Genomic DNA, 71,557 nt, shown 5'->3' on the forward strand with positions numbered 1-71,557 from the left:
AAATCTAAATAATAATAATAATAATAATAATAATAATAATAATAATATTGCAAAATGATAATCTATGAATATTGTGTATATGTCAAGAAATGACATTTAGCTTTGGTGTACATTTAATGGGTTAAGAACAATTTTAACCTCCCCTGAGAAATAAGTTTATTCTGAAATGCATTCCATGTACCATCTTGTAATAACTTCATCTTCACCAATGAAATTTATCTAGATGCTTCTGTCTAGAAATAGGAGGTTGGCTTGGGAACAAAAACAGACAGGGTACGGTTGCAAATGAGACCTGTAGTCTTAAACATAAGAACATCTTGAAAATAAAACATCCTGGTCTTGGATTTGGCAGGCCAGGGACCCACATTACCAAGAATTAAGTCCCCTCTGGAACAATTCCATATGGTTGGAAATATGGCGAAAGATAGAAAAATCCATAAACAGCCCAAGCCTAAATCAGGATAGAGTCAGAATTATATGACATATCCTGGATTATACCCCAATTCTGGTGCTGAACATGCATCGCAGTGGTTTAAAGCCATAGCTGTCAGCTTCCATCGTCTTTTTAAAAACGTTTAATTTTCTTTATTGAAGAAAGAAAACACCACAATATATATTCCATCTTCAAAGACATCCTGTACTTGGTTAAGCCTGGACAAATAAGTTTTAATTTTCTTCCATATCACATTTTTCCCCACAGAGCTAGAAGAGGAAAGAACATAGAATATAATTATGTCCTGGATGCTGTTGGACATAATCCCTTTCTCAGAGTACCTAATAAAAATCTTTAACCCCAGAGTTAGACCCCTGTCCTCTAATATGGGTGACATTTTCGTGGACATCCAGCTTGGAGAGAGACATTTAAAAGTGTTTAGAAGGAGATATTTGATAGGAAAATGAAGGAAAATTACATTTGGCTGGGGGCTGAGCATCTGGGCCTCATCACCAAGTCCTCCTTCAAAGACTTTTATGTTTTCAGGGGCACAGCTGCTAAAGTGCTCAATCTAAGCTGTAGCTCCTATATTATTATTTTATTTGCCTCTTTCTTTAAAAGCTCAATGTCATTACAAATTGGTGCTGTAGTCCTGATGCTTTCTGCAGCTTTCCTAAAATGTACTTTTCTTCCATCCAATTTGCTATATTTACGAACAGCTCTGCTTTTATTCCTCATTAGATGATTTGGTATAAAAAGCTTTTAAAAGCTTCCTCATTATAACTTTCTTAGATATTTACATACATTCACAACAAACCTTCCAGTTAACCTGAAAAAAATCTTAACAGTAATTTTCCCAAGATGACTCATTTCAAATTGGGAGCCAATGAAGAGTTATGGATATTAAGACAATATTGCAGTAATGATGTTACTTTCAGATGAAAGAAGTTCTGGATAAGAATAAATTTTCCGGTTTTGGATATGGGGTGGTAAATTAGAATGAAAGGATAGCTCCTCTAAGATACGTACCCATCACGCATATACAATGTTCAGTATCTCTTATTTATTTATGTATTTATTTATTGGATTTGTATGCCGCCCCTCTCCGTAGACTAGGGGCGGCTAACAACAGTAATAAAAAACAGCATGTAAATCCAATACTAAAACAACTAAAAAACACTTATTGTAAAACCAAACATACATACAAACAAACATACTATGCATAAATTGTAAACGTCTAGGGGGAAAGAATATCTCAGTTCCCCCATGCCTGACAGCAGAGGTGGGTTTTAAGGAGCTTACAAAAGGCGAGGAGGGTGGGGGCAATTCTAATATCCTGGGGGAGTTGGTTCCAGAGGGCCGGGGCTGCCACAGAGAAGGCTCTTCCCCTGGGCCCCGCCAAATGACATTGTTTAGTTGACGGGACCCGGACAAGGCCCACTCTGTGGGACCTAACTGGTCACTGGGATTTGTGCAGCAGAAGACGGTCCCTGAGATAATCTTGTCCGGTACCATGAAGGGCTTTATAGGTCATAACCAACACTTTGAATTGTGACCGGAAACTGATCGGCAACCAATGAGACTGCGGAGTGTTGGTGTTACATGGGCATTTTGGGGAAAGCCCATGATTGCTCTCGCAGCTGCATTCTGCACGATCTGAAGTTTCCGAACACTTTTCAAAGATTACATAATATTGATTGGAAAATATTTTTTCCCTGAGATGCTGGAGAGCTGCTGCCAATTTCAATAGATGAAACATTGAGCTTTTCTTCTATAATTGTTCTGTAGATGTGTGAAATCTCAAAATGTTGATAATTGGTTTTGAGGGTTGGTGCAGGGGTGGGCTGCTGCCCAGACGGGTTAACGCAGTGGGGTAGAAAAAATGGAGCTCCACCCCAGAACACCCAATTTGCACTGAAAGATGTTGAAAGAAAATGCAGGGCGTCCTGCATAAGCCACGCCCACAGTATGGTAGTAAAAATTTTGGTAGCCCTTCACTGGTTGGGTGATTCTGGGAACTGAAGTCCACACAACTGGGACTTTTCACAACTGACATACCCATTAAAATGGCTTGCAGGACCTGTACATTCAGACTGCCAGAGGATAACTTTATCTATGGTTCCTCAAAATCATAGAACCAGGGATGTTGAAGCTCTAGGATGTAAAGTCCCAGAGAAAATTTCCATGTGCAATGATGAAAAATAACAATGCTTTTGAGTCAAAGTTTGTAACTTGATGAATCTATTGATATAGATGTTGGTACTTAATAAGTACTATTTACATATATACAAAATAGAAACAATCCATAGCAAGCACTAAGCAAATACACTCCCCCCTCAAGGCAAAGCAAAAGCGAATGAGCGATAAAGCATCATTGAGGGAAGGAGTACTGGCGCCCTCTTATGGCGAACCAGCCCAAAATATTTAAAGTGATAGTACAAGAGACTACAATAGGTAGTTTACAATGGCAAACCCTAACAACCATGTACCTTGCACTAACAATAGATTCCTTGACAAATGCTTGCCACTGCCTTCCTTGGGATTTTTATTAGTTCCCAGACTAACTTGTAGTTATATTCCCTGCAGGAATACCAACACAACCAACTGATTCTGTTTAGTTCCAAATCCCAACAAGGTCTTCCAGCAGCTGCCAATTCTTAAGATGCAGCATTTCAAGGAACAAATCTAATCTTTAATTTCTTTGGGTGGACATGATCATTAAAGTCTCTTAAACCTCTCATTAAACCTCTGCCGTCAGGCATGGGGAAATTGATTCCCCTGGGCCGTTCCATTTTATGCATGGTATGTCTGGGATGCATGATTGTTTTTATATTAAGGGTTTTAAATTGTTTTTAATAATTGGATTTGTACTGTGCTTTATTGTTGTGAGCCGCTCCGAGTCGTCAGAGAGGAACCACTGGAAACGCCTGCTACCGCACGAATCCCAGCAACCGATAAGGTCCCACAGAGTTGGCCTTCTCCAGGTCCCATCGACTAAGCAATGTCATTTGGCGGGCCCCAGGGGAAGGGCCTTCTCTGTGGTGGCCCCAGCCCTCTGGAATCAACTCCCCCCGGAGATTAGAACTGCCCCCACCCTCCTTGTCTTTCGTAAATTACTCAAGACCCACCTATACCGCCAGGCATGGGGGAGTTGAGACACCTTTCCCCCAGGCTCTTTATATTTTATGTTTGGTATGTATGTGTTGTTTGGTTTTTAAATATGATAGGGTTTTATATGCTTCTTTTTTAATATTAGATTTGTTTCGCTATAATATTGTTTTTTATTATTGTTGTGAGCGGCCCCGAGTCTTCGGAGAGGGGCGGCATACAAATCTAATAAATTATTATTATTATTATTATTATTATTATTATTATTAACAATATTAGGTTGGACAAATTTAAAACCTGTACTCCATAGACTGGTTGCAGCAATTAATAATAATAATAATATTAATATTAATAATAATAATAATAATAATAATAATAATAATAATAATAATAATAATAATAATAACTGATCTCTTGTACAGATTACCCTAAAAGAATAGGAATCAAGGAGGACACAGAAATAGGAATCAAGGAGGTCATTTACATACAAATTGCATATGTATAAGATGTAGGCATAAGCTAGATAATATAAGCAAAACAGGAAAAACTGTGATCAAGAAATGTGTCAGGTATCCACAAAGAGCAATGTCAAGAATGCGATTCTTCCTTTTTATGCTTTCTTCTTTTCATACATAAGTCAAATTTGAAACAAAAGTCCTTTGGGAAAAAAAAAGAGCATCGTTTGACAGTTCTTTGAATTAACTAATGGCATCTATTCTTTGCAAAGTAGGCCGGCCTGCACCTATGCCCCAAATCGTTCATCCAGAAATGCAGTGTTATTGTGAAAAAGATCTATAGGTTCATCCTGCCATCTCATTGCTCTGAAAGTTCATCATCATGATGCTTTCATTTAACATGCCACTTGGTGTGGAATTGCAGATATTCTTTAACATCAGTGGAAACTGTCCTCTAAAGGCAACCTACTTACCAGCCCATGTAGGTTGTTTCAAAATCCACCAGTGGAGTGTACTGCTGTTTGTAACTGGTGGGACAATGGAGGGCTAATGGCAGATTTTAGTGAGATTCCATTAGATAGGACTAGCTAAACCTATGTATCTTCTGGTTTTCTTTTTTTTAAATGATCCAAAGGATACTTAATTACAATACAGAGGTATCTCTACTTACAAATCTAATTCGATCCGAAACGTTCCTGTATCCTTCCATTCAGTTGTGTCAGATTCTCCATCCCTGCAATTTTCTCAGCAAGGTTTTCAAAAGAGGTTGGCCATTGCTTCTTTCCAAGGTTGGAGCCAAGGTCGTCAGACTGGCTTAGTGCCAAAGCTGAAACTAGAACTCCCAATCTCCTATTTAATCCGATATCTTAACCACTACACCAAACCTACGTTCTCTAGAGTGCAACTTAACAGAAGTATAATGTGACTGAAGTGGTGTTTTAGAAAGATTAGATTCATGACGGCGAACCTATAGTGCGCATCGTCCCAGTTCAGCTCCATTACACATGCATGCGCCTCCCACCAACCAGCTGGTCTTCGGGTTACTGCTGCAGATGCGCAGGGGGCAGAAAGTGTAGGTGCACATACATATGCAGGGGGTGTGCGGATGGAGGGGGCACACACGCACAGGGAACATGTGGGGGCCCACATGCATGCACAGGGCACATGCACACACATTGCATTTTGGGGGGTTGGATACTGTTGTGGTTGGCTCACGGTCAGCTCCCCTGGTCACTGATATTAATTCAGAGGAGCCGGGTCACGTCAGATCAAAGACCTGTCGGGTTTAACAAAGGGGATGGAGAGGTTGATATGGAAGGTGAGGCAGAGAGGCCCGCAGAGCCTGTAGGATCTCCAATCAAAGCCTCCTCTGAGTCAGATGAGGAAGGGGTGATGGATGATCCCATCCTAAATGTCAGGGTGCGTAGAATGCTGAGACACCAGGAGCAGCTGTGCAGATGCAGGCAGAGATTCTAAGTCACAGCTGTCAGTAATCAACGATGCCGCAGCAGGGTTAAAAAGGGAAGGGCTGCGAAAGGCAGTGTGGGAAATTATCGTTCAGATTTGAGAGACAGAGACATTGACGCTTCATGGTATAGCCTTCACTTTGGATAACTTTGGAATTCTGACACTCAAGCCAAGTGAGTAATTGACTTGAGCCGTTAACCCTGACTCTTGGACTCATAAACCAGCATTCCTTTTTAAGTTGCTGTGGCTCTAAGCCAATTTTGTACATAAAGAAACCTTTACTGTCTGCAAGCTTTTGTGTGTGTGTGTGTGTGTGTGTGTGTGTGTGTGTGTGTGTGTGTGTGTTTGTATACTGCCTCGTTGGGTAGCCAGCCAGCCAAGCAGAAACGATGCATACGTGCACTTTGAGCATTTGGTCCTGAAAATATTAGCCATCACTGGGTTAGATTCTGTTGCTCTGGCTTGTGCCCTGGGACATGTGTGATGTAGCCTCCAATCCACCTATATCCTGATACTCCAACCTTTAGCCACACAGCCCTCCTCGAAAAAAGAAACCTGTGTATGGAAATTTAAAATTGTTTTATTTCCTCCTCCCCCTCCCCATTCCTTAATTTAGAAGCTACATGCTAAGCTTTTGATTTTTAAATAAAAAAGAAAGGTAAAAATGCTAAACGTTAAAGAAATAAATACCGAGGCTTGAAATGATGTTTGCAGCAGTTGGTGTTTGGAACAGATTAGTTTTGGAAAGGAGAAATCGACACAGTAATATTTAAAGCACTCTTGACTCTTCATTGCTCATAAAGGTAAACACCTTAAGTGCAGTTTACAGTGAGTTTTAATATGATGATTGCAAACAAGAGTTTTTAGGTGGACTTTGATAAAACTAAGGTGTAACTTACAGGATTGTAGAACCTACCGTATTCAGTTAAGGAGGATTCCTTGGTTGACAATATGGTCTTTATAATTTTATTGTGTTGTTAGTACATTTGTAAATGAAGCATATAATATGACGATCCCATAAGCAAGTGGTGGTGAATCTTTTTGTTGTTGCATGCCAGGTGTGTGAGTGCGTGCACAACAGCATGCGTGCATGCTGGCACCCATAATGCAATGCGCCCCCTACCTGGGCATGCACCTCCTGCACATGCGTCACCCTCCTGCCCCATTTTGGGCCTTGAAACCCTCCTGCACCAAGCTGGAGTGCCACTTACCGCGGCCATTTCCCAGGTAACGGGTCTCCATGAGTGAGGACTGCGCTCTCCTCCGGTCCTCTTGGGACAGCTCGCCAACAGCTTCTCCGGCGGAAAGGGAGGGAAGCCTAGCCCACTGCTCCTGCTGTTGCCAAGCAGCAGTGTGAGAACCACCATTGTTGGAGTAAAGCGTGTGGCAGCAGCAAGTATGGGTGGGAAACACCCCCCCACATCACCCCCCCAAGGCAGGAGTGTCTCCCCGGCTTGGAAAAATCCCCCAGAGCTTGATCCCCCTGCCTCCACCCCTCCCGCCACCACACCCAACGTCCACAAAAGTTCCTGGCCGGAGTGATGGGGTCAGACTCAGAGACACCCATACACCTCTGCTTACCAGCTCTCCAGTGGGAACCAGTGAAGCCTAAGCACCAGCGGCCAAGGCAGCTCTGCATCAGTAAGTCCCTGTCTGGAAGGGCCACACTCTCCAAGATCTCACACACACACCCATGCAGGGGTGTTGCCCCTCTCTTGGAAAAGCATTTTCTCAGCTTGGAAAGTTATTTATTTATTTTATTTAATATATATAAAGAAAAATATAAAATAGAGGAGAAGATATATGAAAGGAAGAAAAAATATATGATATAGGAGATAAAGGAAAGACAATTGGACAGGGGACAAAAGGCACACTAGTGCACTTATGTACACCCCTTACTGACCTCTTAGGAACCTGGAGAGATCAATTGTGGATAGTCTAAGGGGAAAATATTGGGGGTTAGGGGTTGACACTATTGAGTCTGGTAATGAGTTCCATGCTTCGAGAACTCGATTGTTAAAGTCATTTTTACAGTCAAGTTTGTAGCGGTTAATATTAAGTTTGAATCTGTTGCGTGCTCTTGTGTTGTTGCGGTTGAAGCTGAAGTAGTCATTGACCGGTAGGACGTTGCAGCATATGATCTTGTGGGCAATACTTAAATCGTATTTTAGGCATCGTAGTTCTAAGCTTTCAAGACCCAGGATTGTTAGTCTATTTTCGTAGGGTATTCTGTTTCGAGTGGAGGAGTGAAGGACTCTTCTGGTGAAATATTTTTGGACGTTTTCAAGGGTGTTGATGTCCGAGATGTGGTATGGGTCCCAGACAGATGAGCTGTACTCTAGGATGGGTCTGGCAAAGGTTTTGTAGGCTCTTGTGAGTAGTGTGAGATTGCCGGAGCAGAAGCTACATAGGATCAGGTTAACAACTCTAGAAGCCTTTTTGGCAATATTGTTGCAGTGGTGTGCAGTCCTTTAAAAGAAGGGGACAAGGGAGAGGAGAGGCTGCTTGGAGGAGGATCCCCCCCCCCTTTTAAAGAAAAAACTTACTTCCTTCCCCACCAGAGTCCTGGGGCTGTGCATGAAGCCCGCTCAGGTGGGGAGGCTTATGAATTTGGTAGGAATCCCTGGTTTAATGTGGGGCATTTCTACTACTTCACTCAACCCTTCCCCTCCACTTCTCTGCCACTCCGTGCGTGATGAAGAGCTCCGGAGAACTCCAAAGCTTCCCATTCCTTTGGGATCGATCCTGAAAGAAGCACTGCCCAACTCCCCTTCAAAAACCACACACACCCCTGGTTGAAGTGAGGGGCCAGAGCTTGTCTCCTCTCCCCCCCGACCGTTTTAGACCGCAACATCCCAACATCAGCGCCATATCCCCCTTGGCAAGAGGACAGGATGCTGTGCCCAGCAAGACGGCTTCCAGGTGAGCAAGGAAAAGGGAGGTGCTTTGGCCTGCCCATCCCTGCTGCCATCCCCGTTTTGGTGATACCATAGTTCTCTGAAGCCTCCCGGAACTGAAAACAGGCCACAAAGGGGGAGCGTTGCATCCCTGCACACCTCGTTTTTCTGCTAGCAGGGGTGCCCTGAAGTGTCCTGGAACTAATAGCAATAGCATTTAGACTTATATACCGCTTCATAGTGCTTATATAGCCCTCTCTAACCAGTTTACAGAATCAGCATATTGCCCCCAACAATCCGGGTCCTCATTTTACCCACCTCAGAAGGATGGAAGGATGGGTCAACCTTGAGCCGGTGATGAGATTTGAACTGCTGAACTACGGCTAGGAGGTAGCTGAAGTAGCCTCTAACCACTGCACCACCCGGCTTTAAAAACGTGCTACAGGGGGGCACACCCGCCATGCACATGCATGCATGACCCCACCTCCCACGCATGTGTGCGCGGCCCCACCCCAACCCTGTGCATGTGCGCATAGCTCTCGCCTGAGACCCAAAAATCAGCTGGCTGGCGGGAAGTACATGCACATTGTAGCACTGTGGAGTTGACCTGGATGACATCTCGCATGCCCACAGAGATGTCCCCGCATGCCACCAGTAGCATGCGTGCCATAGATTCACCATCACAGCCATAAGCCCTCTGTTCTTTTACTGAAAGGACATTCTCACTACTGGGAGTTCCCAACAACATATATCTTTAATTATTCAAGAAACAGCCGTGCAAAATACAGTACATTGGCAGCCAGAAAACTACTTAGGATCAGGAAGACAGCTGGCAGCTGTTCTATAAAGTGATTATCAAATTGCATTACACTGAGGACAGCCCATGCGCTGTTCAGGTGTATGGGCTAAAATTAAAATGGGAAACCAAACTATCTCATCAGTACATCATGAAAAGTTCAAGGGCTCTCCAAATTGGAAAGATGTTCATATTTTTTCACTACAGCGTTTGAGACCATCTAAGGCATGGGTGTCAAACTCGCCCATGCCACCTTGTCGTCATGTGACATTTCACGATGTTTTCCCCCTTTGCGGGGTGGGTATGGCCTGAGTGTAATACACCCAACCTGCCGGCCACCAGTTTGATACCAGTGATGGGCTCCTATGGGTACCGGTAGATACCAGGTAAAGGTACCGGCAGAACCGGTAGAAAACTTTGGTCAGGCATGCAGAACATAGAAAAATTTTGATTTTTTTTCCCCATTTTTTTCCCTTCTGGGCTCTGGGTGATTTTTCTATCGCAGTAAATGAGGTTAAATGTGTATAATTTTAGAAGAGCTGTGCATGCGTGTGTGTGCGTATTCATTCATTCATTCATTCAATTTTTATGCCGCCCTTCTCCTTAGACTCAGGGCGGCTTACAACGTTAGCAATAGCACTTTTTAACCGAGCCAGCCTATTGCCCCCACAATCCAGGTCCTCATTTTACCCACCTCAGAAGGATGGAAGGCTGAGTCAACCTTGAGCCGGTGATGAGATTTGAACCACTGACCTACAGATCTACAATCAGCTTCATTGGCCTGCAGTACAGCACTCTACCTGCTGCGCCACCCCGGCTCATACAGTTTATATAGTAGATAATGTATACTTTTGTGTGCCTGTGTGTAATATGTATGTACACATATGGCATATATGCATAGAATTAATTAGTATATTTTGGATGTTCAATAATAGTAAATAGATAGGGAAATTGTATCTCTTTGAGGGAAGGGGAAACCAGGCACCCTAACCCTAACCCTTGACATGAGTGATGTCAAGTTGGCCACTTTTCAGCCAGTCACATGACCTTTAAGCCACCCCCGGTCACATGATCACCAAGCCACACCCACAAAATAAGCCACACCCATGGTGTGGTAGTAAAAAAAAATTGCAGCCCTTCACTGTTTGATACCCCGGATTTTTTTTTGAAAGCCTATCAGGGAACTATCATTTTGATAGACTTTACCTATTTTCTAGTTTCAGTGCAAATGCTTCTTTGATTAATAATATTCTCTAAAGTGCTGAGAGCTTCCCTCTCCCTAAGTCGAGTTGTCTGAAGAAAAAGCTTATTAATAAACATTTCTTTTAACTATTATCCAAACTTTTGTTGCCACGTTCTGGACAATTCTTAGGTTTTACAGTCATTGTACACATTACCTGTAGACAAGACTATAAATAGCTGTTATTTTATTAATGGGTATCTTTAGCCAATTCTTCCAACCACAACAACTTAAATACTCTATCTGATACCATCTTTTAATCTGAAGGGCTGAAAACAAATTTTAAAAATTTAAAAATTAATTTCATGGTGGATGAGCTTCAGCCATGGAGACAAGACCCAGGCTTGAAGATTGTAACATAGCTGGCACATTTTTCTTCCTATGTATAGTAATCTTGTGCATGCCCTTTCAGAAATAACTCAATAGTGCATCCTTGTAGGTTCAGAAAAGAATTCTTCCAAATTCTTCCAAAGCCACTTTTCCATTTCTTCCTATGGAAGTCCGGAACCAGGTTTCTCATCCATCTGAGGCTAAAATAGCCACAAAAGGCAAGGCTGAATTTAATTAATTTGACTTCTATGCTGCCCAATCCCGTAGGATTCAGGGTGGCTTACAACAATAAAAACAATACAATACAATAACACAATAATAAAAGAAGTTAAATATAACAATAGTTATTTTTTTAAAAGCCAATTATAACCCAACTAAAAGACCTCATATGAAAACCTTAAATCAGAATGGGAGCAAATTTGGATAACAAATACTAAAATGACTAAATCAATAATTTATAAAGAGAATCAGTATAAAACGCTGTACCGGTGGCATCTAGCACCGAAAAGATTGGTTCAGATATATCCAAATTATAATCAATTATGTTGGAAGTGCAAAGAAGAACAGGGCACCTTCTTCCATCAATGGTGGTCATGCCCCGAAGCGAAAAAATATTGGAAGCAACTTAGAAAGTGGTTAGAAGAAATAACCAATGTAGAAATTGAAAAAAACACTAGAGTTCTTTCTATTACGAATCCTAGCGACCGGTTCGGTCCCACAGAGTTGGCCTTCTCCGGGTCCCGTCGACTAAACAATGTCGTCTGGCGGGACCCAGGGGAAGAGCCTTCTCTGTGGCGGCTCAGACCCTCTGGAACCAGCTCCCCCCTGAGATTAGGATTGCCCCCACTCTCCTTGCCTTTCGCAAACTCCTTAAAACCCACCTCTGCCGTCAGGCATGGGGGAACTGAAACATCTCCCCCTGCCCATGTTGTTTTGGTGTTAGATTGATTGTGTGCTTGTTTTTTAATATTCTGGGGTTGTTTTTTATGAATTTTTTTAGCTTAACATTGTAATTGGATTGGTGGGTATTGGATTTGTTATTATGTATTGTTTTTACTTGTTGTGAGCCGCCCCGAGTTTGCGGAGAGGGGTGGCATATAAATCCAATAAATCTAATCTAATCTATTAGGCATTATTAGAAATTCGTATGAGAAAAATGTTAAGTATTTGATGTTACACATTATAACGGCCGCAAGAATAGCCTGCGCAAAAAAATGGAAAAATACACTTTCTGAACGCAGAGGAAGAGGAAAGAAAAATAGTGCTGTTTACAGTTTGTATTCTTGAATTCAAGGAGGAGGGTATATAGCTGGCTGTAAGGGGAAATTTCATTGGCTGATTGTGTTTTTGAATTCAGGGAGGAGGGGACTAGACTGGGAAGTATAAAAGGGTCAGAAAAGCCATTTTAAACTGCACTTTCTGAACGCAGAGGAAGAGGAAAGAAAAATAGTGCTGTTTAGAGTTTGTATTCTTGAATTCAAGGAGGAGGGTATATAGCTGGCTGAAAGGGGAAATTTCATTGGCTGATTGTGTTTTTGAATTCAGGGAGGAGGGGACTAGACTGGGAAGTATAAAAGGGTCAGAAAAGCCATTTTAAACTGCACTTTCTGAACGCAGAGGAAGAGGAAAGAAAAATAGTGGCCCGCGCGCCTGGCGGCACGCGAATTAAATAACTATAAACCAAAATCAGCAAAGTTTGGTAGCAATAGGGGTTCATTTTCTTGCTAAGTACCTGTATTTCAATACATTATTAAGATGATTGGCTTGGTGCAGTGTAACACTTGTCTGGCTGTTGTGTTCCGTAGTACCTTGTGGAACTTGGGGTGCTGCCCTCTTTGCATAAGGACATCTAGGTTAGATGGCGAGATCTCTAGATTGCAGTCCTTAGTTTGTAGCTTGCAGGCAGAAGTGGAAAGATTGTCCCAGCCACGTGCTGTAATGCAGCCATGTGTGCAGCCTCCACTTCCACAGCGCCCCCTGAGGAGGAGGGCTGTGTGGACAACCGTTGGTTCAGGAAGATTACGTGCAGTTGAGCAAAAACATAGCAATTTTGGTCTCTCTGTATCTAATTCCTATAATGTTCTTGCGGATTTAAATAGTAAGGATGTTGAAGGTATTAGCAAGGCCCCTCAGGCGGAGAATGAGGGGATGTTCAAAGGAGAAGTTGTTGTAAACGAGGTGCATAGTGACACCAAACCAAGTCCAGTTAGTAGAAATAAAAAGAGGACACATTTTCTTGTGGGTGACTCGATTGTTAGAGGTGTTGATTTGGGACAGAGGAAGGATGTGATGAAGGTGATGAGGTGTCTCCCAGGAGCCACTGCCCGCATGGACAGGAGGCGGATTACAAACATTATCAAGGCTGTGAGTAAAGGTAATAACGTTGATGTGGTGGTGCATCTTGGCACAAATGATTTGTCCCAGAGAAATGTTAATGTAGTAAAAAGAGATTTTAAATGTCTAAGTGTGGAGCTGGGTAAAATAACTGATTCAGTGACTTTCTCAGAGGTGTTACCGGTTTGTGGCCAGGAGGATAAAACAACTTGTATCAGAGAGTTTAATGTGTGGTTAAGGCAGTGGTGTAAAGCTGAAGGCTTTGGCTATGTAAGTCATAATGTCAGTAGGTGGTCTAATAGGGAGTTCATTAAGAGGGATGGTTTGCATCCATCATACAGAGGTACCCAGGTGCTCGGGGAGGAATTCAGAACTTTTTTGGACAGGCATTTAAACTAGGTAAAGGGGACAGAGATGCACCAGATGTGAATGATTTCTGTCCCCGACCAATGAGGATAAATCAGTTTCTGGAAGCTTATGAAAAGGGAGCTGTAAATAAAATAGATGTAGTTGTTGATGATAAGGGTCAAACTAATAAGGAAAATAATGTTCTTCGGGTAATGTGCACGAATGCTCGAAGCTTGAGCAACAAGCTCTGTGAGTTAATGGCCATAATATCTAGAGATAATTTGGATCTGGTTGCCATAACTGAGACATGGTTTAAGGATTCTAATGAATGGGAAATATCCATACCAGGATATACACTGTATAGGAAGGAGAGAATAGAGAGAAGGGGAGGTGGAGTAGCCATTTATGTTAAAGAAAATCTAAAAACAATACTAATTCAAAATACATGTAAAGATCTGGAGACCCTCTGGATTTGCATGCAAAATAAAGACGGTTCTGTCATTAGAATTGGGGTGATCTATAGGCCTCCAGGGCAATCTGAGGAACATGACAACATGATGGTGGATGAAATTACCCAAATGGCAGTAAAGGGAGATATTGTGGTTATGGGTGATTTCAACATGCCTGATGTTGACTGGAATATCCCCAGTGCCCTTACATGCAAAAGTAAGAATATAGTAGAGGCCGTTACAGGAGCAGCTCTGGCACAGCTAGTTAAGACACCAACTAGAGGGGAGAATAGTCTAGATTTAGTTTTTACAAATGGGAATTGGGTTTCAGAGGTCAAGGTGGGAGAAAATTTAGGTTGCAGTGACCATCTATGTTTGTGGTTTGATGTAAAAACTGATTGTGAGCAATCCTACACTGCAACCAAAGTATTAGATTTCAGAAAAACAAATTTTAATGCAATGGGGGAATATTTAAATAATGAATTAAAGGGGAGGGATAAAATGGCAGGAGCGAGCACCCAGTGGACTGTATTAAAAAAGGCCATCTTAAAAGCCACAAGACTTTATGTAAAGCAAATAACTAAAGGTAAAAGGAAGAAGAAACCGCTATGGTTTAGCAATGATGTAAGGGCTATAGTCAATGAAAAAAAGGCTGCCTATAGGAGGTATAAAGAGTCTGGAAGTATAGCTGATAGAGAGGTGTATAAAATGAGACAGAAGGAGGCGAAACAGATAATATATGCTGCTAAAGCCTCAAAAGAGGAAGAAATTGCAAAATCTGTAAAGAAGGGGGATAAAACCTTCTTCAGATATATTAGTGATAGGAAGAAGAAAAACTGCAGCATCACGAAGCTTAGTACCGGGAATAATACATGCATTGATGGGAATAAGGAGATCGCTGACCATTTCAATAGCTACTTCTGTTCAGTTTTCTCAAAAGACACCTTACAAAATAATACTATAGGGGGATATAGCATTGCTTCCAGCTGTACTGATTCAGCTCCAGTGATCTTAGAAGCCGATGTCTTAGAAGAACTTGAACGATTAAAGATAAATAAGGCAATGGGTCCAGATGGCATCCACCCCAGAGTTCTTAAAGAACTCAGATCTGTCATTGCTACCCCCCTTACTGATTTGTTTAACCAATCCCTGTTAACAGGAGATGTTCCTGAGGATTGGAGAATGGCCAGTGTTGTGCCTATCCACAAGAAGGGCAGTAGAGAAGAAGCTGGTAACTACAGGCCAGTTAGCTTGACATCAGTTGTAGTTAAAATGATGGAGACTCTACTCAAAAAGAGGATAAATCAGCACCTAAAAAACAATAACTTATTGGACCCAAATCAGCATGGCTTTACTGAAGGCAAATCATGTCAGACTAATCTCATTGATTTCTTTGACTATGTCACAAAGGTGTTGGATCAAGGTGGTGCCGTGGATATTGCCTATCTGGACTTCAGCAAAGCCTTTGATACGGTTCCACATAAAGAGCTGATGGATAAATTAGTGAAGATTGGACTTAATCCCTGGATAGTTCAGTGGATTTCAAGCTGGCTGAAGCATAGACATCAGAGAGTTATTGTTAATGGCGAGTATTCTGAGCAGAGACAGGTTACAAGCGGTGTGCCACAAGGGTCTGTTCTGGGTCCTATTCTTTTTAATATGTTTGTGAGTGACATAGGGGAAGGTCTGGTAGGGAAGGTTTGCCTATTTGCCGATGACTCTAAAGTGTGCAATAGGGTTGATATTCCTGGAGGGGTCTGTAATATGGTAAATGATTTAGCTTTACTAGATAAATGGTCAAAGCAATGGAAACTGAAGTTTAATGTTTCCAAATGTAAAATAATGCACTTGGGGAAAAGGAATCCTCAATCTGAGTATTGCATTGGCAATTCTGTGTTAGCAAAAACTTCAGAAGAGAAGGATTTAGGGGTAGTGATTTCTGACAGTCTCAAAATGGGTGAGCAGTGTGGTCAGGCGGTAGGAAAGGCAAGTAGGATGCTTGGCTGCATAGCTAGAGGTATAACAAGCAGGAAGAGGGAGATTGTGATCCCCTTATACAGAGCGCTGGTGAGACCACATTTGGAGTACTGTGTTCAGTTCTGGAGACCTCACCTACAAAAAGATATTGACAAAATTGAACGGGTCCAAAGACGGGCTACAAGAATGGTGGAAGGTCTTAAGTATAAAACGTATCAGGCAAGACTAAATGAACTCAATCTGTATAGTCTGGAAGACAGAAGGAAAAGGGGGGACATGATCAAAACATTTAAATATGTCAAAGGGTTAAATAGGGTTCAGGAGGGAAGTGTTTTTAATAGGAAAGTGAACACAAGAACAAGGGGACACAATCTGAGGTTAGTTGGGGGAAAGATCAAGGGCAACATGAGAAAATATTATTTTACTGAAAGAGTAGTAGATCCTTGGAACAAACTTCCAGCAGACGTGGTTGGTAAATCCACAGTAACTGAATTTAAACATGCCTGGGATAAACATATATCCATTGTAAGATAAAATACAGAAAATAGTATAAGGGCAGACTAGATGGACCATGAGGTCTTTTTCTGCCGTCAGTCTTCTATGTTTCTACTCAAATCTCCAGCGACAAGGAGATAATTGGGAACATCTATGAATGTGCAGAAATGGACCGTTTGACTATGGAACTGAACGATCAAAAGGACTCAGATTACTACACTACTTGGATGAACTGGTACAATTGGATACAAAAAAGAAACGTAAATCAACAATAAGTGATAGAATATCATTGAAGGCAAACTGCCCTCCCCCAGTGGGCCAACCTCTAGGGAGGCACAGGGTGCCATAATTGCCACATCAAAATGAAGCAACGGAGAAAATTTTCTCAATGAGATGACCTCGATTGTATTGAGATTTCTCCTTTTATTGTATTTTACTTTTCCTGACATGTGGTACAGAATAACCAATTCGCGAACGCCACAGCCATCCCCCAACTACCATTCACTCATGCGCTGTATAAGGCAACCTCCTCGTGACTTCCCTATAGATAATTAATGGAAGCTCCATTCATTGCCTTTTCCTGGATTGTGTGTTTACTGATGATTAGCAAAGGAATGAGAGTAAGGCATATATTTCCTTATATGGAAGTTAGCTATACGTTATCTTCATGCTGTATATCAAGTTAATTATTTTCAACGTGGTCATGGATTCTGCAGCTTGCTTACTCAGCCTGGACTTTGCTGCAATTCCATAGAGGAAAAATAAGGTTAATACAGCACCCATTAGGCTAAAACATCACCCTTCAGCAATATTCCATCCCAAAGTTCAGTGCCTATGAACCTATGATTACAACATGTCATAAATGTACAAATGTAAAAATGAACAATATATCAATGTAATGTAAATATATGGATGTTAGCCCATCTGAAAGTATTAGAAAGTATTATGTAAATATCAAAAATCAATAAAAATATATTTTTTAAAAACACTAAACACACATTGCAATAAAAAAAGAACACCCTAAATCCAATCAACAACAACATACATATCAGTCAAACATAATTTGGGCGTGTCAGATGTTGAGAATGACCAGAAGGCTTTCTGAAGCCTGCTTAACAGGAGCTTCAAATTGCCAATAAACACTTGCCTCAATTGTTAAGTAAACTATTGGAGTTGCTAATTTAGCAACATGGCTGTTAAGTGAATCTGGTTTCCCCATTGACTTTGCTTGTCAGAAGGTCACAAAAGCAGAATACATGACCCTGGGATTTGCCACTGTCATAAATATGAAGCAGATGTTGACTATGAGGATACGGAGTGTGAAAAATAGTCATAAGTCCCTTTTTTCAGCACCGTTGTAACTTTGAATGGTCACTAAATGAACTGTTGTAACTTGAGGTCTACCTGTAGTTCAAGGAATCAACTGATAATCTTTTGCAAATCAAGTAATACGGAGAACAAATATTCTAATAAATCCTCTATATCAAGATGGGCATATATTTTCAATCCTGAACTTAATCATGGTGGTGACCCTGATGTGGGTATTGCGCAATATGACAATCAACAGAAGTGGTACATTGTAGTGTCAAAGATCTTTTCTCAGACTTCAAATAAAAGACTTCAAATATAATCTTCAGGAAAAATTAGTTGATTTTCATGATGTTTCAGAAATTATCCTGTTTCCAAAGCCTTGAAAATAAAGAGTATGGGACACAAAGCTTGTCAAAAGCTATGCAGATTGTACACCCAATTCATTAAGCCATTAAGCTAATAAAATGAAGACATCTGTTATGCACTATAAATAACAATGGTGTATATTGGAGAATTACATGGTTAGCACTACCACAATTTTCCTTTATTAGTTCAACTTAATACGGTAAGCAGTGGAGAGGCTGCAACCAGTCTATGGAGTATAAATGTTAAATCTGTCCAACCTAATATTGTTAATAATAATAATAATAATAATAATAATAATAATAATAATAATAATAATAATAATAATTTATTAGATTTGTATACCTCACAATAATAATAATAACAATGTTACAATGGAAACAAATCTAATATTAAAAAACAGCTTAAAAAAACCATCATTTAAAAACCATATAACACACACATACCATACATAAAATGTAAAAGCCTGGGGGAGGTGTCTCAGTCCCCCCATGCCTGGCGATTTGCGAAAGACAAGGAGGGCAGGGGCAGTTCTAATCTCTGGGGGGAGTTGATTCCAGAGGGCCGGGGCTGCCACAGAGAAGGCTCTTCCCCTGGGGCCCGCCAAACGACATTGTTTAGTCGACGGAATCCGGAGAAGGCCAACTCTGTGGGACCTTATCGGCCATTGGGATTCATGCAGTAGAAGGCGGTTCCAGAGGTATTCTGGTCCGATGCCATGTAGGGCTTTAAAGGTCATTACCAACACTTTGAATTGAGACTGGCAACTGATCGGCAGGCAGTGCAGGCCACGGAGTGTTGGAGAAACGTGGGCCAATCTAGGAAACCCCATGATAGCTCTCGCGGCCGCATTCTGCACGATCTGAAGTTTCTGAACACTTTTCAAAGGTAGCCCCATGTAGAGAGCATTGCAGTAGTCAAACCTCGAAGTGATGAGGGCATGAACAAAAAGTTAGATACTTTTGAGACTGCAATTTTCATGGTAGGGACTGAAGGCTAGTGTAACTTTTTTAAACAAGGGTAATATACATTTTGAAGTCAGGCAATTCTTCAACAATTGAGCTGGCGTGACTAATATGCAACCCAGCAGATGAATGTTTCTCAACCTTGGCAGCTTTAAGATGCATGGAGTTCACATCTTAAAGCTGCCAAGGTTGGAAACTACTGTGGTAGACAATTTAAAAAAGAAACGCATTTAATACAGATTTTGATAGCCTGGAAGTAGGAGACTGCAACTATTAGTTTTCATCAGAATGTAACTCTATAATTTGACAGCATCTGCAGAGGACATTAAAACCAGGAGAAATATTAACACCACTGCTCGAGAACTGTGCTGTAAAATAAAGTCTTTCTCCCATTATAAAAATCATTAAATCTAGATTTTATGAATCTTAAACTTGTAATACAAGCAGTATTATTCAGCCAGTGGTTGTAAATTAGGTAATATACCTCCAGCATAGCTTTTTCTTCCAGGAGCTGTTTTTTTTTAATATAAAATGTTAACTACCAACAACATGGCCTGCATTGGCTGCCGATCAATTTCCGGTCACAATTCAAAGTGTTGGTTATGACCTTTAAAGCCCTACATGGCATTGGACCAGAGTACCTCTGGAACCGCCTGCTACCGCACAAATCCCAGCGGCCGATAAGGCCCCACAGAGTTGGCCTTCTCCGGGTCCTGTCGACTAAACAATGTCGTCTGGCGGGCCCCAGGGGAAGAGCCTTCTCTGTGGCGGCCCCGGCCCTCTGGAATCAACTCCCCCCGGAGATTAGAACTGCTCCCACCCTCCTTGTCTTCCGTAAACTACTTAAGACCCACCTATACCGCCAGGCATGGGGGAGTTGAGACATCTTTCCCCCAGGCTCATTATAATTTATGTTTGGTATGTATGTGCTGTTTGGTTTTTAATTATGATGGGGTTTTTAGTTATTTTTAATATTAGATTTCTGCCATTATAATATTGTTTTTATCGTTGTTGTGAGCTGCCCCGAGTCTTCGGAGAGGGGCGGCATACAAATCTAATAAATTGAATTGAATTGGGAGTCTGATGGTGGTAGAATCTCCTGAAAGCGCTAAATCAAATCCCAGGTATCTCCAATTAAAATAACCAAGAAATGGGAAATGGCCATGACCAATAACATGATTTAATCCAAAACAGACAATATTGGGGCAGTTGTATTGGGCTGGTTAACTAGACACGACAAATCCTTGGACTATATTATCTACAACTGAGGGGGGGAGGTAGGAAAGAAGGGAGGGAGAGAGAGAGAAAGAGAGAAAAGGAAAGAAGGGAAGGAAGAAAGGAAAGGGAAAGGAAAGGGAGAAGGGGAAGGGAGGGGAGAGAGATGTAGGAGGAGCGGGAGGAGGGGAGGGGAAGGGAAGGGAAGGGAAGGGAAGGGAAGGAAAGGAAAGGAAAGGAAAGGAAAGGAAAAGAAAAGAAAGGAAAAGAAAAGAAAGGAAAGGAAAGGATGCCTTCCTTTTATGTCCAGACTAGGACCTGAACTAAATTAACCATTTTTTAAAATTATTATTCTGGTCCAAAACCACAATAGCAACTCAATATTTAACAACCGGTGATGATGATAATCTTGTCATTCTCTGACATTTATTTTTGGAAAGTAAAAATAATAATAATACTATGAGTAACTTTGAAAGCTTCAATGCCGTTTTAATTAGAAAATTGAAACTCTGGTTCGTTTCTTTCTTTCTTTCTTTTTTGAGCTGGTGAAGAAGCAGCGTCTGCTTCAGATCTCATAGTATGAACCAATTCCGCTAGAGAATTCTTAATTGTGATTATTTCTCAGAAGTTATATTTCCTTTGAAATATTGATCTGAATTGTCTCAACATGAGTGGAAGGCAAATTACAATCCTTTTTTGTTGAATAAAGGGTCAGATTATTAATAGTAGGAAGGGTACAGTATGAAGCATATGTGCTGAAAGTCTGCGGTAGTTTGTGAAGATCCCAAAGCACAAGTCCCTAGTTCTTCAGATCCAGCTCACAGCAACACAGCGACATCTAGTGTTTCTGTGTATGGAAATGCTACTATCTCAGAGGAGGGGGGGGATTCAGTGCAAAAATGTATCTTCATTTGAGAGACCGCATAAAGAAAACAATGAAAATGCAGCGTTCAAATCAATTAATCCCTATTAAGTAAAATTAAACCACTTAACAACTGACATAGAAAGCGACACAGTAGTCAAAATAAAGTAATCAATCATTAGTAACTACAACAAGCACTTGCAGGAGGTACCGACATAATAGCTCCTTCGAACATGGTCCAACTGGATTCAAAAGATCCTACCTCTCATGGTTGAGAGAATGTTCTGTAGAACAAGGGTCTCCAACCTTGGCAACAACTTTCAGACTTGTGGACTTCAGCTCCCAGAATTCCTCAGCCAGCAAAGTCAAGGTTGTAGACCTCTGTTAAAGTTGCCAAGGTTGGAGCAAAGCTGGGAGTTGAAGTCCACAAGTCTTAAAGTTGCCAAGGTTGGAGAGCCCTGCTGTAGAACATACAGATACAGACTAACAGAGTTGGAAGGGACCTTGCAGGTCATCTAGTCCAGTGTTTCCCAACCTTGGCAACTTGAAGATATCTGGACTTCAATTCCCAGAATTCCCCAGCTAGCAAATGCTGGCTGGGGACTTCTGGGAATTGAAGTCCAGATATCTTCAAGTTGCCAAGGTTGGGAAACACTGATCTAGTCCATGCAGGGAATAGGATTTGGGATTTAGGTGTCCATGAATGATCTCCATTTCTCGGAGACAACAGAAATAAATGCCATATTATTAATCTGATCCCAAAAACTCACAACTAATCCAAGGCCATTCTACTAAATTACCTGTCCACTTTATCCATTTCACTTTCTTCTATCCCCCCCCCCCACTTTGAAAACCCTAATCATGAAAAAGACAATCCCCAGTCTTTCCAGAAGAAATCAGAGAGATATTAATCGGGCATGCCACTCAGATGAGGTAAAAGGTAAAAAGGTACCACATGATTCTTAACAAATGTATCTTTTTCTTTTATGTACACTGAGAGCATATGCACCAAAGACAAATTCCTTGTGTGTCCAATCACACTTGGCAATAAAGAATTCTATTCTAAAAGTTAGGCAAAATCAACTGTATTAGCCACGATGTCTTGGAATTCTGGGAGTTGCAGTTCAGGACGTCTGAATGGATAAAATAGAATTCTTTATTGGCCAAGTGTGATTGGATACCCAAGGAATTTGTCTTTGGTGCCTATGCTCTCAGTGTACATAAAAGAAAATACAGTATACATTTGTCAAGAATCATGAGGTACAACACTTAATGATTGTCATAGGGGTCAAATAAGCCATCAGAATCAGCTTGAGTAAAGGTAGATAAAATGGCGGAGCAGGATGAGCCACTACACACTGACTGACTTGCTATGTGTGCCTAACCTGCAGAAGATAAAGACCATGATTGAACCATGAACCATCGCCTTTCATATTCCCTTTTACATTTTCACCACAAATAAAATCCTAACTGGGACGTTGTGGGGATTCTGCCTCTCTTCCATTAACGTGGGGAAAACACCTGTGTTTGTGAGGTACGCCTGCAATCTCAGAAAGGCACCGTTCCCCCACGCCACTGCCTACATTTTTCACAATGGTTCCTGGCGCCCTGTTTAAAAGCCACGCATCTGCCACCACACAGCCGTTCCCCACGTGCAGATCGTCAAATCCGTGTTTACGGCACCCTCCTTTAAACTGACAAACTCCCTATCGGAAAACGTGCGCATTCAAACACATGAGGCACACCGTCCCACGGCGCATTTGCGTAAAGAAAAACTGCAAGGAAGCGGCAGAGCCCGTGAGGTGGAAAAAAACGCGGGCGGAAAGAGATCACTCCAACTGAGGAAACTGCAGGCCCCTTTTTCCCGCCAGAGCTGCTTTTGCGCCTCTCGCTGCACCAGATTATGTACCCGCCCGTTGCGCGGCCACTTGTTAACGTCTGGATGCAACAAGCCCGAGCCGGTTCTTTGAATTCCAAGCTCTGCATCCAAGAAAAAGCGTCCGCGGTCTCGGCTTGGGCGGGGGGGGGAGGGACGCCTGGCTTTGCCCGAGTACTTGTTAAGATTGAGGCGGCGCGTCTGGGAGAGCCTGTTGCGCGCAGGGTGCGCTCCGCTGCCGCCGCGGCACGTGTGTGAAGCGGGGAGGGGTTCTCCGCCCGCGACCGTAGCTTGTGTGCGGGGCGCGTCCTCCTCCTTTCTTCCGACGGCCGCTCCGCCTGTTCGGGCGGCGAGAGGCGATCCCAGGCCCCGTCTGCTCCTGCCTGCGCCTCCGTTACCATGAGCGCGCGCTCTTGGCGCCCAGGGCAGCAGCGAAGCAGGTCCCGCGGGCGGAGCCCAGTCGCCGCGACCCTCTTCGGCGCTCTCGGGCGCGGCGCTTGTGCCGGCTTGGCGCGCCAACCTTCGCCGGCTGCCCGGCTCTTTGCTTCACCTGCTGCTCCCAAGCCGGAGACTCGAAGCTGCTGCTACTGTTGCTACGGCGGCAAGTAAGTTTGCGCGGTTTGTTACTTTTTTCCTCTTCTTCTTCCTCCTTCCTTTCCAGAGATGATCCTGTGCTACTTGCTCAGGCGAAACTTTGCCGGGCAAGTTGCTGGCCAAACTTTCTTGCAGCGCCCCGAAACGAGACGCCCCGTTTGCAGCTTTTCGTCCCTTTCCAGAAAAAAATTAAACTGAGCGCGATTTAATTGCAAATATGCCATATCAGCTTCCTTCGGTTGGTTTTGTATGGTTGTATGACTGTAACTTGTGGCTTGCATGCTAAGACTTTTATTAATATTGATTGTTTCCTCATTGCTTATTTGACCCCTATGACAATCATTGTGTTGGACCTCATGATTCTTGACAAATCTATATTTTCTTTTATGTACACTGAAAGCATATGCACCAAGACAAACTCCTTGTGTGTCCAATCACACTTGGCCAATAAAGAATTATATTCTATTCTATTCTATTTTGGAGAAGGGAGGGGGGAAATTGAAGGGTTGGCGCGTGGGGCTTCCCTTCTTCTTTTCCCCACCCGAATTATTACTTTGCGGGACTGGAGTTTTCCCATTTGTTTTGGAACCGGGAGCCGAAAAGAAAAGGGGCTTTTTTCTCATTCAGATTCGCGGAAGATGCGTTCTATTGCAGCAACGGTTTGCTTTGCTCGGTGCACCATTCCGGCTTAATTCGAGCACGGAAGCTGGAGAAGCTCTGATGCCTATGGAAGTATGTCTGTGCAGTTTATTCCTGTTATTTCCGAAAGCGTCCTGGTCTTCTCTTCCCAGTCCCTCTTTTGGGGCGATTTCATTTTTTAAACACCTTTTTCCTATCCTCATCCTTTTTCCATGCTTATTCGGGATGGATGGGATAAATCTGGGTCTGTTGATTCCAGACGATCCTAAATCCTACTTCCTAGTGAGGTGTCTGGACCTGTGGCTTTCATTTTTGCATGTCCCCCTTCTCCACCTGTGACATAGCAGTTCTCCTAATCTAAAACCCTCATAATTACAACATCGTTGGTTTGGGCTAACTTGTAAGTAGTACATGAGAGGGTTTGGGTTGCTTGGAGTAGTATTTTACATTGTCTTGTATTGTGTAGGTAAAAAGTTCACTTTTGGGGTGATCCTGGCTCTCCGGGTAAATCAAAGCACTTAAAAACATATTTCTTTTGCTAAAATATGTTCAAATAGTAGCAGAATTTATTTTATTTTCAGGCTGTGCTTTGTTCTGGATAGTAGTGTTTCCCCCCACTTTTTCCCTCTAATATGCCCCATTCTCTCAGTTTGAATTGTGGGATAGGGATAAGTTGAGTTTTCACCATAATATCCCTGATTAATAGTTCTTAAAAGGAAATGCATTTATTATTACTTCCCATTTATTCTAAATGAGTTTCTTTCTGTTTACTGACTTCATCAGGAATGCATTCCGATTGCTTGTCCTTTGCAGCATTTTCTGTTGCAGTGTCCTTGATTTTCCCCATGGCTGTAATGCATCTGAAACCTGTTTACTCGGAATATTATGGATTGCTGCTTTATCCCTATTTCATCTTCCTTCAGCAAGGGCAACTCAATAGGTAGAATTAATTTGTGATTTGTTTTATTTGCACAGTTCTGCTCTAGAAAGAACAAGTTAACTTTTCAGTACTTGGGGCCTAAGGTTGGTTATTGTTTTCTGTTTTAAATAGTATTGATTGATTGATTTGTATGCCGCCCCTCTCCTTAGACTCGGGGCGGCTAACAACAGTAATAAAACAGCATATAATAATATTCCAATACTAAAAACAGTTGAAAACCCATTATTATAAAAACCAAACATACATACAGACATACCATGCATAAAATTGTAAAGGCCTAGGGGGAAAGAATATCTCAACTCCCCCATGCCTGGCGGCAGAGGTGGATTTTAAGCAGCTTACGAAAGGCAAGGAGGGTGGGGGCAATTCTAATCTCTGGGGGGGGAGTTGGTTCCAGAGGGCCGGGGCCACCACAGAGAAGGCTCTTCCCCTGGGTCCCGCCAAGCGACATTGTTTAGTTGACGGGACCCGGAGAACACCCACTCTGTGGGACCTAACTGGTCGCTGGGATTCGCGCAGCAGAAGGCGGTCCCTGAGATAATCTGGTCCGGTGCCATGAAAGGCTTTATAGGTCATAACCAACACTTTGAATTGTGACCGGAAACTGATCGGCAACCAATGCAGACTACGGAGTGTTGGTGTAACATGGGCATATTTGGGAAAGCCCATGATTGCTCTCGCAGCTGCAATACAAGGGTAGAATTCTTTATTGGCCAAGTTTGATAGAACACACAAGGAATTTGTCTTTAGTGCACATGCTCTCAGTGTACATAAAAGAAAAAAATATCAAGAATCATGAAGTACAACACTTAATATTGTCATAGGGTACAAATAAGCAATCAGGAAACAATATTAATATAAAATGTAAGGATACAAGCAAGGAGTTAGAGTCATACAGTCATAAGTGAGAATGCAGCCTTAGTGAATAGTTTAAGAGTAGTGAGGGAATTATTTGTTTAGCAGAGTGATGGCGTTTGAGAAAAAAACTTATTGTGTCTAGTTCTGGTATGCAGTGCAGCGTAGTTTTGAGGGTAGGAGTTGAAACAATTTATGTTCAGGATGTGAAGGGTGAGTAAATATTTTCACGGCCCTCTTTGACTCATGCAGTATACCAAAGGCTAACACTAAAAAGAGAAGACTAAGCTAAAACATCAACTTAGTGTTGAATTTCTGGATTGCTTTTCCTAGAATCCTTGCTAGGGATAAAAAGTGGACAACTTAATAGCTGTGAGTTAGATCATTAAGCAACATTCTTGTCTTATGTTGGTAGAAACTCAAATGTGCCCCTGCTGTCATTTTTGCTACAGCTTCCCTAACTCACTTTTATCAATACAGAGCTAAAGTTTAACATAATGGGTTTTAAAGCTAGTAGATAAGAATTTGGAAGACACTCAGCCTGTAGATCATTCAGCGGTTTAATTTATTGCTCCTATTTATTGTCCCAACTTCTGCCAACCTAGCAGTTCAAAAGCATGTAAAAATGCAAGTAGAAAAATAGGGACCACCTTTGGTGGGAAGGTAACAGGTTTCCATGTGCCTTTGGCGTTTAGTCATGTTGGCCACATGACCATGGAGACAGAGATGAGCACCACCTCCTAGAGTTGGGAACAACCAGCACATAGCAATGTTCCAAATATATCAGGGGTTGCCACAATGAAGAAGGAGTCAACCTGTTCTCCAAAGCACCTGAGGGTAGAACAAGAAGCAATGGGTGGAAACTAAACAAGTAGAGAAGTATTATTATTATTATTATTATTATTATTATTATTATTATTAATTAGATTTGTATGCCGCCCCTCTCCGTAGACCCGGGGCGGCTCACAACAATAACAGGAACAATGTAAGAACAAATCTAATAATTTAAAAAACCCTAAAAACCCCATTATTAAAAGCAAACATACACAGAAACATACCATGTATAAACTGTATAGGCCCGGGGGAGATGTCTCAGTTCCCCCATGCCTGACGGCAAAGATGGGTCTTAAGAACTTTACGAAAGGCAAGGAGGGTGGGGGCAGTTCTAATCTCCCTGGGGAGCTGGTTCCAGAGGGTCGGGGCCGCCACAGAGAAGGCTCTTCTCCTGAGTCCCGCCAAATGACATTGTTTAGTCGACGGGACCCGGAGAAGGCCAATTCTGTGGGACCTAACCGGTTGCTGGGATTCGTGCGGCAGAAGGCGGTCCCGGAGATATTCTGTAACTTACAACTAAGTAACTTAGAACTAAGGAGAAATTTCCCAACAGTCAAAACGGTTGATCAGTGGAACAGTTTGCCTCCAGAAGTTGTGAATGCCCCAACACTGGAAGTTTTTAAGATGTTGGATAACCATCTCTCTGAAGTAGAGTAGGGTTTCCTGCCTATGCAGGACATTGGACTAGAAGACTTCCAAGGTCCTTCCCAGCTCTGTTGTTGTTGTTGTTGTTGTTGTTAGTTCAAGGGGAACCTTTACTTTTACATTTCATATCTCTCTAGCTGGTTTTTAAGGCTTTTTATGAAATAATCCCTTCTCTGTGTGTTGGATTTGACTTCTCACTATCCCTTCAGCATAAAACCTATCAGGAAAGACTTAATGAACTCAATCTGTATAGTCTGGAGGATAAAAGGGAAAGGAGACATGATCGAAACATTTAAACATGTTAAAGGGTTAAATAAGTTTCAGGAGTGTTTTTAATAGGAAAGTGAACACAAGAACAAGGGGGCACAATCTGAGGTTAGTTGGGGGATAGATCAGAAGCAACATGAGAGAATATTATTTTACTGAAAGAGTAGTAGATGCTTGAAACAAACTTCCAGTTGTTGGTAAATCCACAGACACAGTAACTGAATTTAAACAGAGATAGTCATTGGAGAAAGCTCTTCAAAGAAGTGCCACCTTTGTTTATGCAGTGGAGATAAATCTTTTGAAATGTTGACCTTTGCTTCGCTTTATTGCTATAAAGTAGATGGGGAAATAAATACTGGATCAGCGATAATGATCAATCTAGCACTTGTTTCCATTAGCCACTCAGTGCCTTCCACTCTTCTGATCCCAACCGATATTTAGAGATTCTGGCCGGTGTGGAAGTTGCATAACTTTCACTTGTCAAGTAGCTATTCCTTCCATAAAAATGACAACGTACTTTTAATTTCTCACGGTAATGTCTTTTTTGGAAAAGCCATTCATTACGTTGGGACATGAGCACATTTTCCTATAGGGAGGAATAATAAATGCTTAGACTTTCATGGTTTATAGCATTTTATAGCACATTATCATTTTCATCCAAGAAAGTGCTCTGCAGTTGCCTGCAACACAAAAGAGTAGCAAGTTCTTTTCACAGGATCACTGATTACATCAGAGATGCATTGCAGAAATCAGAATTGCTGCAGAGGAAATTTATTGGGGGGGGGGATGATGGTGATGGAGAGAAACAACCCAAAGTGCTATTTTTTAACACTGAAGTTGCTGCTTCTGTTCTCTCCTTTCAGGACAAAAACCTCTGTCCCTTTAACTTGACAAGGTCTTCCTGCTTCTGGAAGAGAGAGAACTGCTCATACAGCTTCCTAAATTTGATTTTGTGAATATAGTGAGGGTGGGGCTTCCCCCTCCCACTTTTTATTACCCAGTGAGCTCAGTTGCTTAGGAGATATATTGCCCAATTCTGTGCATACTTACTGAAAAATAAATAATCCTGTTGGGTGCGATTTGACTTAATTTGACATACAGTATGTTTAGATTTTAATCTATATATTTTTCAACTTTATGGTTTTACTAGGGTCTCTGTATGTCACCCGTTCTTTTGCGTATGTATTTGTCATACATTGTTTTATTATTGTTGTGAGCCGCCCCGAGTCTACGGAGAGGGGCAGCATACAAATCTAATAAATGAAAGAAAGAAAGAAAGAAAGAAAAGAAAAAAAAGAAAAAAAGAAAAAAAGAAAGAAAGAAAGATATTACAGGACAGAATGGAACGTCGTACTTTTTCCCCAAAGTCACAAATAATTATTCAATATCAACTTTCCTTAAGTTGGCATCCTCCATCTGGGCTGGACTTCCAGTCTTCTGGATGTCATAGCTAAAGAAAAGAATATTTGGGATCCAGGCCAGGTAAAGGGTGCCAAATTAAGACAAAGCTCCCATACATTACAGCTGGGTTTACAAAAAGTGTTTAAATGAGTTACTGAACAGACATACTATGTTTCCCCGAACATAAAATCCTATCTTATACTTTTTTTTGAGCCCTGAAATAAGCGCTTGACCTTATTGCCATGCCAAAATCTGATTTATTAATTTATTAATGTATTTATTTTATTAATGAGATTTCTACAGTGTCCTTCTCAAAGCGACTCAGGGTGGTTTACAACATTATAAATGCAAACAATATATGTAAAGAAGTCTAATTTTTTTTTAAAAAGAATTATACAAAATTACTAAAATTGTAGAAAACCCCCATGCAGAGTCATCCACGTTCATCCAATTCAATCATTCATAACCTCGTCCAGAGACAATCTCGTCACTCAAGGCCCCCATGCCTGCTGGCAGAGGTTAGGTCTTCAGAGCTTTATGAAAAGACCAGGAAGGAGGGGGCGGTACGTATCTCCGGAGGGAGTTTGTTCCAGAGGGCCGGGGCCGCCACAGAGAAGGCTCTTTCTCTAGGTCCTGCCAGCTGACATTTTCTGGCTGACGGGACCTGGAGAAGGCCAACTCTGTGGGACCTAGCCAGCCGCTGGGGTGCATGAGTGGAATGTCTTAAAGTCAAGGTCAAAAGGTTATGGTTAAGGTCAAAATGGAGGGTCTTAAGCATAAAACTTATAAGGAAAGACTTAATGAACTCAATCTATATAGTTTGGAGGATAGAATGGAAAGGGGACATGATCGAAACATTTAAACATGTTAAAGGGTTAAATAAGTTTCAGGAGTGTTTTTAATAGGAAAGTGAACACAAGAACAAGGGGGCACAATCTGAGGTTGGGGGATAGATCAGAAGCAACATGTGAAAATATTATTTTACTGAAAGAGTAGTAGATGCTTGGAACAAACTTCCAATGGTTGGTAAATCCACAGTAACTGAATTTAAACATGCCTGGGATAAACATAGATCCATCCTAAGATAAAATACAGGAAATAATACAAGGGCAGTGTTGTGGTTAGCTCTGGCCCAGCTCCTGCCCCAAGGACTGTGGATGTGGGGGAGGCATCCACATGCTGCAGGCCTGTTTTGCCCTCCCCCCCCCCCCGTGGAATCTGCTAATGAAGGCTCCTCTGACCAAGAAGACATGAGTGACAGGGAGGAGGAGAGTGGGGCAGACAGCTCAGAAGGAGATCAATTATCAAGCTTCTCCTTGGATTCAGAACAAGAGTTAATGATACAGCCACGCATGCAGAGAGCGATGCATAGGCAACAACAACTGAGAGATTATTATCAAAGAAAATGAGGCCACCTGTGGTTGGGTGGGGCTGTGGTAATTAGTGAGGCTGCTATAAATAGCAGCCTGTGGGTTTGGCCATTGTGGAGGATTATCTGATCATTGTGTTTCGTGACTGCTTTACTGACTTTGACCTTTTGTGTGCTGATTTTCCCCCCCGCTTTGAAACTAAACCAGGGCAAAGTGTGTTTCACTTTGTGAAAGAAGAAGGAATGTGAATTGCCTCACAGCTGCAAGCTAAGTATCACTGAACTGATAAGGGACTTGTACAAATTACCAGTTTGTGTGGAGACGAGTGCTCTTTGCTATACCAAAAGAGGGCTTGGTTTAAGTGAATTTCCATTATAAAGAACATTGTTTTGAATTTTCAAACGTGTATGTGTCTGAAATTTGTACCTGTGAATTTTTGGGAGGATTCTACCACAGAGCCCGACAGAACAGGCAGACTAGATGGATCATGAGGTCTTTTTCTGCCATCAATCTTCTATGTTTCTATGAGGCAGGAGAAGGTCCCATAGGTAATCTGGTCCTAAGCCATGTAGGGCTTTGTTAGGTTATAACCTACAATTGGACTTATTATCAGGGGATGTCTTCTTTTAGGGGAAACGGTATTTCCTGGACTTGTATAATACATGGACTCCCACCAATGAAAGGGACTATATTTTCCCAACACATTAATGCCACAAGAAAGTAATCAAATTTATCAGGCACAATAAATACAGTACAGCCATTAGATCTTAAATACAGTTTGTGCACCTGATCGATCTACACATCATACAGCTCTATAAACATCTGCTAGTTGCTGGACAGAGGCTGCAGAATACGAAGCACATTTTTACTTATTTATTTCTCAGCATGATAGCACAGAAATTGTCTATCTATTTTCACAAAGTTCTGCCCAGTCTCAGCACATAATATCTGCAAGCTGACCTTAGAAGTTATCCCTTTTTCCTTGAAGCCTGCAAAGATCCTTTCCTTATCTAACTTTTTTCATTCCACAAAGCCTCCTTTTGCCAGATAGGATTCCCGGTGAGGCCAGAGAAACCTTCACTTGAAAAAGATGGCAAAGATTAGAAGCCAAAGGTTGGTGTTTGTTTGTCATGGATGGCTCTATAAGAATCTTATAGTAGAGCAATGATGACGAAACGTTTTTTCCTCGGGTGCCAAAAGAGCATGTGTGCACACTATTGCGCACGCACACCCATAATTCAATACCTGTGGAGGGTGAAAACTGCTTCTCCCACCCCCCAGAGGCCCTCTGGAGGCCGGAAACAGCCTGTTCCCCAACTTCTGATGGGCCCAGTAGGCTCATGTTTCGCCCTCCCCAGGCTCCAAAGGCTTTCCTGGAGCCAGGGGAGGGTAAAAATGCCCTTCCCCATCCCCCTGGAGGCTCTCTGGAAGCCAAAAATGCCCTCCCAGAGCCTCTGTGCAAGCCAAAAATCAGCTGTCAAGCCTACACATGCCCACAAGATCATATGCTGCAACATCCTGCTTGTCGGCGACTACTTCAGCTTCAACCACAACAACACAAGAGCACACAACAGATTTAAACTTAATATTAACCGCTCCAAACTTGACTGTAAAAATACGACTTCAGTAACCAAGTTGTCGAAGCATGGAACTCATTACTGGACTCCATAATGTCATCCTCAAACCCCCAACACTTAACTCTTAGATTATCCATGGTTGACCTATCCAGATTCCTAAGAGGTCAGTAAGGAGCGTGCATAAGTGCACTAAAGTGCCTTCTGTCTCATCCTATTGCTCTCCTATATCTCCTATACCTTTCTTCTATTCCTATATCTCTTCTTCTATTCTTTCATTGATATGTTCTATTCCTATATCTTCTCTTCTATTCTTTCTTAGATATATTTTACTATGAGTTTATCCTCTATAACTTTCATTATGTATTTTACTATGTGTATACCCCCTAAAACCCTCATTGTGTATTGGACAAAATCAATCAATCAATAAAATAAATAAACCTTGGAGCTGAGCTAGGGCAACGGCTCGCATGCCAGCAGATACGGCTCCGCGTGCCACCTGTGGCACCCCTGCCATAGGTTCATCATCACAGTTATAGAGGATAGAGGTCAGAATATCAATGTCCTGGAGAACTTTTGTCCATTCCCTCATGAAAACACAAGCCAGTAATGGTAATACAGTGATCCCCCGCTCGTTGCGAGGGTTCCGTTCCAGGACCCCCCGCAACGAGCGGGTTTTCGCGAAGTAGCGCTGCGGAAGTAAAAACACCATCTGCGCATGTGCAGATGATGTTTTTAACTTCCGCAGCGCTAGCGAGGAGCCGAAGATTGGGGGCGGCGGGGCTGTTTTAAAACGTCGCCGCCGACATGGGGGGCTCGCTAGCACCCCCCGAACCCCCAACCCAGGTTTGGGGGGGTGCTAGCGAGCCCCCCATGTCGGCGGGGACCTTTTAAAACACCCGCGCGGCTTTCCAATGAGTCCCGAAGACATGTCTTCGGGACTCATTGGAAAGCTCCGATCGTTTTAAAACAGTTGCGCCGTTCTCCGCTGACTCCTAAAGCGGGGTGCGAAATGACTTGGAGGAATGGGAAGCTGAAACCGGCCGATTTGGACTTCCCATTCCTCCAAGTCACTTCGCCGCTCGTGTCCTGGCTAAACCGGGCAGCAGGAGACAGGCTTTGAGTTTTGGCTGCGGGGCGAGGGAGTTAGGAAAGTCCTACTTCTCCCCCCGCAGCCAAAAACTCAAAGCCTGTCTCCTGCTGCCCGGTTTAGCCAGGACACGAGCGGCGAAATGACTTGGAGGAATGTGAAGCTGAAACCGGCCGGTTTCAGCTTCCCATTCCTCCAAGTCATTTCGCACCCCGCTTTAGGGCGACAGGCGGTGGGCTGGGAGCCGCAGACGAAAGGAGCTCGGGCATTGTTCTCCGGACCCCGCCCGCTCAGCCCCGCGGCGGCCCTTTCCCTCTCCAGGCTGCGGGCGGGGTCCGGAGAACAATGCCCGAGCTCCTTTCGCCTGCGGCTCCCAGCCCACCGCCTGTCGCCCTAAAGCGGGGTGCGAAATGACTTGGAGGAATGGGAAGCTGAAACCGGCCGGTTTCAGCTTCACATTCCTCCAAGTCATTTCGCCGCTCGTGTCCTGGCTAAACCGGGCGACAGGCGGTGGGCTGGGAGCCGCAGGCGAAAGGAGCTCGGGTGCTGGCTCTCGGCGCTTTCGAGCTGAGTCCGGGAGCAAATTCGCTCCCGGACTCAGCTCGAAAGCGCCGAGAACGAACGGCAAGGAACGGCTTTTCCACGCCGTTCATTCTCGCCGCTTTCGAGCTGAGTCCGGGAGCAAATTCGCTCCCGGACTCAGCTCGAAAGCGCCGAGAACGAACGGCAAGGAACGGCTTTTCCACGCCGTTCATTCTCGCCGCTTTCGAGCTGAGTCCGGGAGCAAATTCGCTCCCGGACTCAGCTCGAAAGCGGCGAGAATGAACGGCGTGGGCGGGCGAAGGGCGGGCGGCAGCGAGGAGTTTGCGTGGGCGGTGGGGAAACTCCTCGCTGACGCCAGCAAGAGGGGGAAGACTCAGGGAAGCCGCCCAGCAGCTGATCTCCCGGTTGCCATCTACGCATGCGTGCCCACGGGCACGCATGCGTAGATGGTATTTTGACTTCCGGGTTGAAAAATAGCGAAGTACCCTGTTCGCAATGGTTGGGGACGCAATAAACGGGGGATCACTGTATGTGGAGAGAGAGAACCTGGAAATTCTTACTCCAGATGGTGTCAAAAGAAATACCAGCCATCCTTTTTCGCACATAAACATATGTCCTTCTGGCTAAATATGGATGAGTACTGCCAACCGGCATGAAAGAAATTGACCATTTCGCAATTCTGTTATTCATCATATGAAGGGAGTAATGGCTTAGTAAATATGGCTTATTATTAACGAAGCTAATCTAGGATAGGGACTCCAGCAAACCTCACCTGGCTGTGGTCTGCCAATTTCTCTTATTTTCAGTTAGTGTTTCAGAAACTTTTGTATTGATTAGCTAGCATTTCTCCCTCCCCAAATGTCCATGCTCTAGATGATTGATTGATCTATATCAGGGGTGTCAAACTCTTGGCCTGTAGGCCAGATGTGACATGTGCTGGCCCTTCCCCCACCCGTTTTAGCAAAGGGAGAACAGTCCCAATACATCGTGTGATGACGCGAGTTTGACAGCCGTGACCTATATCATCAACTTGTTCCTTCACAAGATTGGAGCCATTGTGGGGCTTCCTAGATTCGCCCACGTTTCTACAACACTCCGTGGCCTGCATTGGCTGCCGATCAGTTTCCGGTCACAATTCAAAATGTTGGTTATGACCTTTAAAGCCCTACATGGCATTGGACCAGAGTACCTCCGGAACCGCCTGCTACCGCACGAATCCCAGCAACTGATAAGGTCCCACAGAGTTGGCCTTCTCCGGGTCCCGTCGACTAAACAATGTCGTTTGGCGGGCCCCAGGGGAAGAGCCTTCTCTGTGGCGGCCCCGGCCCTCTGGAATCAACTCCCCCCGGAGATTAGAACTGCCCCCACCCTCCTTGTCTTTCGTAAATTACTCAAGACCCATCTATACCGCCAGGCATGGGGGAGTTGAGACATTTTTCCCCCAGGCTTTTTTATGCTTAATATATATGTGTTGTTATTGCTTTTTAAATATGATAGGGTTTGTATTAGATTTGTTTTCGCTAGAATATTGTTTTTATTATTGTTGTGAGCCGCCCCCAGTCTTCGGAGAGGGATGGCATACAAATCTAATAAATAAATAAATAAAATAAATCATCAATAGAAAGGTGGCAGAAGGCTGGTTTTTGTCTCCAGTTTTGCCCCTTTCTTTGTTTCAAAGTGAAGTCCTTTGAGAAATTAAAAATTAATAGGAAGCAGTAAAACAGCTATCCAATGGATCCTGGATCCTTTTCTTGAAGGAATAAGGTCTTCTATGTGCACTATGTGGATCAAGCCATGTTGTTCACATCATATTGTAATAAATCCAAAAGACATTAGTATTTAAAACAAACCAAAACCAGATCTATTGCTTTCTAGGAAAGATGCAGTAGATAGGACAGCCACAAATAAAATCAAGTGGAGAAGTAATAATATTAAAATGGGGACTCTGAATTAAATTCCAAATGATTATATTCATAGAATTTTCTTGGCAGCATTATAGATTTGCCATTTCCTCCTCCTATCTAGCCAATCTTGGCTGTATTTGGAAAAACTATTCTGGTTGTGATTCATCAGAGTGGTAGGCTAGATCAGGAAGTTGGAAGAACATCTGGGACATTTTAATGGTAAAACACCACCATATTGTTGTCAAAAATAACCCCACATTGGATATGTCTGATAAATCAGCAAAGTAGAGCCTTTTCTGATCCTGAGTATGGGCAGGAAAATAAAATATTTTCTTCAAAAGAGTTACTACGACCAAGAAAAGCGTAAATATAAATACTATATATATAAAGAGTTACTATAATTCAAGTTATACATCACTAGACCAATCCTTGAATACAGCTCATCTCTCTGGAACCCTCACTGCATATCGGACATAAATACATTAGAAATTATCCAGAGATACTTTATAAGAAGAGCCCTCCACTCCTCTGTTCGTAACAGAATAACTTAGACAACCAAACTTGAAATCCTGGGCTAAGAAAGCTTAGAACTACTTTGCCTTCAGCATGATCTAAGCATAGCTCATAAAATTACTTGCTAAAACGTCCTACCTGTCAATGACTATTTCATCTGCAACCAGAACAATACACAAGCCCACAACAGATACAAACCCAAAATGAACCACCCCAAACTTGACTGTAGAAAATATGACTTTAGCAACAGAGTGGTTAAGGCCTGGAACTCACTCTGACTCTGTGGTTTCATCATCAAACCCCCAAAACTTTACCCTTAGACTGTCCACTGTTGATCTCACCTGATTCCTAAGAGGTCACTAAGGGGCGTGCATAAGCGCACCAGCGTGCCTACCGTCTCTGTCCTAATGTTCCCTCTTATCAGTACTTACATTATGTATATAAACTATGTTATATCTATGTATATTACAAATACGTACTTGAAAAATTAGATGGATGGATGGATGGATGGATGGATGGATGGATGGATAGATGATGGATGGATGGATAGATAGATAGATAGATAGATAGAATAGTGAGTCCTTTCCAAATTTTATTAAGAACCAATTCTATTAAAATTTGGCAGCATGATCCAAAGAGAAAAATACTCTCTCGAGAGTTGGTCTGTGGATCATGAAGCGAAGCAGGCTGTGTCTAAGGACAGAGAAGATGGGTGGGGGGAGGAACACGTGCATCCTCCCCCCTCCTCAATTCTAGCAGACTCTAAAAGTTTGGCCCAATGTCTATCCCACAACATTCATTTACTTCTTGCCATAACTGCATCTCATATCACCCCATCTCTTGCTCTCTCCACTGTAAAATTACCTCAGGGACCACCTTCTGCTGCACGAATCCCAGCGACCAGTTAGGTCCCACAGAGTGGGTCTTCTCCGGGTCCTGTCAACCAATGTCGCTTGGCGGGACCCAGGGGAACAGCCTTCTTTGGTGGCCCCGGCCCTCTGGAACCAACTCCCCCCAGAGATTAGAATTGCCCCCACCCTCCTTGCCTTTTGTAAGCTGCTTAAAACCCACCTCTGCCGCCAGGCATGGGGGAACTGAGATACACTTTCCCCCTAGGCCTTTAAAATTCTATGCATGGTATGTCTGTATGTATGATTGGTTTTTATATAATATTATTATTATATGCTCTTTTATTACGGTTGTTAGCCACCTCGAGTCTGCGGAGAGGGGCGGCATACAAATCCAATAAATAAATAAATAAATAAAATACCCCTCTACCTCTCTTCTGCCTTGGCCAGTCCATCAGAATCAATAACCAGATTAAGATGCCACTTTATAAGAAGGATGCTAAGAAAATTGACCACAAGAGGTTGGACAAAGCTGAAGAGAGTCCCAGACACCAATTCAGTGAAACGTTAGGAGTATAGTAAGGTCAAGAGACAATGCAGTGCTATCTTCAAATATTAATTAGCTATAAATATATGTCTTCATTCTTGCTGACCTACCTCACACCAGGAATTCTTGATTCATTAAGTTTAAATGGCACTCGAACAGAATCCTTGCTGGTTTTAAGAGAAGAGAAAGGTCATAGCTGAACTGGAAGTAACTGCATACTACAGGTTTTCCAGACTTTACTTTTTTGGATCTCTTCCACAAACTAATCTTAAATTGAATGTCAAGTGTACCTACAAACTGACAAGTAACAAGAGATGCATGACAAATAGTGCCTTCCTGCTGTATGTAGTATGTAGGCATGTTGTAAACTGCCTAGAGTAGCTCCACAGTAAAATAGGAGGCAGATAAGGCAAATAAATAAGAGACAAATAAATGGGGAATGTATATTCTTATACAGTGGTACCTCTACCTAAGAACGCCTCTACTTACGAACTTTTCTAGATAAGAACCAGGTGTTCAAGATTTTTTTGCCTCTTCTCAAGAACCATTTTCCACTTACAAACCCAAACCTCCGAAACTGTAACCGGAAAAGGCAGGGAGAAGCTTCCGTGGGGCCTCTCTAGGAATCTCCTAGGAGAAAAGAGAGCCAGAAAAGGCAGAGAGAAGCCTCCGTGGGGCCTCTCTAGGAATCTCCTAGGAGAAAAGAGAGCCAGAAAAGGCAGAGAGAAGCCTCCGTGGGGCCTCTCTAGGAATCTCCTAGGAGAAAAGAGAGCCAGAAAAGGCAGGGAGAAGCCTCCGTGGGGCCTCTCTAGGAATCTCCTAGGAAAAAAGAGAGCCAGAAAAGGCAGGGAGAAGCCTCCGTGGGGCCTCTCTAGGAATCTCCTAGGAGAAAAGAGAGCCAGAAAAGGCAGGGAGAAGCCTCCGTGGGGCCTCTCTAGGAATCTCCTAGGAGAAAAGAGAGCCAGAAAAGGCAGAGAGAAGCCTCCGTGGGGCCTCTCTAGGAATCTCCTGGGAGGAAACAGGGCCTCCACCCTCTCTATGTTTCCCCAATCGCACGCATTGTTTGCTTTTACATTGATTCCTATGGGAAAAATTGCTTCTTCTTACAAATTTTTCTACTTAAGAACCTGGTCACGGAACGAATTAAGTTCGTAAGTAGAGGTACCACTGTATAATATATTATCTTATATTAATAACATGACGTATCCTATTTGGTCAATTGTTTGGTTATTCTGCACCATTTCCAAATGAGGTTGACAAACATTTTTCTTTTTTAATGTTTTATTAGATTTTTTCAGTACAATAAAATATAAAAAATAAAAAGATAGAAAAAAGAAAATGAAACAAAAAAACCCTAGCAAAATTTGGATTCTGTCCTTCTTTTTATTGAGTAATTGCCATATTTGTTTGGTCTCCCTCTTTAAACCCAAATCCACAAATCATCAATTCAATCTTTTCTCTCTTTTTTTTCAGCGAAAAGTTCATATATGGCTTCTGGTATTTTTTTTTTAAAAAAACTCATTACTGTTTTAATGTACTTATTTAAGAAAAGTTCTATCCATAGGCTGTGATGGGAAACGTTCAAGATATCTGAAGCTGCTTCATTTTTGGCAGATGAGGATAAAAGTAGCAAAAATTGTAGACCCAGCCAAAGACTTTAAAACTGCCAAGTTTGTTTTGAAAACTTTCAAGGATTTTATTACAATACCATTTTAAAATATATCCCCATCAACCTTTAAAGATATTTCACCAGAAGAGCCCTTCACTCCTCCACTCGAAACAGAATATCCTACAAAAATAGACTAACAATCCTGGGCCTAGAAAGCCTAGAACTACGTCGCCTAAAACACGATTTGAGTATTACCCACAAGATCATATGCTGCAACGTCCTACCGGTCAATGACTACTTCAGCTTCAACCGCAATAACACAAGAGCACGCAACAGATTCAAACTTAATACGAACCGATCCAAACTTGACTGTAAAAAATATGATTTCAACAATCAAGTTATTGAAGCATGGAACTCATTACCGGACTCAATTGTGTCAACCCCTAACCCCCAACATTTCTCCCTTAGACTCTCCACGATTGACCTCTCCAGGTTCCTAAGAGGCCAGTAAGGGGCGTACATAAGTGCACTGGTGTGCCTTTCGTCCCCTGTCCAATTGCCTTTCCTTTCTTTCACCTATCTTATATATTCTCTTCCTTTCATATATCCTCTCCTCTAAGTTCACTTTTACCCTTATATATATTACCACATGTCTATTTTCTTCCTATGTATTTGTTTATTGGACAAATGAATAAATAAAATAAATAAATAAGAGAAAGTTGGCAGAAATAAGAGAAAAAAACCAGCAGTGCAACAGATTCAATATCATTTTGTTAGTTTGGGCCCACAGTGTTAATCTATCTAGGTCCTTCTGTATTTTGAGCCTATCCTATAGGGTATTGGCTACCCCAGCCAGTTAGGTGTCTTGTGCAAATTTGATTAGTTCCCCCTCTGTTCCCTCATCTAGGTCATTGATGAAAATGTTGAAGAGCACAGGGCCCAGGACTGAACCCTGTGGTACCCCACTGCCTGCCTCCTTCCATGTGGATTTGGAGCCATTGAGGACAACTTGTTCAGTGCTGTTGGTCAATCAACTGTTTATCCTTCTACATGTGTTATAATCTACCCTGTTTTTTCCTAAGGAGATTGTGATCTACCTTATCAAAATCTTTACTGAAGTCCAAGTATATTAGTTCTACAGCATTGCGTTGGTCTACTGATTTGGACGTGGTGTTGAAAAATGATATGAGAAATACTTCTAATGCTCATTCAGAAGCTGGTAGAGATACGAATCATCTGTTTCTTTCAGAAGAAAATGCCAGCAAGATGGATCACCAGAATAAATTACTGTTTCACCTAGCCACCAGCCTGAAGAAATGATAGGGCCAAGGCTAATCTGCAAATCTGAAAAATTAATAAGCTTCTTTCAAATAGTGCGTCCCATGTTTTATATTTTCCAATTAAGGTTCATAAGTTTGTATTTCTGTATTTGTACAGAAGAGCTACAGGATATGTTAACCTCACAATTTATCTTTTCTAATAATCTTTGGTTATTTAAAAATTAGTACTTTTATTATTATTATTATTATTATTATTATTATTATTATTATTTATTAGATTTGTATGCCGCCCCTCTCCGAAGACTTGGGGCGGCTCACAACAGTAATAAAAACAATATAGCAGTGGAACAAATCTAAAACAAATTTAAAAACATATAAAACCCTATCATTATTTTAAAAACAAACAAACAGCACATTCATACCAATATAAAAGTATAAAAATAAGCCTGGGGGAAAGGTGTCTCAACTCCCCCATGCCTGGTGGTATAAGTGAGTCTTGAGTAGTTTACGAAAGACACGAAGGGTGGGGGCAGTTCTAATCTCCGGGGAGAGTTGGTTCCAGGGGGCGGGGGCCGCCACAGAGAAGGCTCTTCCCCTGGAGCCCGCCATTGTTTAGTCGACGGGACATCGTTTAGTCGACGGGACCCGGAGAAGGCCAACTCTGTGGGACCTTATAGGTCTCTGGGACTTTTGCAGAGATACATTTCAGATTATGGAAGCAATACTTAGTAAAATGTTGGAAGAATCACTAAATGAAATTTCTAAGGGTCAATCAGTATTCCTCATGACAGGCACAACCAATGATGTATATCATAATAAGATTTGCAAAATGTTTTAAAAAGACATATTACAGTATGTAATTTTACTTAAAAAGGAGGATGTATATTGTTGTTAGCCGCCCCTAGTTTTTGGAGAGGGGCGGCATATAAATCCAATAAAACTTGAAATTTGAAACTTGATCACAGAATTTGAATAATCCTAGTGCACCACCATGAACAATTTATTGTTTTAGGACCAATAGCACTTCCCCCCTCCCCCATAGAATTAGTTTCCGCACCCAGAAAATTGTACAGTGGAAAATAGCACCATACCTTGACTATTGTACAGTACTGCACAATAAATTTCACCATAAGAAATGGTGTGATGGAGGGAAAAACGTTCCGCAAAGAGACTTCAACCCCCAGACAGTGAACCTAGCAAGAATTAATGACTAATATAACCATATATTATTAATGAGCCTGCATTAGTGACTTCATTCATTATAACATCAATTAAGGGCTCTAAATCTAGAAACAAGATTTATTAGTGTCATCCCTCTTCTAGGTGCTATTAGCTACTCTCCTAACCTGGCATCTGCCTGGCACAGCCTCAGAATTCATCTTCTTATAAGAGACCAACATTGATTCCAGCATATATTTGCTATTTTTCCATCATTCTTCCCTCCCCGATCAATTCCCATATCAAATATTTTATATAATTTTATTTGCATATTCCTATAAACGGAGCGACACAGTGGCTCAGTGGTTAAAGAACTGGGCTTGTCAGTTAAAAAGTCAGCAGCCTAGGCTTAAGACCTGAGCACCACAGGAAGGGGTGAGCTCCCATCGTCACTCCAGCTTCCACCAACCTGGCAGTTCGAAAGCATGCAAATGCGAGTAGATAAATAGGTATCACTTCAGTGGGAAGGTAATAGCACTCTACGATATCATGCTTGTCAGGATGAGCGTAATTAAAGTCCGTTTGAACCTTAAATCATCCTGGAGGTGATGGATTGAGAGCTCAGACATTTGTTCTTAAAGCAAGATTTATTTTTGTTACAAAAGTAGAAAAGTAAATATGTCACGAGGGACAAATGAAAAATACATCTTCACATTATGGCTGCTAAGACAGGAATGACTAGCAAATATGGAGAAAAGGATAAAGACGGATATGAGGTATAATGACGTGGCAGGATTTTACATCATGGTAGGAGGACCTAATAAAACACAAACACACAGTTAACTATTTAATTACTGGATGTCTCTGAATGTCTCTGAGGCTGTCAATATTCAGTGTGACAATGCTGGCCACATGACCACGGAAATGTTTTCAAACAGCGTTGCCCCAATGGCCTTGAAAGTGAGATAAAGTCTGCAAGGACTTCTTTTACCCTTCTGAATTATTTCCATTTCATATTATATGTACATCAGTCATCTGCCCGATTGCAATGGCGTTGCCAAAGTTCCCGTAATATTCCCTCGAAGCATCCATGAACTCCAAATAAAACAATAAAAATAGGTGGGATTTCATGCCGCATACCTTCCAGGGATCAATAAGATCCCACAGGGTTGGCCTTCTCCAGGTCCCATCGACTAAGCCTTCTCCAGGTCCCATCGACTAAGCAGGTTGACGGGGCTATGGGGGAGGGCCTTCTCTGTGGCCGCCCCGGCTCTATGGAACCACCTCCCCCCGATATCCGTACTGCTCCCACCCTACTGGCCTTCCAAAAGTCTGCGAAGACCTGGCTTTACCGGCAGGCCTGGGCGCCATGAACATTTACATCTGTAATGAATTGTATTGAATGGTAGGCATGTGTGTTGATTGGATTGTTTGAGTTGTGGGTTTTATAACTGGTGTTTATCGTTTTAATATTTATATTTGACATCTTTATTATTGCAATTTGTATTTTCATATTGTTGTAAGCCTCCCTGACTACTTTGGGATTGGGCTACGTAGAAGTCGAATTAAATAAATAAATAAATAAATAAATAAATAAATAAATACATCTCATGCATCTTCATGATATTTATATGAGGCCTTGCGAGATTTTGATAAGCAACTAAAATAACTAGAAGGAGGATAGTAATAATGATAATTTATTAGATTTGTATGCCGCCCCTCTCCAAGGACTCGAAGCAGCTCACAACAACAATACATCATGTACAAATCTAATGTTAAAAACAATTTAAAACCCTTATTATAAAAAGATTTGGACCCGTTCAACTGACAAAATTGAACGGGTCCAAAGAGGGGCTACAAGAATGGTGGAAAGTCTTAAGCATAAAACGTATCAGGAAAGAGTTAATGAACTCAATCTGTATAGTCTGGAGGACAGAAGGAAAAGGGGGGACATGATCGAAACATTTAAATATGTTAAAGGGTTAAATAAGGTTCAGGAGGGAAGTGTTTTTAATAGGAAAGTGAACACAAGAACAAGGGGGCACAATCTGAAGTTAGTTGGGGGAAATATCAAAAGCAACATGAGAAAATATTATTTTACTGAAAGAGTAGTAGATCCTTGGAACAAACTTCCAGCAGACGTGGTTGGTAAATCCACAGTAACTGAATTTAAACGTGCCTGGAATAAACATATATCCATCCTAAGATAAAAAACAGAAAATAGTGTAAGGGCAGACTAGATGGATCTTGAGGTCTTTTTCTGCTGTCAGTCTTCTAACAGACCATACATAAAGGATGTAAAAATGTTTTCCAATAGTTCACTGTTTCCATAGTTCAATTTTTATTTTTTGTGTTGTTGTTCAAATCCCATGCAAATAATCCCTCCCTTCCCCAATAACAAAAATTGTATGGGGTTAATTCTCCAGCACTCCTCCACTTGCAACAGAATACCTTATTCCACCAGACTTGAAATTTGGGGCTTAGGTAGCTTAGAGCTATGTCACCTTCGATCTTATCTAAATGTAGTTCATAAAATCATCTACCACAAGTCCTGCCTTGTCAATGAATACTTCACTTTCAACTGCAACAATCCTCGAGCACACAATAGATTCAAACTCAATGTAAACCGCTCGAAACTTGGACTGCAGAAAACATGACTTCAGCAACAGAGTGGTCAGTGCTTGGAATGCACTACCTGACTGTGGTTTCTTCCCCAGACCCCCAAACGTTTAACATTAGATTGTGTACTGCCGTCCTCACCCCATTCCTAAGAGGTGTGTAAGGGGCACGCATAAGTGCACCAGGGTGCCTGCCATCCCTGTCCTACTGCCCTCGTCTATCTGTATTTATTTTGTCTATGTTTATGTTTATACCAACAGGCCTCGGAGAGGGGCAGCATGTAAATTAATAAATTATTAATTATTACTACTACTACTACTACTATTACTACTACTACTGTGTTCCCTCAATTTTCGCGGGGGATGCGTTCCGAGACCTCCCACGAAAGTTGAATTTCAGCTAAGTAGAGATGCGGAAGTAAATACACTATTTTTCGCTATGAGCAGTATCACAAGCCTTCCCTTAACACATTAAACCCCTAAATTACCATTTCCCATTCCCTTAGCAACCATTTAGATTATTACTCACCATGTTTATTTATTAAAAGTTTATTTAAAAATATATTTATTAAAGGCGGACGAAAGTTTGGCGATGACATATGACGTCATCGGGCGGGAAAAACCGTGGTATAGGGGAAAAAACTGGAAAGTATTTTTTAATTAATATTTTTGAAAAACCGTGGTATAGACTTTTTGCGAAGTTCGAACCCGCAAAAATCGAGGGAACACTCTACTACTACTACTACTACCTGCTATCTTGTATATCTTATGAATGAATGAATGAATGAATGAATAATAACTGATGCTTTGTTTCCCCATCTTCATTTTAGAAATTTGTAACTGGAGCCCTAAAGTGATGTGAAGTAGCCTGGTGATCAAGATGACTCTCCTCCCAGGAGAAAATTCAGACTATGACTACAGTGCCCTCAGCTGTGCTTCAGATGTCTCCTTCAACCACCCTTTATTTGCCGAAAGAGAAACTCTGAAAGGGGTCTTCTACCAAAGAGCCAAGCGTCTTCACCCTGGCAAAGACCTCTATGAAAGTGTCCACCCGGAAGAAAGGAAGCACCACATCATCATTAACGTGGGCGGCTTTAAATACTTGCTCCCCTGGACCACGCTCGATGAGTTCCCCATGACTCGCTTGGGACAGCTGAAATTCTGTAACAATTTTGACGACATCCTCAATATTTGCGACGATTACGACGTGACTTGCAACGAGTTCTTCTTCGATCGCAACCCGGGAGCGTTTAGGACCATCTTGACTTTTCTGCGGGCAGGGAAGCTCCGGCTCTTGCGGGAGATGTGCGCTCTCTCCTTCCAAGAAGAGCTGCTTTACTGGGGCATCGAGGAGGACAGCCTAGAGTGGTGCTGTAAAAAGAAATACCTCCAGAAGATGGAGGAATTTGCGGAAATGAACGAAACGGAGGATGAGTTTGGGGAGTACGAAAACCCCTCGGAGGCAACAGCGGCAGAGTCAAAAGGCAGCCTGTGCATGAAGAAGTTACAGGACATGGTGGAGAAGCCTCAGTCAGGGATCCCCGGGAAAGTGTTCGCCTGTTTATCAGTCCTCTTTGTGACAGTCACGGCAGTTAATCTGTCCATCAGCACCATGCCTGGGTTACGAGAAGAAGAGGAACGAGTAAGTTGTGTGTGAGGGGGAGGGGTGTCTGAAATTATTTAATTATCTGGAATTATGAATCCCAGTGACCGGTTAGGTCCGACAGAGTCGGCCTTCTCCAGGTCCCGTCAACTAGACAATGTCGCTTGGCGGGACCTAGAGGAAGAGCCTTCTCTGTGGGGACCCCGGTTCTCTGGAATCAGTTCCCCCCAAAGATTTGTACTGCCCCCACCTCCCATAAAAGTCTAAAGACTCATCTATGCCACCAGGCTTGGGGCCATTAGACTCTAGCCCCGTGGGCAACGAATGTAGGTATGCTTGCGGTTTGAATGGGAATGAGTGTTTTTAAAATGTTATTAGGGTTTTTAAATAATTAGTTAACTTAATTGGATTTTTAGATACAGTGATACCTCGTCTTACAAACGGCTCGTCATACAAACTTTTCGAGATACAAACCCGGGGTTTAAGATTTTTTTGCCTCTTCTTACAAACTATTTTCACCTTACAAACCCACTAGCGATGTTGGGATGCCCCGCCTCCGGACTTCCGTTGCCAGCAAAGCACCCGTTTAAATGGGCACTTCACTGGCAACGGAAGGTTGGGGTTTCCCAGCGAGGGGAGCCTCAGTGAAATTGCAGCATCGCAAAAACAAAGAGTTCCAGGGGTGGGGTTTCGAGGACTTCGGTGTTTTTGCGATACTGCGATTTCACTGATGCTCTCTTTTCTGGGAAACCCCACCTCTGGACTTCCATTGCCAGCAAAGCGCCCATTTTTGTGATGCTGGGATTTCCCTGCTGGGATTCCCCTGCAGCATCACAAAAACACAGAAGTCCGGAGGTGGGGTTTCCCGTGCAGGGGAGCCACAGGGGAATCCCAGCAGTACCAAAACGGGCGCTTCAGCTGGCAAAAGGGGTGAATTTTGAGCTTGCACGCATTAATCGCTTTTCCATTGATTCCTATGGGAAACATTGTTTCGTCTTACAAACTTTTCACCTTAAGAACCTCATCCCTGAACCAATTATGTTTGTAAGATGAGGTATCACTGTATTTATATTGTATATTGTTTTGATATGTTGTAAGCCGCCCCAAGTTCTTGGAGTGGGGCGGCATATCAATCCAATGAATGAATGAATGAATGAATGAATGAATGAATGAATGAATGAATGAATGAATGAATGAATGAATGAATCTTTTTAAGGGAATAAAAGTGTTGCTCACCCTTTTGGTCAGCTTTTTATGCAAACCACCAGTTTGGTCACAGTCATTGAGAGAGGGATCTTGGACAGTCAGTTAAACATGAGCCAGCAGTGTGCAGCAGCCACCAAAAATGCCCATGCAGTCCTAGGTTGTACTAACAGCGTGATATAATCAAGATCACGTGAGGTATTAGTACCTGTTAGCATTCCACACTGGGAACACACCAATGTTAGAATACCAAATTTAGAAACAGAATACATGTGGCAGTGGTGGTTGTTCAGCCAATAACACCAACCAATATAGTAGAGTATAAAAATAATTATATAATAATAATAGTAATAATAATAATTTATTAGGCTTGTATGCCACCCCTCTCCAAAGACTCAGGGTGGCTCACAACAACAATAAAACAATACAGATACAAATCTAATAATTAAAACTGTAACTGAAACCCATTATCTTAAAAACAAACGACACTACACATAACTTTTAATCGTCAGAAAGGGGGATATACTAGTTGCCCCATGCCTGGTGACATAGATAGTCTTAAGGTTCTTGTGGAAGGCGAGGAGGATTGGGGCAGTTCGAATCTCCAGAGGGAGTTGATTCCAAAGGGCTAGGGCCACCAAAGAGAAGGCTCTTCCCCTAGGCCCCGCCAGATGACATTGTTTGGTCGACAGGACCTGAAGAAGGCCAACTCTGTGGGACCTAATCGTCTGCTGGGATATATGCAGCAGAAGGCGGTCCCGTAAGTAATCTGATCCAATGCCATGTAGGGCTTTATAGGTCATCACCAACACTTTGAAGTATGTCCAGAAACTAATCGGCAACCAATGTGTTGAGTGTTGATGAAACATGGGTATATCTGGGAAGACCCATGACCGCTCAGTATACAGTATCTCAATCCGGATCACATGAGCATGGGGAGGCTGCAAAAGGTTGTTAGGGTGGAAAATGGTCATAAGTCGACCATCGACCATTGTATCCTTCTGCGCCACCTGGAGGGGTTGGGAGTGGGTGGCACTGTTCTTCAGTAGTTCTCCTCCTACCTCTCTGGTCGGTCACAGTCGGTGTTAGTAGGGGGGTCAGAGGTCAACGCCAAGGTCTCTCCCTTGTGGGGTGCCTCAGGGGTCAGTCCTCTCCACCCTGCTATTTAATATCTACATGAAACCGCTGGATGAGATCATCCAACGGCATGTGGTGAGGTATCTTCAGTACGCTGATGATACCCAGATTTACATCTCCACCCAATGTCCAGTCAACGAAGCAGTGGAAGTGATGTGCCGGTGTTTGGAGGCTGTTGGGGCCTGGATGGGTGTCAACAGACTCAAACTCAACCCTGATAAGACGGAGTGGCTGTGGGTTTTGCCTCCCAAGAACAATTCCATCTGTCCGTCCATCACCCTGGGGGGGGGGAATTATTGACCCCCTCGGAGAGGGTCCGCAACTTGGGCGTCCTCCTCGATCCACAGCTCACATTAGAGAAACATCTTTCAGCTGTGGCGAGGAGGGCGTTCGCCTGGTGCACCAGTTGCGGCCCTATTTGGACCGGGAGTCACTGCTCACAGTCACTCATGCCCTCATCACCTTGAGGCTCGACTACTGCAACGCTCTCTACTTGGGGCTACCTTTGAAGAGTATTCGGAAACTTCAGATCATGCAGAATGCAGCTGCGAGAGCAATCATGGGCTTCCCCAAATATGCCCATGTTACTCCAACACTCCGCAGTCTGCATTGGTTGCCGATCAGTTTCCGGTCACAATTCAAAGTGTTGGTCATCACCTATAAAGCCCTTCATGGCACCGGACCAGGGTATCTGCGAGACCGCCTTCTGCCGCACGAATCCCAGCGACCGGTTAGGTCCCACAGAGTTGGCCTTCTCCAGGTCCCATCAACCAAACAATATCGTTTGGCGGACCCAGGGGAAGAGCCTTCTCTGTAGCGGCTCCGACCCTCTGGAATCAGCTCCCTCCAGAGATTAGAATTGCCCCCAACCCTCCTTGCCTTTCGTAAACTCCTTAAAACTCACCTCTGCCGTCAAGCGTGGGGGAACTGAAACATCTCCCCCTGCCTATGTAGTTTTTTGTGTATGATATGATTGCATGTTTGTTTTTTAGACTTTTTAAATGTATTATTGTTATTTTAGATTCTAACTATTAGATTTGTTATTATATATTGTTTTTATCATTGCTGTAAGCCGCCCCGAGTCTACGGAGAGGGGCGGCATACAAATCTAATTAATAATAATAATAATAATAATAATAATAATAATAATAAGAAGAAGAAGAAGAAGAAGAAGAAGAAGAAGAAGTCACTTTTTTTCACTGCCATTTTAACTTTGAATGGTCACTAAATGACTGTCCCTTATTTTTCTCTCCCAATTATAACCTGGCAAGTTGCCAAATAATAGGGACCCCCAGAACTCACAGCAGCAAAATGGATAGTTCTATAGGAAGTTCTCAACTTATTAACACAGTTGAGGCTAACATTTTTTCTTGCTAAGCGACATAGCTATTAGGTGAATTTTGCACTATTTTGTGACCTTCCTTGCTGCAGATGTTAAGTGAATCCCTCCAGTTATTCAGTTATTCACATGGTTCTAAAATGAATCTGGCTTCTCCATTGATTTTGCTTGTGAGCAGGTCACAAAAAGAGGAGACCACATGACCCCAGGACAATTCTGATCACATGATGCTATAAAAATACAAATCAAATAAATAAATAAATACCAATAAAAGTGTTCATTGTGAAAAACAGTTATAAGTCACTATTTTTCAGTTTAACTACAGACAGTCACTAAATGAACTGATGTAAGTCAAGAACTAAATGAATGGGGATAGATTTACAATGCCTGCAAGCATGCATTTCTATGTTGAGCTGACCTCTTTTCTCCTCCACTTCCCTGGGGAATGTACTTCTTTGGAATTGAATTTGGGTTTCCACTTTTGCTTCCTGTCTCTCAACTTGGTTTAGGTGTATTGAGAATAGAGGTCCAGTGTTCCCTTGACTTTCGCTGGGGATGCGTTCCAAGACCGCCCATGAAAATCAAATTTCCGCGAAGTAGAGATGCGGAAGTAATTACACTATTTTTGGCTATGAACAGTATCGCAGGACATCTCCTAATATTTAAACCCCTAAATTACAATTTCCCATTCCTTTAACAATCTTTAGATTATTACTCACCATTATTACTGGTGAAAAAGATACTTAATAATCCTGATATTTATTAACATAATTATTTATTAACAATAATTTGTCGATGATGTATGACGTTACGGGCGGGGAAAACCGTGGTGTAGAAAAAACCACGTAGTATTTTTAAATTTTTTTTTAAAAAAAAAACGTGGTATAGACTTTTCATGAATGTCGGACCCGCGAAAGTCAAGTGAACACTGTACTTAACTCCCATTCAGTTGACCGTCTTCTGCTGCACGAATTCCAGCGACCGGTTAGGTCCCACAGAGTGGGTCTTCTCCGGGTCCCGTCAACTAAACAATGCTGCTTGGCGGGACCCAGGGGAAGAGCCTTCTCTGTGGCTGCCCCGACCCTCTGGAACCAACTCCCCCCAGAGATTAGAATTGCCCCCACCCTCTTTGCCTTTCGTAAGCTATTTAAAACCCACCTCTGCCGCCAGGCATGGGGGAATTGAGATGCTCTTTCCCCCTGGGTCTTTACAATTCTATGCATGGTATGTATGTACCGTATTTTCCGGCGTATAAGACGACTTTTTAACCCCTGAAAATCTTTTCCAAAGTGGGGGGTCGTCTTGTACGCCGGATATAGGACAGTGGCGCCGATATTTGCGATCGCTGGGAGGGGCGAGAACACCGCCTCCCAGCTGGGCGAGCCTGCGCTGCGCTCAGGCTCGCCCACACGCTGCCTTTGGCAGCACAAGCGTGCCTGTCCGGCCGGGGAAGAATCGCCCCAGCCGGACGTCAGTTTCAGCTGGGGGGGGGGGGCCCAGAACACCGCCTCCCAGCTGGGCGAGCCTGCGCTCCGCTCAGACTCGCCCACACGCTGCCTTTGGCAGCACAAGCGTGCCTGTCCGGCCGGGGAAGAATCGCCCCTGCCGGACGTCAGTTTCAGCTGGGGGGGGGGCGAGAACACCGCCTCCCAGCTGGGCGAGCCTGCGCTCTGCTCAGACTTGCCCACACGCTGCCTTCGGCAGCACAAGCGTGCCTGTCCGGCCGGGGAAGAATCGCCCCGGCCGGACATCAGTTTCAGCTGGGGGGGGCCAGAACACCGCCTCCCAGCTGGGCGAGCCTGCGCTCCGCTCAGACTCGCCCACACGCTGCCTTCGGCAGCACAAGCGTGCCTGTCCGGCCGGGGAAGAATCGCCCCGGCCGGACGTCAGTTTCAGCTGGGGGGGGGGCCAGAACACCGCCTCCCAGCTGGGCGAGCCTGCGCTCCGCTCAGACTCGCCCACACGCTGCCTTCGGCAGCACAAGCGTGCCTGTCCGGCCGGGGAAGAATCGCCCTGGCCGGACGTCAGTTTCAGCCTGGGGGGGGGGCGAGAACACCGCCTCCCAGCTGGGCGAGCCTGCGCTCCGCTCAGACTCGCCCACACGCTGCCTTCGGCAGCACAAGCGTGCCTGTCCGGCCGGGGAAGAATCGCCCCGGCCGGACGTCAGTTTCAGCTGGGGGGGGCGAGAACACCGCCTCCCAGCTGGGCGAGCCTGCGCTCCGCTCAGACTCGCCCACACGCTGCCTTTGGCAGCACAAGCGTGCCTGTCCGGCCGGGGAAGAATCGCCCCTGCCGGACGTCAGTTTCAGCTGGGGGGGGGCGAGAACACCGCCTCCCAGCTGGGCGAGCCTGAACGGAGCGCAGGCTCGCTCACACGCTGCCTGTCCGGCCGGGGAAGAATCGCCCCGGCCGGACGTCAGTTTCAGCTGGGGGGGGGCGCGAACACCGCCTCCCAGCTGGGCGAGCCTGAACGGAGCGCAGGCTCGCTCAAACGCTGCCTGTCCGGCCGGGGAAGAATCGCTCCGGCCGGACGTCAGTTTCAGCTGGGGGGGCGCGAACACCGCCTCCCAGCTGGGCGAGCCTGCGCAAAGCGCAGGCTCGCCCACACGCCGCCGTCCGTGCCTCAGTTCCGTGAGAGAGGGGGGGAGAGAAAGAGATAGCAAGAGAGGGAGAGAGAGGGGGGGTTAGCAACAGAGGGACAGAGAGAAAGAGAGAGGGGGGATAGCAACAGAGGGAGAAAGAGAAGGAGAAAGAGAGAGGGAGAGGGGGCAGAAAGAGAAAGAAAGAGATAGCAAGAGAGGGAGAGAGAGGGGGGGGTTAGCAACAGAGGGACAGAGAGAAAGAGAGAGGGGGGATAGCAACAGAGGGAGAAAGAGAAGGAGAAAGAGAGAGGGAGAGGGGGCAGAAAGAGAAAGAAAGAGATAGCAAGAGAGGGAGAGGGAGAAAGATAGAGGGGGGAAAGCAACAGAGGGAGAGAGAGAAAGAGAGAGGGAGAGAGGGGGGAAAGAAAGAGAGAAAGAGATAGCAAGAGAGGGAGAGAGAGAAAGAGAGAGGGAGAGAAAGAGATGGCAAGAGAGGGAGAGAAAGATAGAGGGGAGATAGCAACAGAGGGAGAGAGAAAGAGAGAGGGAGAGAGGGGGGAAAGAAAGAGAGAAAGAGAGAGCAAAAGAGGGGGAGAGAGAAAGAGAGAGGGAGAGAAAGAGATGGCAAGAGAGGGAGAGAGAGAGGGAGAGAGGGGAGACAGAAAGAGAGAGAAAGAGATAGTAAGAGAAGGGAGAGAGGGGGGAGAGAAAGAGAGAAAGCAAAAAAAAAAAGAGAGAAAGAGAGATAGCAAGAAAGAAAGAGAGGGAGAGAGAGGGGGAGAGAGAAAGACTTTGATCTTTTCCCCAGGTATTTTTGTACCTACTTGACCAACATTATTAGTGGTTGCAAAATTGAATGTATGAACTTGTTCATTTCAATAAAAAGAGCCAGGGAAATGATTGAATGTTAAACTGGATGCATTTATTTCTGCCTGTTTGTATTTGTTCTTATGTTTAACCATTGAAAATGTACTTTTCCTCCAAAAAGAATCATCTTTTCATATTTCTTAGGCAACATTTTAAAATAACTTTAAAAGCTGAGGTCATATTATTCACCCTGCTCTGTATCATAGCACACTGCACAGTACTGAAAATTGGCAGGGTCACTAATGGTAAACCCGACAAGTTAAAATCTGTTTAAGTGACATTGCAAGAGGATAAAGACAAGTGCGGAAAGAGGAAAAAATGGATGGGCTGTTTGGATTGCGATATCATGATATCACATACAGATTCTCATTCCATAATAGATTCTCACATAGGTGTCAGCATGCTGCATGTTAGACTGAAAGATACCTGCAGAATAGATGGTAGGAGAAAGGAAAATAGCCAGGTTCACCTTTTTGTGTTGACAAATTATGATGAGTTATAATAATAAACTTAATTGTGGTGAGGAGAAATATGAGAGGCAGACAAGACAGATAGACAGAGACATATGGAGAGATAGACAGAAGAGTGCTCCCACTTGGCTCTCTCTCTCTAAATAATTCATTCATAATTTTAACAATAAGATCTTCATCATTAGTAATTAAAATATTGTGTTATCATGTTCAGAAATGATTTTTTTCTCAATGCAAGTACATCATAGACCTAGACTCAGTCAGGTCTATGATGTACAGAAGAGGGGTAGCCTTATACGGCGAGTATATCTCAAATTCTATATTTTAACTGGAAAAGTTAGGGGGTCGTCTTATACGCCCAGTCGTCTTATACGCCGGAAAATACGGTATGTATGTTTGGTTTTTTATATTAATGGGTTTTTAATCTTTTTTAGTATTTATTGGATTATTATTGTACATTGTTTTATTATTGCTGTTAGCCGCCCCGAGTCTCCGGAGAGGGGCGGCATACAAATCCAATAGATAAATAGATAAAAAATAAATAATGAATGAATGAACGAACGAACGAACGAACGAACGAACGAACGAACGCTAGACTCTTTACCTGAAGTGCTGGGGCTGTTTTTGCAGCATTTAATAGAAGAGCCAAGGCTAAAGCAAGCCAGCATTCATCCTTATGAGTTCATTCAGAACTGCCTTTTTTAAAAAAAGGGATACATCTCATTTAATAAAATCTTAAAAACAGAACGAAGAGTTTGCTCCTATCCATCAATATAAATTGTGGATGTTAACATTTTTGTCTGAAAGCATTTTCACATTTCACACTCAATATTATATACAAGAGTGTTAGAAGCAGTAGGGTTAGTAAACATCAGCATAGCAAGGCTGCTTAATGTATTTTCCATTAATAAATGCTACTATAGGAATTCAGGCAATGTAACCAACAAGAATTTGAGGAAGGAAAAAAAAAAACCCAAAGAATTTTGGAATCTGAGTTTGCGCTAGTCACTGTCTCCTAATTTAATCTGTCACAAAGTTCCTGGGATAGTAAAATGAAAGATGACCTCATTAAGAACATAAGAAGAGCCATGCTGAATCAGGCCAAAGCCCATCGCGTCCAGCATTCTGTGTCACACAGTGGCCCACCAATTGTACATAGGGATCTTGAGTAGAAAAAGAAGGCAAACCCCTCCCTTTCCCTTGACCCCCAACAAATGGTACTCAAGGGAATCCTGCCTGCCTCAACCAACATAGAGGCGGCACATGGACATCCGTTTCAATAACCACCGATACACTTGGCATCCATGAATCTGTCTAATCCTGCCTTGAAGTGTCATGACCTCTTCTGGAAGTGAATTCCATAAAACAAGGACCCTCTGGGTAAAGAAATATTTCCCTTTATTTGTCCTTGCTTTCCTACCTATGAGCTTTAGGGAGTGCCCCCTCGTCCTAGTATTGTGTGATAGAGAAAATAATTTTTCTCTATCCACTTTTTCTATCCCATGCATGATTTTATACACTTCGATCAAGTCACCCCTTAAACGCCGTCTTTCAAGGCTGAAGAGACCAAACCTGGTTTCATAAGGGAGGGGCTCCATTTCCTTGATCATACTTGTTGCCCTTTTTTGCACCTTTTCCAGTTCCATTATATCCTTCTTGAGGTGAGGTGACCAGAACTGTACACAGTACACAATTATAATAATACTGTACACAATTATATTGATACAGTCTTAGAGCTTATATACAGTCTTAACTTCTATAACTGATGCATTGTACTTTCTTTGTACTGCATTACAATTCAGCATGTATTCTAACACTGATTTTGCTAATTTTGGTGCTGGATATTTGTTGCTAGACTCATCTCTTTATTTTGTCTGTTGCACTGTACAAATGTGACTGGTTTCCAGGGGAATTTTCCATGTAATTCCCAATAGATGGGGATTAGAAATGGGGGAATAGAGATGTGGATACGCAGGAGAAAATGCATCCGAATTTTAATCACACATAATGTGGCTAAATTGCAGTAAGGAATTAAGACAGTGTGTAAATTTTCTTGAAAGAATGTAGCTCAAGTGGTCTAATAAAAAAGTAAGATCTTGGATTGGAATTATTTTCTGAGTGATTAAAACAGTCATTCTCGGGGACCAGGAAAATATAAATAGGGGAAACACCCAAACAATTCTATCTGAATTGGATAAAATCAGAGAAAGGTGAGGGATCTGCCTTGATTGTTAGGATTTTCCATATCAGAAAACACCCTGTAGCAAAGATGTCATATAAATTACTGCATTTTTTGGAAAGACTAGATTCTCTATCCCCACCCAAATGCTGTTTTAGAATGGAAAAATCACTGTAGATTCATTTGTTGAGAATACAGTAAAATAAGTAAATAAGGCAGGGTGGTTTCATTGTTTGAATATTTGCTGCATTCTAATCTGCCTTTTGGAAGAGAGGTTGTTTTAAATTCCTGATGAACTCCTTCTGGAAAATATGATGACATGAATTGCTTCTCTTACTACAGGGACCATCAGACAATCTTGCTGCTATGTAATGTTCATTGAAGAAAAGTAAGAAAGAAGAATTCTAGCAACTGCTTTGTTTTAAGAGCAAGTTGCCTATGCAGAAATAATATTCAAACCCTTGTATACCTCTTGTAATTCCCGCCCTATATTATAGGTTGCCCAGTCGCTTTTCTGCTGGCAGGAAGGGGAAGGAAGGGGGGACAGTTGTCATATGTCCATCATTTTTGCTATCATTGTTGTTTTCCACTAACCATGTAAGAAATAATTGTCACTCTACTGACCTATGCCTTGGTTTGCGGCAGTTGGATTATTTATTTATTTATTTATTTATTTATTTAAATAATTATTTATTTAAATAATTATTTATTTAATTGGATTTGTATTCATTTGTTTGTTTGTTTGTTTGTTTGTTTGTTTGGATTTGTATGCCGCCCCTCTCCGAGGACCTGGGCCAGTTCACAACATATACAAAGACATAACAGCATTGTAATCCAATTAATATCCATAAAAATAATCTTAAAAATAATCTTTAAAAATTCTGACTTTAAAAACTTACATTAGCATTCATTCAATAAAATCATACTAAAATCATTCATTGGTCAGGGGCAAGATCTAGTAAGCCCCCAGGACTGGCGACAAAGATGAGTTTTTAAACTCTTTCAAAAGGCAAGGAGGGTGGGGGGCTGTGCGAATCTTCGGGGAGAGCTGATTCCAGTGTGTCAGGCCCCCCACAGAGAAGGCTCTTCCCCTAGGTCCCGGAAACAATTTAACTCTTTCTGTAACATTTGCCAAGTGACATGATGCTCATATTGTGTAACCTTCCTTCCGACTCCAGGGCGAGTGTTCTCAGATGTGCTACAACATTTTCATTGTGGAATCGGTTTGCGTCGGATGGTTTTCCTTGGAGTTCATCTTGAGATTCATCCAGGCACCAAGCAAATTTATTTTTCTGCGGCACCCTCTGACACTAATTGACATAATCGCCATCCTGCCCTATTATATCACTATACTCCTAGATAGCGCTTCAGTGAGTAGTAACAAAAAGCCAAGCTCTGGCAACATCTACCTGGATAAGGTAGGCCTGGTGCTCCGTATACTACGTGCCTTGAGGATTCTCTACGTCATGCGGCTCGCCAGGCATTCGCTAGGTCTGCAGACCCTGGGACTCACCGCTCGTAGGTGCACGCGTGAATTCGGACTGTTGCTGCTGTTCCTTTGTGTAGCCATTGCACTTTTTTCTCCCCTCTTGTATGTGATTGAAAACGAGATGGCAGACTCTCCGGAGTTCACCAGCATCCCTGCTTGCTATTGGTGGGCAGTCATCACCATGACAACAGTAGGCTACGGCGATATGGTACCCAGAAGCATCCCAGGCCAAGTGGTGGCTCTGAGCAGCATCTTGAGTGGCATCCTTCTCATGGCCTTCCCTGTCACTTCCATCTTCCACACCTTTTCCCGTTCATACATTGAGCTAAAGCAAGAGCAGGAGAGAATTATGTACAGGAGGGCGCAGTTCTTAATGAAAACCAAATCCCAGTTGAGCAACGCATCACAGGGGAGCGACGTATTTCCGAATATGTCTTCAGAGACCAGAGGCAATGTCTGATAACGGAAGTTTTTACGTCTGCCTGTTGCCGGGAAGCAGGGATCGTAGCTTTTCTCTTGGCATTTGCGTCTGGAAACACTTGGGAAACCTATTGCACAAATAACGTGCAAAGGGCTTATAGCCATTGTTGACAACGGGAACTTAACCATTATGCATATTCACACTATTATTAGGACTTGAAATAAGATTACTGCTTTTGGGCAGGCTCCACAAAGGAGGAGGGACTACTACGTAAGATCACAAAGCCATTTGTAAGGGAAAAGAATTGTCGGCCAGAAGGAGGAGAGTGTAGAGTTACATGCACGATGGAAAATATTTGTAATATAACGAAATTGAGCCATTTCTCTAGAAAACGACGGTGAATGTAACAGTTTGATCATTTGGTTAATTGAGTTTTGTTGTTCATTTCTGTCAAGACACGTATCCTTTAACCTTTCGGAGATCCAGGTGAATTTCTTGCGTGTATAACGCCATCATTTGTGGTGGAATGGAATAGTTTGGGTTGCACTCACAGAGAAAGTAACCTGGTTTGTTTGTTTTAAAGTAAATTGTTGGTGTTCACTTCAGAGTGCAGGGAGAGATCTCCATCTCATTCTCTCTTTCAGTTGCTGACATATTTCACTTCAAATGCAGAACCCATTAAACAGATACAGATCATCAGAATAAATCATTTTACGGTGTTTCTCTTTTTTTTTTCCCCAGGCATCATTTAAATAAGAGCAGAAAGCTGCTTGTTCCTAAGCAGCCACATGAGTATTTGCAGCCTGGTGTTTTGTTTTTTTTAATGGGAGATTTTTGTCTTTCCTTCAAGTGGGAGAAAAGTGTTTCATGTATAACCAAGTTACAAGTTCCATCATGGAACTTAGTTTTCTATTTGCACAATTTCCTCTTGGGTTGGTTGGAACTAGGGCCCTTTAAACCTTTGAATGCCCTTCATGCTTATCAGCCTATAAATGAGTGCACTGTAGAATTTTCCCATTCACTGTCTCTTGGATACTGACTGTGCTAGAGTAGCCAGAAATGGTTTCCTGCTATTCCCTGTAGTGTTCATAGTAAAGGAAAAGTAGGAATTTGCAAAACCAGCAAGAGTGCATTGAAATATTATACTTTCCTAGTTCTCATGGGTGTTGGGTTGTATTTTTTTTTAAAGGGTAGAAGAAAATATCAAGTCTAGCTTAGTTGCCAAAAATATTAGCTTGTCACTAATGATAACTGCTTTAGAGGAGCAGAAGTAATAATTACTAGAAGCATTTCATATTTATAAACAGAGAGGGAAAGGGGAATAACTACTCTGGTGGTTTACTATTAATAAGACACAATGCTGCCTGCTTTGCCTTTTCTTAGTACAATAAGCTTCAAAATAAACAAGATATATAGAACTCTAAAAAGCAGCTAAGGATCTTTCCTAGGTAATATGCTTTTTCATTTGAGTGTAATGCACACCAGCATAAAGCAGCTTGTTTTCCAATAATGTGAAACAGCGTTTTTCTTGGCCTGAATTAAACTATGCGCTTGGTGAACTCTGTAGCATGACTTGGCCACAAAGCAAAAGACTTCCTTGCACTCCACACACCCCAAGCCCCCTCCACTTAAAGCTGGATATGGTTCCAGTGAGAAAATCCACATGACTTCATCACATGTGCCTTTGCAATGCAGACTTTGCATTCAATAAACTATTTTTGCTCAGATAGCCTAGCTGATGCCCTAGGGCTGGTTTTATACATGATGCATAAAGTAATAATATTGTGGCTCGATGTGATCTATGGAGCCAACCATTTTAGCCTACAAATCATAATTTAAGCTTTGGTATTCTAGATGAATGCAGCCATAATTACTTATTGAACAAATACATTTTAAAATAAACCATGGGACAAAGGTCTTTTGCAGTTTGTCAAACTAGGCAGGTAACAATTATTACCCAGACTGACAAAAGAGCTACAATTTTGCCATTTTCTTAAATCAACAATTTTAGTACTGAAAAAGATGTTGCACTGTAATGGATGGATGGTAAACTATATTTTGGCAAAGATAGGATAGGATAGAATAGAATTTTTTATTGGCCAAGTGTGATTGGACACATAAGGAATTTGTCTTAGTTCATATGCTCTAAGTGTACATAAAAGAAAAGATAACGTTCAACAAGAATCATACAAATAAGCAATCAAATCATATTAGGAACCAGTCAATATAAACTGTAAGGATACAAGCAACAAAGTTACAGTCATACAGTCATTTATGGGAGGGGATGAGAAGATTAAAATGCAGACTTAGTATATAGTTTGACAGTGTTGGGGGAATTATTTGTTTAGCAGAGTGATGGTGTTTGGGGAAAAACTGTTCTTGTGCCTAGTTGTTCTGGGGTGCAGTGCTCTACAGCGTTGTTTTGATGGTAGAAATTGAAGCAGTTTGTGTTCAGGGATCTGTAAATATTTTCAAAGCCCTCTTTTTGACTCATGCAGTATACAGGTCCTTAATGGAAGGCAGATTGGTAGCTGTTGTTTTTTCACCCCTAATAATGGCTTATTAACCATCCATCCAATTTTTCTATTCCTCGTTTCTTCTTAAAACTGTTCTATAATTCACATTTATTTTTGTACACTACTTTCCCTAAATGTTATGTATTTTGTATCTTGCTAAATACATATTCGGATGTAAGCATCTGTTTTGAATGCACTAACAATCACCATGGAGTATATAGAAGAAAGCACAGGAAAGTAAGAGAAATGTACAGTATATATTAATTTAGAAAATATACATTATGTTTTCCTAAAAAATATAGTCCAGACATAACTATTTGGTTTTTTCCAAATGAACTTGATTTCTTTTTGTGGAAGGAAAGTGATGGTTTATATTGTGGTTTATATTTTCTGCCAGTTATAGCTGGGACAAAAACGGGAACTCTTAACAGTGTTTTTAGTTCAGTGCTATTTAAATCAAGCCATCAAATGGAAATGCATGCAAATCTGAAAGACAAGGAACCAGAAAACCATTATGATGCATAGGAACCATGATGCATAGGGACAGACAATACTAATTTACAGTGCATATCGGAACCGCGTGAGTTGGTCTCCCTCTCTCTTGTTTGTTTACAACAGCAAGAATTTGACATATTCTGCAGTATTTCAAACGTGCAACCTGCAGGCCAGTCATCTGCCTGTTTATTCAAAATTAAGTCTTTGAGGCTTGCAGGCACACATAGAATTGCAAGTTTAATTAGCCAACAATCAGAATCCAGGATGAACAGGGATTCGGGAACATTTTGCACAAAGCTACATGCCATTGTCATTTGCCAAAGAAGCAGACTTCTTTTTTAGGCCAGGAATCTGGCACAAAACTTTGGAAGTTGGTATAAACAGGGCAAAAAGAAATGTACCAGGACTTTGGCAGCTGGGGCATTCTAATGAGTCCATCATTTATCCTGGATGATGCTGTTTAGCAGGAGGTCGCCATCTCTCCCCCTCTGTTATCTCAACAGATGGAGCCCCACTGGCAATAGTTACTAATAAGGTTGTAGTCTTGCTCATGTTAATTTGGATTGAAGTTCTGTTGAACGGAGTACAAATATTTGTCTCTTGTAAAAGTGCAAGGGACTGGGCCTAATATTATTTAGCTTGTTTTGGTCTTCTACCTTGTAGTTAAATTAGTTGCAATTTTAAAAGATGACCATCAAACTATTAAAAAAAAAATTCTTATTTTCAGAACTTCAAACCTGGTATTGTGTATCTGAGTCAAAAATCAATAGCACTGAAATCCCATATTATCCCCACTTCCAACTCTGCAGAGTTAACATACGCTCTAGCCAGAACTTAGATTTAGACTTACTGTATTTCTCAGAGTAGAAGACGCATCTTTTTACCCACTAAAAGAGGGTGGAAATGTCGGTGCATTTTATACACTGAATATAGCCTCCTGGAACCCTGCCTCCGTGTCCCATTTTTGCGGAAAAATTGACCCTTTTGCACAAAAGTGGGGTGGACAGAGGGTCTGGGAAGCCTGCAGAAAGCTCCTGGGGACTGGGGGAAGGTAAAATGGGTGGGAAATGGCCTTTTTTCACAAAAATGCGGGCATTTTTGCCTTCCCCCAGCACCCAGGAGCTCTCTGCAGGCTTCCTAGACCCTCTGTCCACGCCATTTTTGCACACACAAAAAAAGGCCCATTTTTCGCAAAAACGGGATGGTTTTGCCTTCAAATTAGCCCATCCATCGTGATTGGAGGAGGAATTCTAAAAGTTGAAGTCCACTAGTCTTAAAACCGTCAAGTTTGAAGACCCCAGGATTAGTGGTTGGGGTGCAAGGGTCTTAAAACTTGGCAAGTTTAAGACTTGTGGACTTCAACTCCCATTTCTGAGCTAACATGACTGGAGGAGGAATTCTGGAAGTTGAAGTCCATGAGTCTTAAAGCTGTCAAGTTTGAAGTTTGTAAAACGTTTACATGGTTGTAAAAAGTATACATGGTTGTAAAAAGTATTCTGCTACACTGGTATATTATTTTATTAAATAATATATTACTACATCATTTGGTTCAGAATACATTTTTCCTCCTCTAAAATCTAGGTGTGTCTTATACTCCAGTGCGTCTTATACTCCAAAAATACGGTACTTGATTTTTAAAGTCTATTATACTGTATTAAGATAATTAAAATGAATGAATTTCTCCAGCTTGATGTGCCCAGTTTTTTTTTAATAAAAAAGCACCTCTTTTTTTAAAAAAAAAAAATGTCATTGGAGCCAAGATATCATCTATGAAAAAGCAATGTTATTTTAGACGTTACAACAGCATGCCTGGAATTGCCACCTGGTAAAGTGAGGTAAGTGTGAAATGGTAACATGAATTATGTGATATCACATAAAAAACAGTTTCTATCAGTGGCAATTAAAGGCTGCTATTTTGTTTCGTGTTTGTATGCATTTGTGTTTTGCCATAGTGTGGATATTTTGAACTTAAGCTGTAGTTGATTTAATAAAAAAAGACATTTGATTTCCATTTTTATTCATTGGCTTGTACTTAACGCCTCTTTTCTTTTGGGTTGCTTAGCATCACTGTTCATTCTTCTGTGACATTATGAATTAACATAACAAAGGTTGGTGAAAAGCCAAGTACAGTGTTCCCTATATTTTCATGGGGGATGCATTCCAAGACCGCCCGCAAAAGTCGAATTTCCGCAAAGTAGAGATGCGGAAGTAAACACACCATTTTTGGCTATGAACAGTATCACAAGCCATCCTTTAACACTTTAAACCCCTAAATTACCATTTCCCATTCCCTTTAAAACCATTTGTTCACCATTATTACTGGTACTCACCATTGAATGAGACACTTAGTGATCCTGATATTTATAAACATAATTATTTATTAACAATAATTTTTTTTTTTTTGCGATAAAAACACTGCTTGGCCGAGATTTGGCCAATCAGCAATGGCAAACGAAAGTTTGGCAATGACGTATGACATCATTGGGTGGGAAAAACCATGGTATAGAAAAAAAAACCCCACAAAGTATTTTTTAATTAATATTTTTTGAAAAGCCGTGGTATAGGCTATTCGCGAAGTTCAAACCTGCAAAAATCGAGGGAACACTGTACAGTGGTACCTCTACTTAATAACTTAATTCATTCCGTGACCAGGTTCTTAAGTAGAAAAGTTTGCAAGTAGAAACAATTTTCCCCACAGGAATCGATGTAAATTTTTTTTAAAAAAAGGACCGTATCACGCAGCAGCAGCAACCCTCGTGCCCCCTCCACCTCAGGTCTGGGCTTTCATCGCCCCCGCCAGTTCGTTTCTTCACAGTCTGTCCTCCGCCTCTGCTAGAGTCAGCAGCCGACGGTTAACGGAGGCCCCCTGGCAGTCGAGGTGGAGGAGCGGCTCCTCTCCAGCCAGATCGAAGAAAGAAACGGGAATCTCTCTTTCTTCTGTCTGGAGAAGAGAGACGGGCGTTCTTCTTGTTCCCCAGTATCCTTTGCCGCCACTGCCACCAATCCTGCAGCCGCCTCTCATCATCTTCCCTTCCAGCCAACATGGTGTTTACACCTCCCAGAACGCTCATTCGGGGACCGCATCAAAGTCACGGCCCCGCCCACTCATTATGCACGCCAGCAACTGAATGCCCCCCACCCCCGTGGCATCAAAGGGTTCCCCTAAAAAAAAGGTTGAAAAAGACTGCTCTTGGAACCTGGGGAGGGCAAAAACAGTCTCCCTCACTCCCCTGGAGGCCCTTTGGAGGCCAAAAATGCCTTCCCAGAGCCTCCAAACAAGCCGAAAATCAGCTGGCCAGTGCACACATGCACTCTGGAGCTCAGCAAGGGCAACAGCTCACGTTCCAGCAGATATGACTCTGCATACCCCCTGTGGCACACATGCCATAGGTTCACCATCACTGGTTTAGGAGAAAGCTAAGAAATACTGGGGGGTTTTGTGTGTGTCCAACAGCAGAGTTTTGGAAAACAAGTATGAGAAGGAGCCTGGGATTGCCTCTGTCAGAACTCTCCAAAAATTGGATTTGGAGGAAAAGGAAAAGCCACCCTCAAAAACAGTGTTCCAATAGGGGGTTTGGGTGGATGGGAGTAATCTACGGAAAAAGTTCCCCAATTCAAAAAACTCAGGATGTTCTCAGTTCATTTGTTCTGAGCTCAGCCTACTTCCTGGTCATGTGACTCTGGGTGGGGCAACTATTAAGGGATGGAAAGAATCCCCATGAAAACAGCCCTGCAAGATTTCCCTCACTCATTTCTGAGTAGGATTATTTTTGCATCTTTGCTACATTCCTATTTATTTAAGGAAAATGTATATGGCCAATCAGTTGCAGCCCTCTAGTGGTCACTTTATTCTGGATCACTGTCGTAAACAGTACAGGTAGTCCTCGAGTTAAGAACAACTCATTTAGTGACCCAAATTACAACAACACTGAAAAAAAAGTGACATTACTTTTTCAAACGCTGCAGCCACTGAAGGGCCGCACTTACCTTTCCCTACCAGATCGGTCCTGGACGCCGGCGCAGGCATACACGAAGGTGATGGCGGGCGCGCACACCCCTGCACGAGAATTTGCTTCTGCACATGCGTGGAAGCAAAGAAATCAGTAAAATTTGTCAAAACCTCATGCGAAAACGTTGCAAGATTTTGGCAATTTCTGTGCTTCCATGCATGCGCAGAATCAAGGAAAGCCCCCAAATTGATATTTTTTGCCGATTTCTTTGCTTCTGTGCATGCGCAGAATCAAAGAAAGCCCCCAGACTGATATTTTTGCCGATTTCTTTTCTTCTATGCATGCACAGAAAAAAATTCTGGCAGGATACGCAGAGGTGCACACATTGCCGTTTCTGTTAACGGATTGGCAATCCCAGGCATACTGGGGCCAGCCCAACACTGGTTGCAGCATCCCGATACTTACATGATTAAAACTCAGATGTTTGGCAATTGGTTCATATTTATAATTGCAGTGTCCTGGGGTCATATAATCACTTTTGGAGCCCTTCAGGCAAGCAAAGTTAATGGGGAAGCCAGATTCACTTAACAACCAGGTTACTAACTGAACAAATGCTGTAATTCACTTAACAATTGTGGAAAGAAAAGTCCTAAAATGGGACAAAGTCACTGAACAAATGTTTCACTTTGCAACTTAAATTTTGCACTCAATTGTGGTCGTAACTCAAGGACTACATGTAGATGTTTTCAAACAATATTTCTACAATAAATGGATTACACAAGTAGACCCCAGGGTAATATACATATTTAGAGTATGTTGAGTCGCTGTTGCTGGAGAGCAATAATTGAAGGTAGCTGTTGTCTTCAGGACAAGTTGGGTGATCTTGCTAAAAACATCTGAAGGCCACAGTGGGACAATTGGCATTAAACTAATAGTGCACTAGCAACTTTCTCTTTTTAGTTCAAATCCCTTGCTTTTCCAGTTAATATGGCCATGCGTTATTTTTTGGGCATTTCTGGCATTTGAAATAGCACTTAGCAATAGCACTAATACTTACATTATTGCTTCGCAGTGCCTTTTACAGCCTTCTCTAAGAGTTTTAGAGATTCATCATATTGCCCCCAAAAATCTAGGTCCTCATTTTATCTACCTCGGAAGGATGGAAGGCTGAGTCAACTTTGAGCCGGGAAGACCCATCTGCCAAACTGGTGGTAGCCTTGGTCAGCAGAAGCAATCTGCAGTACTGCATTCTAATCACTGCACCACTACAGATAATGTTCCAAAGGTGCATGCTTTCTTTTGTTTTTCTTTTTTTTAATTTTTAAATATTTTATTTTAATAATGAAAAACAAAACAGAAATAAACATACAAACATACTTACAAACATAAAACAAGCACAAGGTCAATCAATATGTTACAATTCTGGTTTCAACAATTCTTTCTTTTTCTTAGACGTTAATTCAATTCTTTTTTCTTTGCTATCCAACTACTGTATATAGTTTCCCCCAAACTGTGTAATAGTCTTTATTTTGTTTATTCTGTAGTTCATATGTTATATTGCTTAATTTGGCCCAATCTACTAATTTCCTAATCACCGTTTTTTCATTTGGTATATTTTCCTTTTTCCAGGTTTGTGCAAACACCAACCTTACTGATGTTAATGTATGTGTTATTAAACAATAATCTTTTGTTTTTCTTGAAGATATTTCACTTCTCATGCAAGATGCTTCTTCAAGAAATGTCTTGAAAGAGAAGTGAAATGACTTTAAGTCCCAAAGGTACTTTTTCAGGAGACAACTAGACTTCCTTAGGTTTTCTTTTCTTTTTTCTTTTTTTGGAAGATGTTTCACTTCTCATCCAAGAAGCTTCTTCGGCTCTGACAGGATAGTGGTTTATCTGTGTCCTCAAGGTCACCCGAGTAGTACTCCTGGTTTCTGTAGTCTGCTATTTTTTCCCTCTAGAAACCCATTCCTACTCCCACACCATTGAAAGGGTGACCTTCACTGAAGGGCTGCAAAAAAAAAATAATATTCTCACATTGTGGGCGTGGCTTATTTTGTGGGTGTGGCTTGCCAACCATGTGACTAGGTGGGAGTGGCTTGACAATCATGTGACCCAGGTGGCTTAAAGATCATGTGACTGGCTTAAAGGTGGCCAACTTGATGCCACGTCAAGGGTTTGGGTTAGGGCAGGGGTCCCCAACCACCGGGCCGCGGACCAGTACCGGGCCGCGGGGCATGTTGCACCAGTCCGTGGAGTCAGCAGCTGCCGGCCCTCATGCTGCCACCCCCTCCCTCCAGCGCTTCGCCTCCCGCCGGGCAAGAGGCCTCGGGAGGCAGGTTCTGCCGGCCACAGGACGATGGATGGGACAGAGGGGCGGGAAGGGCCGAGAGGCTCAAGCCTCTTTTGGCTTCTGCCGCGGGGCGCTTTTGGGTTTTGGCTGGGGGGAGGCAGGAGGGACAGCCTGACCCCCTCTCTCCAGCGCTTAGCTCCCGCTGGGCAAGAGGGCTTGGGAGGCAGGTTCTGCCGGCCACAGGACGATGGCGGGAAAGAGGGGCGGGGAGGACCAGCACCCCCATGCTTAATCCCGCCCCCAACCACGCCCCTTTCCGCCCCCACTGGGCCATAGAAAAATTGTCTTGCTGAAACTGGTCCCTGGTGGAAAAAACGTTGGGGACCACTGGGTTAGGGTGCCTGGCCTCTCCTCGCCTCAAAGTGATACAATTTCCCTTTCTATCTATTATTACTGAATTAATTCTATGTATATATGCTATATGTGTACATACATATTACACACAGGCACACAAAAATATATGTTATCTACTATATAAACATTGTGTATGTACACACATGCATGCACAGCTCTTCTAAAATTATACACATTCAACCTCATTTACTGCAATAGGGAAAACATATCCAGAGCCCAGAAGGGGGAAAAAGAAAAAAAAATCAAAATTTTTCTGCATACCTGACCAAATTTTTTTTACCGGTTCTGCATACCTGCATAGGAACCCATTACTGACATTATTATTATTATTATTATTATTATTATTATTATTTATTGGATTTGTATGCCGCCCTTCTCCGCATACTCGGGGCGGTTAACAACAGTGATAAAAGACACAGATAAACCTCTAAGTGCTTCAACAATCAAAGAATACAAATGACCAGGTGTCTACAAGGAGTATAAGTCCTTCCATTCCCCACCACCCTGTCAGAACTGAAGAAGCTTCCTGGATGAGAAGAGAAACATCTTCAAAGAAAAAACAAGAAAGTCCAGTTGCCTCCTGAAAAAGCACATTTGGGACAACCATGACCTGGATGACTGAGAATTTCCATAGACATTAGATAATGACCAGATGCAGTTTAATAAACTTATTTTTAGATAATTTCTAATCTGCTTTGAGTTGAAGAACGGGGACTTGCAGAAAGCCTGTTGGGTCAACAATATTACCATTATTCAAACTTGGGAGTAAGAATAAAGAAAACAGGGCTTTATTTAATTCTCTTTTCTTCTGAACACTCTAATTGGATCACCTGCCCAAATTGCCATAGCTTGGCATTGCGGAAAAGCTAATATTAGGCTAAAATGCAGCTTGCTCAATGTACTTCAAAGAACATTATGTTAAGTATTTGGTCCTCTTTAAATTGCTTCTGATTTTTATCTCTTTTATTTATATTTATTCATTCAATTTCTATAGCCACCGTCTCAAAGAAGATACTGTATAATATTTTACTTATATCTGCCCAAATACATAGCATTTGTGTGTGGTTGAGTCATAACTGCATGCTTCACTCGGCGCCTATGACAGTGAAGGAAAGCTGGCTGGCCTGAATTTTGGATACCGAATCTTGTGTGGGCAGATTTAGTCGATGTGTAAACCAAGCAATACTGAGGAGAACAATGCCCCCGTACAACTTGTACATCCTGCTTTTAAAAAGCGCTTTTTATAGAAGTTGTTCTGTGGAGTTTCTCCTTAAATGTCCATTATAGAATCCATGCTGCATTAGAAACATAGAAACATAGACGATGGCTGGCAGAAAAAGACCTCATGGTCCATCTAGTCTGCCCTTATACTATTTCCTGTATTTTATCTTAGGATGGATATATGTTTATCCCAGGCATGTTTAAACTCAGTTACCGTGGATTTACCAACCACGTCTGCTGGAAATTTGTTCCAAGCATCTACTACTCTTTCAGTAAAATAATATTTTCTCACGTTGCTTCTGATCTGTTCTGTCTGGGTCCCTCCAAAAGCAAACACCAACCCAAAAAGAGAAGCCAGACACACTGGTAAAAATCAAAGGCAGTTTATAGAATTCAAAGCAAACACAGGTAACAGAAAATGTCCTTACAAACAGGAACATGCTGAAACTTCAAAGATGTTTCACGAAGGCCATGAAGTAAAACAGGATTCTTGCTGTCAAAAACAACGCTGGAGATAACAAACATACGCCTCCCCCAAGTCTTCCAGTCTTCTAGGCCACAAGCCAAGATCAGAGACACCGAGAAGCAAAGCAGGGTCAGAGAACTTCCAGTTGATAACGCTCCACATGGCTGAAAAGGCTTGCCTGCCTTTTAAACCCTGCTGAGGAGAACCACACCCAAACCCAGCTGTTGCCAATTCAGTGATGCCAATACCTTTCTAATTGGTCCCGTCTCTGAGCTGCACGTCGCTGTCTCATGTCAATTATAGCCTGTGCTTCCTCATCCAATGAGGCCAGGCTACTGGCTGGGGAGAGCCCCCCCCCCCGGGGCTCTCAGGCTGCTCCCCCTCATCCTCTTCCTGACTTTCCTCTCCCCCATCTGCCTGGTCCTCCCCCTCCTGTTCACTGTCCTCCTCCTCCAGGCCTGGATCCAGCAGAGACACAGCTGGTCCCTGAGCAGCCTCAGGCTGAATCACAACATGATCTTTCCCCTAACTAACCTCAGATTGTGCCCCCTTTTTAAAGAAATAAGAATAACATGGTGTAGTACTAAAAGCTACACCATGTTATTCTTATTTCTGCACAAATCACACAGATAAATCCCAGGGTTGTTCATTAGTCCAGCAACTGACTTTCACAGAAAATCCATCAATCATATAAAATTTTAACTATTACAGTACATGAACACATTCCTTCAATTCTGCAGCGATTGGTCATTTAGATTTTAGGCTTTATTTATTTATTTATTCTATTTTTATGCCGCCCTTCTCCTTAGACTCAGGGCGGCTTACAACATGTTAGCAATAGCACTTTTTAACAGAGCCAACATATTGCCCACACAATCCGGGTCCTCACTTTACCCATCTCGGAAGGATGGAAGGCTGAGTCAACCTTGAGCTGGGTAGTTTCTCATAGATGTCTTTCTCTGTGCAAAAAGGTGTAGGATGAGAATAGTGATAGCCCTTGAGAGATACATTGCGAATGGCAGTAGTTAATTATTAAATTATTTTCTACTTAAATACTATATTTTATTTTAGGCCAAACTGTAAACATGATCAATGGAGGTGGTGACCAAAATGACCAAAGACCTGAATGGCTTAACTTGCTGCAATGATACTCCAGATGACATCTGCGGAACCCCCAAAGTATAAATATAATGCTTTAAATGGAACAATTTTAAACAAATAGGAATCCAGATAGAAATAACTGATTAGTGGGGAAGAATCTTTAACTAACTTAGTTTTTGTTGTGGTTCCGTCTGAGGCCCCTCAGGGAATGGCTGATCTTCTGTCGGTTTCCAGCTCAGAGGGAGAGGATGAGGAACAGGAGGTGCAGGCAGACGAGGAGGAGGAATCCCAGGCTGAAGAAGAGGGAGGACAGCCAGAGTCCCCCCAGAGGGAGCTCTCCCCAGCAAGCAGCCTGGATTCCTTAGAGGAAAATGCACAAGCCATAATTGATCTGCGACAGAGAAGAGCTACACAGCGAAGGGACCAATTGGCTAGGTACTTTCAGCATTAAAGAGGCAACAGCTGGGTTTGGGTGTGGTGCTCTTTGGAAAGGCTAAAAGGCAGACCCACCCTTCCTGGCTTGTGGAGTTTTATCTTTGAGAGTCTTGGGACCTGGCTGTGAACTTTGGCGTCTTGGAATCCTGGTTTGTGCCTTTGACTACTGAAACCTTGGGGTGGGTGTGAGTAACTCCTAGCAATTTGCAGTTTCCCACATTCATAATTCTAATTCTCTCCAGAATTCCCAAATACTTGGGCATGCTTTTTGGCAGTTTCAGAAGGCTGAGAAGAGCAAAAAAAGGGTCTTCTGGTCCAATTGGAACTTGGCAAATGAAATGTTTATATATATATATTTATATTATATTATATTTATTGGATTTGTATGCCGCCCCTCTCCGCAGATTCGGGGCAGCTAACAACAATGATAAAAAACAACATGTAACAATCCAATTTAATAAAACAACTAAAAACCCTTATTATAAAAAACCAAACATACACACAAACATGCCTGACGACAAAGGTGGGTCTTGAGTAATTTGTGAAAGACAAGGAGGGTGGGGGTTGTTCTAATCTCTGGGGGGAGTTGATTCCAGAGGGCCGGGGCCGCCACAGAGAAGGCTCTTCCCCTGGGGCCCGCCAAATGACATTGTTTGGTCAACGGGACCCGGAGAAGGCCAACTCTGTGGGACCTTATCGGCCGCTGGGATTCATGCGGTAGAAGGCAGTTCCGGATGTATTCTGGTCCAATGCCATGTAGGGCTTTAAAGGTCATTACCAACACTTCTATCTTCCGGAGGACCTCCAGGTAAGTGGGGAAGGCTATTTTCACCCTCCCCAGGCTCCTAGAAAGGCTCTGGAGCTTGGGAAGAGCAAAAAATAGGCCTTCATCACCCTCTCCGGGGGCTGGAAAAAGCCTGTTTCTAGACTCCCGGTGGGCTCAGAAGGTCCAAAAATCAGCTGAGTTCATGTGCCCACCAATATGGCTCCATGAGCCACTTCTGTCACGAGTGTCATAGGTTCACCATCCAGGCCCTATACCAGTGATGGCGAACCTTTTTTACCTTGGGTGCCGAAAGAGTGTGCACACATGCTATAGTGCATCCGTGAGTGCCCACACCCATATTTCAATGCCTGGGGAGGGCAAAAACAGCATCCCCTGCCCTCCAGGAGGCCCTCTGGAGTCTGGAAATAGCCTGTTTCCCAACTTCTGGTGGGCCCAGATG

General features: G+C 42.6%; 1 protein-coding gene across 1 annotated transcript; it reads left to right on the top strand.

Annotated features, from left to right (window-relative positions):
• The first annotated feature begins 23,134 nt into the window (after positions 1 to 23,134).
• Positions 23,135 to 58,146, top strand: KCNG1 (potassium voltage-gated channel modifier subfamily G member 1). The gene is made up of 3 exons (XM_070744614.1): positions 23,135 to 23,526; positions 44,981 to 45,792; positions 56,709 to 58,146. The coding sequence occupies exons 2-3, from the start codon at positions 45,031 to 45,033 to the stop codon at positions 57,477 to 57,479; spliced, it is 1,533 nt and encodes a 510-aa protein (XP_070600715.1). The 5' UTR covers positions 23,135 to 23,526; positions 44,981 to 45,030; the 3' UTR covers positions 57,480 to 58,146.
• The last annotated feature ends 13,411 nt before the right edge of the window (positions 58,147 to 71,557 follow it).

Source organism: Erythrolamprus reginae, chromosome 3 (genome assembly GCF_031021105.1).
Source record: "Erythrolamprus reginae isolate rEryReg1 chromosome 3, rEryReg1.hap1, whole genome shotgun sequence".
NCBI classification, from domain to species: domain Eukaryota; kingdom Metazoa; phylum Chordata; class Lepidosauria; order Squamata; family Dipsadidae; genus Erythrolamprus; species Erythrolamprus reginae.

Excerpts from the sequence above, each read along its gene's own strand:
- KCNG1 (XM_070744614.1), top strand. The coding sequence starts at position 45,031 with ATGACTCTCCTCCCAGGAGAAAATTCAGACTATGACTACAGTGCCCTC. Across the intron at positions 45,793-56,708 it reads TACGAGAAGAAGAGGAACGA|GGCGAGTGTTCTCAGATGTG; the intron begins GTAAGTTGTGTG and ends TTCCGACTCCAG.